The sequence below is a fragment of the Elaeis guineensis genome, chromosome 1 (genome assembly GCF_000442705.2).
Source record: "Elaeis guineensis isolate ETL-2024a chromosome 1, EG11, whole genome shotgun sequence".
NCBI classification, from domain to species: Eukaryota; Viridiplantae; Streptophyta; class Magnoliopsida; order Arecales; family Arecaceae; genus Elaeis; species Elaeis guineensis.
Window position 1 is genome coordinate 106,422,922 of NC_025993.2, and position 72,089 is coordinate 106,495,010.

General features: G+C 40.4%; 2 protein-coding genes, 2 long non-coding RNA genes and 1 other non-coding gene across 9 annotated transcripts in view; 2 read left to right on the forward strand and 3 right to left on the reverse strand.

The window, feature by feature from the left end:
- The first annotated feature begins 18,950 nt into the window (after positions 1-18,950).
- LOC105038323 (protein MKS1-like) lies at positions 18,951-20,196 on the forward strand. The gene has a single exon (XM_073258619.1). The coding sequence runs from the start codon at positions 19,084-19,086 to the stop codon at positions 19,813-19,815; it is 732 nt and encodes a 243-aa protein (XP_073114720.1). The 5' UTR covers positions 18,951-19,083; the 3' UTR covers positions 19,816-20,196.
- Positions 20,197-22,632: 2,436 nt separating this feature from the next.
- LOC105038325 (uridylate kinase PUMPKIN, chloroplastic) lies at positions 22,633-31,046 on the reverse strand. Its single transcript, XM_010914094.3, has 7 exons — positions 30,724-31,046; positions 29,035-29,179; positions 28,275-28,328; positions 25,233-25,324; positions 23,679-23,905; positions 23,054-23,230; positions 22,633-22,966 (listed from the first exon to the last, which is right to left on the reverse strand). The coding sequence occupies exons 1-7, from the start codon at positions 30,936-30,938 to the stop codon at positions 22,809-22,811; spliced, it is 1,068 nt and encodes a 355-aa protein (XP_010912396.1). The 5' UTR covers positions 30,939-31,046; the 3' UTR covers positions 22,633-22,808.
- A 144-nt stretch (positions 31,047-31,190) lies between these two features.
- Positions 31,191-31,262, reverse strand: TRNAP-AGG (transfer RNA proline (anticodon AGG)). The gene has a single exon. It is a non-coding gene; the product is annotated as a tRNA-Pro (tRNA).
- An 11,215-nt stretch (positions 31,263-42,477) lies between these two features.
- LOC140858206 (uncharacterized) lies at positions 42,478-60,060 on the reverse strand. 3 transcript variants are annotated; one of them, XR_012141734.1, is made up of 5 exons: positions 59,808-60,060; positions 46,390-46,535; positions 44,438-46,214; positions 44,085-44,275; positions 42,478-44,000 (listed from the first exon to the last, which is right to left on the reverse strand). It is a non-coding gene; the product is annotated as an uncharacterized lncRNA (long non-coding RNA). The 3 variants fall into 3 exon arrangements; XR_012141732.1 differs by lacking the exon at positions 44,438-46,214 and having other exon boundaries at positions 44,085-44,232; XR_012141733.1 differs by lacking the exon at positions 44,438-46,214.
- A 10,257-nt stretch (positions 60,061-70,317) lies between these two features.
- The window catches only part of LOC105038326 (uncharacterized), an 8,555-nt gene continuing 6,783 nt past the window's right edge, over positions 70,318-72,089 (forward strand). The window contains exon 1 of one of the 3 annotated variants that reach the window (XR_002163858.2): positions 70,318-70,555. This is a non-coding gene — a long non-coding RNA (uncharacterized lncRNA). The remainder of the gene's footprint in view (positions 70,556-72,089) is intronic. The other 2 variants (XR_012141745.1, XR_012141741.1) reach the window with 2 other exon arrangements.

Sequence of the window (72,089 nt, forward strand, 5' to 3'; positions counted from 1 at the left end):
AGCACGGTTCGGGCAGGACGAACCAGAGGTCGCTCCGAGCTACGAACTCCGTCTCTATCCTTCGCAGTCACTTTCTCCAGCACGTGAAACAGCTCTCGCCCCATCTTGCCTCATTCTGTTCCCGAAGTCCCAACCTTAGCGGGAAAGGGGTGGGATAGATCTCCGGAGGCAGTGGAGGTAACGGCGGCAGTAGCGAAGACCTGTTTCAAGAAGAACCGTAGCCACTTCAAGAGCGGTCGGGACACCAGAGATATGCCTCATCTCCGGATACATCACGACGGCCGCCACCCGAGATGCTCCGACAAGGTCGGCATGCGTTACTTCCACCGTCCCCGCAACAAGTTCTACTGCCCCACCGTCGACGCCGACCGCCTCTGGTCTCTCGACCCCGACGGCGTCAAGGATCCCATCATGGCTTATGACGTCTATTCTGCCCTCTTGACCGGTATCACCCCGCCTTGCTGCTCCGAGATTCGCAGGCAGAATAACTTCACCGACAGCCCCCGTTATTAAACCCCTGTTGTTGAAGAAATTCTTCCTTGGGCTCCCTTTAGAGCGACGGAGATTCTCACCGGCCGCCATTCTCCTCCTCACCTTCCTCCAAACCCTAAAAATCCCCTCAAAAATGGCCTCCCGAGTAGAGAACATGGTATAAGGGAAGGAGACAGGGACTGGAGCGAGAGAAGCAGGACTCTCAGATGAAAGAACAGCGCCAGAATGAAGCCACGAAGGGGCTGAGGGGTTTAAATAGCCGATGGATCCTGGCGCAGTTATGGCGGGGGTATTCCTGGGCCAACTGACGTGTGCCGCGTGGCGCGCTTATCCCCTTCACCGCCATCGAGGGTTGACCGCTCACGAATTCCCGCAAAGCGATGCTTGGGATCGCGTTTCAACGGGGGTTCCGAAAAGACTTTTCAAGTCACCTTCACCGAAAAACGGACTATGACGTGCGCGCATTTAATAGGGGCGGCAGTGCGCAAGGTTCGAAGGGACAATTTCGGCTGCGCACATCTCTCCCTGTGTACTTCCTTCGCTTGAAATTCAACCTCGAAAGTAGGGGGACTGGTGTTGGGTATAAAATACCCGCAGTCGAATTCAACAGCAGAACGGCTCCACCCGGACTCCTACGGGAGCCGGGCTCCTCCTTCAACAGCGAAACAGCTCCGCCCGGACTCCTACGGGAGATGGGCTCCTCCATCAACAGCAGAACAGCTCCGCCCGGACTCCTACGGGAGCCGGGCTCCTCCATCAACAGCAGAACGGCTCCGCCCGGACTCCTACGGGAGCCGGGCTCCTCCTTCAACAGCGGAACAGCTCCGCTCGGACTCCTACGGGAGACGGGCTCCTCCATCAACAGCAGAACAGCTCCGCCCGGACTCCTACGGGAGCCGGGCTCCTCCATCAACAGCAGAACGGCTCCGCCCGGACTCCTACGGGAGCCGGGCTCCTCCTTCAACAGCGGAACAGCTCCGTCCGGACTCCTACGGGAGCCGGGCTCCTCCATCAACAGCAGAACGACTCCGACCGGACTCCTACGGGAGCCGGGCTCCGACCTCAGTCTCCGACCTCAGTATCGGCTGCTGGAGCCGGACCCCACCCACGACCTCAACCGAAGGGGGGACTCCTCTCGGACTCCTGCAAAGGCCGAACTCCAACCGCTGCCGAGCCTTGATCAACAAATCCGTGTCCCTTGGCGGATAACAATAACTGCCAAGATCTTGTTCCACTTCCTGTAGCAGATTCCGCGCGGCTCCACCTCCCCCTGCGACAGGTGCTGCACGATCCCACTACTCTCTAACAGGCTGTGTCAACAGCTATGATTTTGCTCCGCTCCCTGCGGCAGGTGCTGCACGATCCCACTACTCGCTGACAACTAGCGGCAACGGACGCCGCTCCACTACCTGCAACAGGCCCTATGTGGTGGGCTATGATGATGGCCACGTGTCTGCTCCATTATCTTTCGCAATCAATTCCCCTGACCATGGGCGGCCCACTATCAGGCGGTTACAAACGTCGCCATCAGTCTGTTGCTTCCCCCACCTATAAAAGGGGACCCAGATACGTTATTCTCTAAGCTCCTTTGCCTTATCTCAAAACTCTGCTAAATTCTCCATTCGAGCACTCCATTCTTGTTGAGGCAAAGAACTGACTTGAGCGTCGGAGGATCTTGCCGGAGCAACCCCACCTCCGGTTTAGACTTCCTTTGCAGGTCCCGGCGGCGACCGCGGCTTCCCCAACTCCAGCTTCTCCGGCGCAGGCAGATTTTTGCACCAACAGTAAGTTTGGCATTTTGACCAATGATTTTTAAGCCAGAGCTACTCGCAGTGATTCGATTTCTGACGAGTTAATGGCTTATCCCCACCACTGATCTCACTTACCTGGCCAACCTGGTGAATTAGGTTTTGATTAGATCACTTGGTGATTAGGGCTCACCCATGTCATTAGGTAAATCAGTTTGACTGATTTAGGTGCTCCTAATGCCAGCTTTAATTAAATCTTTTTTTAATCTGACTTGGTGAAGTCAGTGGGAGGATTGAAATTGGCTGGATATTTTCTTCTCATCTATCCTTTAATAAAATTCTCAAAAATTATTAGGTTCCTAAAAATGATTAAGTTATATTGATAACTAAGTCATAGCCTCCCATTAAGTGAGTGATAATGAGTCCATTAGTTTAATAATCATTGGAGGCCCAAAGGCCTGGTGCTTATTGACTAATGAAATTATCATTCATAATATGATAATTTGGTTTGAGTTTTTCTGATGGTGGTCAGGTTGGCCGGCCAAAATCGGGCCTGATCATTTATTGATCCGATTCACCAAATCAAATCATGTTAATGGTTGGACCTAACCAAATCTTTTCAGTGGAGGCCAAAGCCTACTGATTAGGTTCTGGGGTAAAATCAATTACTAGAAGTTGTTTAGAGAAACAACTGGTTATGAACCTACCCATAGATGCACATGGGTTGACCAATCAAAGTTGGGCTCGTGTATAGTCTGTGTGGATTCTAGTACCCACTAAAAAATTAAAGTAATTCCTCGAATTGGAGGTTGAGGCTACCAGTTCGTAAAAATACTGGGAGAAACTTTAGACTAAAGTCCAAGTCTTTAGTATTTATAATTTATGTACTAATAGAGGCCTGATTTTTCTTTATGCAGCTATGGCCACTACCCTGTCCCTTCGGTCATTATTAGATAATGACAAGCTCATGGGACCTAATTTCGATAGCTGGTATCGAAAATTAAAAATCATCCTTGAGCATGAGCGGATCCTTTATATAGTAATGGATCCGACACCTGAGGAGCCAGCCCCGAACGTTAGACGGACGGTGCGAGATACTTATCAGAAGTGGCTCAACAACCGCACCACCATTCGGTGCATTATGCTGGTGGCAATGAATGATGAGTTCAGCCGCAGGTTCGAGAATGCCCAGCCACAGGAGATGCTTCAAATGTTGAACGACTCCTTTGGCATGTCTGACGATGTTGAATGGTACAAAATTAGTTGTGCCATTTTCAATGCTCGGATGAGGGATGGAGCCTCAGTCACTGATCATGTACTGTACATGATCGAAATGATTGAGCGCCTAACTAAACTGGGTTTTCCCCTGCACGAGCAGCTCGATAAGGATGTGATTCTTAATTCATTGCCTAAGTCCTTCCTCCCCTTCCTTACTCATTTTCGGATGACAAAGCCTGCAGTGAACTACCACGATTTGTTAGGCTTGCTGCAGAACTTTGAGAAGGATCACCAGCTCCATAAGGAGTCGGTGAATGTTGTGGGAGGGTCTTCTTTTGGTCATCGACCCTTTAAGAAAGGGAAGAAGAAGAACAAGAAGAAGAAGAATAAGAAGGTGCAGCTGCATGCTGGGACGTTTGCATAGGGTCAGACCAAGAAGCGCAAGCCCGATCAGAGCCAGGCGGAGTGCTTCTTTTGCAAGAAGCAGGGGCACTGGAAGAGGAACTATCCTCTATACATTGCTTCCCTGGACCCGAACAGGCCGAAGAAGAAGCAAGGTACTTATATGATAACACCTTGCAACTTTTTCATTTATGATACTACTGCCTGGGTATTGGATACCGGAAGCTCTTATCATATTTGCAATTCGATACAGCGTCTCCAGGTCAGTATGAGATTTGATGAAGGCGAGAGGTTCCTGAACGTTGGAGATGGAAGCAAAGTTTCAGTTCTAGCATTAGGAATCATGAACCTTGTAATCAATTCTCGAAACATAATTCTGAGTGAATGTCACTATTGTCCAAGCTTTTTATTAAATATTATTTCTGTAGGCCTTTTGACCATGAACGGTTATCAATTTTTAATAAAAGAAAACGTTTACAATATCATTTTGAATGGTGTTACAATGTTTGTTGGACAACTTAATAATGAAATTTACTTTCTATCACAACCTATTAATGTGGTTCAAACCTTCAGTAAACGTCCTAGAATAGATAATGTGTCAGAAGTCTACCTTTGGCACTATAGGCTAGGTCATATCAATAAGAACAGGATAAACAGGTTGGCTCAAGAAGGAATTCTTAAAGTAGGTGATTGTGAATCACTTCCAACCTGTGAGTCCTGTCTTCTTGGTAAAATGACCAAATCACCTTTTACTGGAAAAGGTGAGCAAGCCAGCAAACTCTTGGGTCTGGTACATTTTAATGTATGTGGACCCATGAGCTCAAGTGCAAGAGGTGGATATTTCTACTTCATAACCTTCACAGATGACCTATCGAGGTATGGGTATGTCTATTTAATGAAGCATAAGTCAGAGTCATTTAAAATGTTCAAACTATTTCGAAATGAGGTAGAAAAATAAACTGAAAAGTGTATTAAAATTCTTTGATCTGATCGAGGAGGTAAATATCTTTCCAATGATTTTCTGACATATTTTGGGGAGAATGGGATTCTCTCTCAGTGGACACCTCCTGGAACACCACAGCATAATGGTGTATCTGAAAGGAAGAATCGGACCTTGTTGGACATGGTTCGATCCATGATGGGGTTTGCTGGTCTGTCGATCTCCCTCTGGAGATATGCGCTCGAATTGGCTTGTTACCTTCTAAATAGAGTTTCGAGTAAGTCTGTAACCAAACACCATATGAGATATTGATAGGATGTAAGCCAGTACTCTCGCACCTTAGAGTTTGGAGGTGTCCGACTTATGTTAAACATTTAATTACGGATAAGCTTGGACCTAGGTCTGACAAGTATAATTTTATAGGGTACCCAAAAGAGACCAAAGGGTATTACTTCTACCTAGCTGATGAGCAAAAAGTATTTGTCAGCCTTAAGGCAATCTTTTTGAAAAAAGAGTTCCTTGGTGAAGGGACTGTTGCCTTTAAGATCGAACTTGACGAAGTTCGGCAGGTGGAAAAATCGACACAAGTTACTGAACCTGGACCGAATTTGGTTAGATCAGATCCGGAGCCCATTGTTCAAGCACCCTTAAGGCGATCTGGTAGAGTACCACGTTAATCGGACAGATACTATGGTTTCTTGGTCCGGGACGGCGATCCTATCGAACTTAATGAAAATGATGAGGATCCGATCGCCTACATGGATGCAATGCAGAGACCCGACTCTGAGAAATGGCTGGAGGCCATGAAATTCGAAATGGAGTCCATGAAAGTCAACGATGTGTGGACATTGGTTGACCCACCCGAAGGAGTAAAACTCATAGGGTGTAAGTGGGTCTTCAAGAGGAAGAGGGGCGCAGACGGAAAGGTGGAAACCTATAAAGCCCGTCTGGTTGCCAAGAGATATCGTCAACGTTATGGTATAGACTATGACGAGATATTTTCTCCTGTGATAATGCTCAAATCCATTCGGATTATGCTTGTGATAGCTATCCATCTGGACTATGAAATTTGGCAGATGGATGTGAAGACAGCTTTCCTAAATGGAGAGCTGGATGAAGAGGTGTATATGATACAACCTGAAGGATTCACATCCATTGATGAGTCTAAGGTGTGCAGACTACAGAGGTCCATTTATGGACTTAAGCAGGCATCCCAGAGTTGGAACATACGTTTTGATAGGACGATCAAGACGTATGGCTTCGTTAAGAATGGAGAAGAGCCATGCATTTATAAGTGGGCAAATGGTCTAGTAGTAGTATTTTTTGTATTGTATGTGGATGACATTCTCTTAATCAAGAATGATGTTCCTGCATTACAGGAAATAAAGATTTGACTGTCGTCACAGTTCCCCATGAAGGATCTGGGAGAAGCTTCCTACATCTTAGGGATGAGGATCTATAGGGATAGATCTAAAAGGTTGCTTGGTTTATCTCAGTCCACGTACATTGATACTATGCTGAAGAGGTTCAGCATGGAGAATTTCAAGAAAGGCTATCTTCCGATAGACTATGAAATTTCTCTCTCGAAGAGGGATTATCCGACAGCACCTCAAGAGAGAGAGCGTATGGATAGGATTCCATATGCTTCGACAGTGGGATCTATCATGTATGCCATGACATGTACACGACCAGATGTGGCATACTCACTAGGGGTAGTGAGTAGATACCAATCTGATCCAGGGGAGAATCACTGGAAGGTTGTTAAAATTATTCTGAAGTATTTAAGAAATACTAAGGACCAGTGGCTTGTTTATGGTGAATCAAACTTGAGACTTATAGGGTTTACAGACTCTAATTTTCAGTTTGATCACGATGACAGCAAAAGTGTGTCGGGATTTATTTTTACCCTTAATGGTGGGGCTATCTGCTGGAAAAGTTTCAATTAGCACACAGTGGCTGATTCAGTTTACGAGGCGGAGTATGTCGCCGCATCAGATGCTGCCAAAGAAGCGGTGTGGCTGAGAAAATTCATCACCGAGCTCGGAGTAGCACCCTCCCTTGTTGGTCCAGTTCTGCTCTATTGTGACAGCTCTGGAGCCATTGCTCAGGCGAAGGAACCAAAGGCACACCAGCGGACGAAGCATATTCTGCGCCGCTACCATCTCATCCGAGAAATTGTGGATCGAGGTGACGTCGATCTTTAGATGATCGACGGGAAGGAGAACCTGACTGACCCATTCACTAAAGCCATTGCGGTGAAGGAGTTCGACAACTACAAGTCGAAGATGGGTATTATATACTGCACCGATTGACTTTAGGCCAAGTGGAAGATTGTTGGGAATAGTGTCCCAAAGTCAATCGTCAGTCTGTTGACGGTTGTGCTCATTTTTATATTTATACATGAATTATGAATTAATAAAAATTATTTTGATATTTTTCATCATAAAATATTTCATCTTCTAATGAACTCCTATGTTGTGGTGAAGTCCTTAGGACTATTTAGACTTGACAAAGAAGGATTTGTCGTTTAGTCCTTAAATCTGTTCGTGACCAAATGATACGTTGTTACCAAAGACGACAACGTTTATCAAGCATAAGTCGTTGTGTACCATATAGGTTGGTTGTCCTCTTAACCAATGAGTGTGGAGACACTGGTATGGCATACAGGTGAGATATAAGGGTACATCTGCACTGAACGTGACCGACTCTGAAGCTATTTCTGCTGTCAAGATTTACTCCATTGGAATATGGTTATAAATATCCCTCCGACCTGAGACCGCTACGGTGACTTGCAAGCAACTCACTGCACTTAGGCACTGGACTACCTGAATTTTTAATTCAGTGACAGAAGGCTGCTGGGTGTAGTCAAGTACTTGACTTGTCGGTGCGTGTGTCAAGATGGGATTGACCACTCCAGTTTAGGAACTGTGTACAGTCGTATTTCAATTTAGCAAAACTTTGGCCAGGGTAGTCCTTTTGAGGAGTCACAGGACTGTTTGAATTGAGCACGATTCGGATGATCTGATCAGGGTTGACAGTTTAACCCTGAGTCGTCCTAAACACAGGGGTCAAAAGGATGAATTATATAGTAACCATATTCATGTAGGTTCTGAGTGTTGCAATTGCGACTCTTCGACCTATTCGGACATCAGGTACCATTGCTAGATGGTCACTTGGATTAGTACAGGAATTGGTTCTTGTGCTACCGGCTTAGGTTCGAACCTGTGGGGTCACACACATTAAAAGTTTCTATCTGATCTGATGGCTGATGTAGAATCCTACATATTTGGGACTCAGTGATCGAGAATCAGGATTCTCTGATCATGAGTTCCACACATTATGGGTATCGGGGTCAAGAGTCCCACTGGTTGGGACTTTTCGATCAGGATTACATATCGATGAATTCTGATGTCCGATTGCCCATCGGATTTGGACTCAGTATTTATGAGAGGTTTAATTAGTGATTTGATCACTAATTAACTCAATTTGATTGAGTAATTATTTTTGGATCAAGTCCAATTGAATTGGATTCAGTTGGGTTTGACCCGATTATGTTAAGAGTTGACCTAATCGTCGAGATGGTTTGGTCTCTGATTTGATCAGGGATTGGACTTAGTCAATTCCTGATTTGATTAGAATTTTATTGAGCCTAATTTAGTTGGGTTTAAATTAGTCTAATTGGATCTAAATTATTTGGTTCAATTAGGTTGGTTTAAATAATTAAACCACCTTGACCCAATCTCCATGCGCCACCTCACTTCCATTGCACCCATTTGAATTCATGAGAAGGAACTTCTTATGAATTATTTTTTCACGCCAAGCCCTCTCCACACCCCACTTTAATGTACCATATGAATGGATAAGGATGATTGGTTGGCCATTCAAATTCAAAATAAAGTTTGAATTTGAATGGGCAATCAATCTTTGCACCTTATCCCTCTTTTTTTTTACGCCCCATTTATTACATGAGAAAAGGTTTCTCATGAAATCACTCCATGCATAATTTAAGCCATGCCTCACGTCTTTAGTGGATAAGGGATGAGTTGGTGTCCATTTGAATTCAAAATTTGATTTGAATTCAAATGTGCAATTACTCATCTTTATCCTTTCTTTTGGATAAGATGTTTGACGTTGTTATAAAAGGAGGAAAAGTGTGGAGCGTGCAAGAAAAAAAATTTTGGAGAAAAATTTTGGAGCGTGAGAAGTCTTGTGCATGAGAAGGAAGTCCATATCCTTCCAAGAGAAAAAGAAAGAAAAGAAAGAAAAGTGGGTGCAAGGTTTCCGGTGAGTTCCCTAGAGTTTTAGCTTGGGGTTCGGAAAGTGAGAAAGTGAGCTACGAGTGTCGTGAGCCTACAAAATCTCAGAGAGATCTTCAACATCCTCTCAAGCACGTCTGTTGATGATCTGGAGCATCCAAAGAATCGACAGACATCGATCGAAGGAGTTCGATCAGCATCGACCGTCAAAAGGACTGTACAACGAGCTAGCACTCATGAAGAGTCGATCAGACCGAGAGCTTCGTGTAGATGATCCGCAGAGGTTAGACACACTGTGTGGCTGCATTGCGATGATCAGACTCTCTCGATGGTGATCAGATTGCGGCGATCTACTATCCGCACAAAGGTATTGTATTCTGAACACATTACAGTAAAGTATTTACTGTTCGAATTTGAATTTCAAATTTAAATGCATGCATGCTATATATCATATTTAAATCTTAGTGTAGGATAAATTTATATTAATTAATTAGATTAATTAATATTTTTTCACTGTAAAATCATAATTTTAAAAATATTTTAAAATTATCATTTTACCCCTACACTGAATTTTCCCCACAGGGGTCCCATCCCATGTGACACCAACCATATTTCTGTCGCACTAAACAAACTTCATGCTCTAGAAAAAATTATCAGAGGTGTGGAAGCCTGATAGGTGGCACCTAACCCTTTGGCTCAACCAGCCAAGGGTCAACCCAATTTAAAGCCAAGAAAATTTAGAGCTTAATTGGATTTAATTAACCCAAATAGGTATCAATTTCGAATCCAATTCGAACACAGGAGCTAAGGTTTGCAATATGTGCTAGCATATTCATCTTGCAATATGATCTAATCTAATTAAATCCTTAATTAATTTTCTTTATATGTGATCCATTAAATTTCATATCTAGTTAGCAGTAGGTCTGAATATAAGTTGACTTGATTTGATTAGAATCCAAACTAACTGATTTAGGTCCAATCGAGCTAATCCGATTTTTACAATTGGAACTCTTTCTAATTGATGATTAAATTAAACTCTTTAATTCGATCAAATTCATAAGACAATATTGATGTCTAGCAACATATCATGTCTATCTGAAAGATATAAAATTTTGATGAAAATATCAAACATACCCTTCAATAGTAAGTTACCGTACAATTCAATCGTGCGATCATATTGCATCCCGAATATGATTATGGATATGAAATCATATCAAACCCAATTTCATATTCATATTTTTCTCAATCTTATAATGACGATTTGATTAATAAAATATATTTTTTTTAATTTTTATTTTATTTTGATCAAAGTCTCCTTGAATCATCATATGATTAGAATAAGTAGGATGAGATCTCCTCTTATCAGAAGTGATCGATTCCATATTGACCTACTCACAACCTTCATATACAATCCACTATATTCAGAACATCCCGTATATGACTAAATCACGAATGAGTATGAACCAAAATATGAATTCATATATACAAGGTTCTATGGTAGTCTCAGGTCAAAGGACTACATGCACAACTCCCACTATAAAAAAATATCTTCTGACAAATAAGTAGATTCCATAAGATATTTTTTAAGATAGATCAATTCAGTGAACTCATTCTCTAATAAGCACCCACATCCTTGTATTAGTATGTCATAAGTAGCTTATGAGATCAGCCACTCTCACCATCGAGTATACATAGGATGTGCCAGTCTATCTGAAATATTGATCCTTTACTCAATACTTCTATAACTAAAAATATTCTAAATCAGAATTTTAAGATTTTAAGTCTCATAGGTATGATCTCATTATAATCCTCAAACCATTGTTCTGATTTATGGAGTTCATCATAATCATTACAAATGTAAGATAGAGTATATGATGAAAAATAAATATCTTTTATTTATTCATAAAGTGCCAGTTATATGAATCTAAAAGATTATAAGAAAAATTCATCAAAATACAAAATTCGATTGGCTTGTAGGGCATATTTCTTTCAATCTCCCACTTGCACTAAAGCCAATATTCTTAAATTTTATCTCCATGTAATCAAGGTGGCGATCGAACTGCTATGTGGTAGTCTTAGTGAACGGATCTGTCATATTGTTCTTTGTATCTACTCGTTCCATGGCTACATCTTATCTTTCGATAATTTTACGAATGAGATGAAAATGTCTTAGAATGTGCTTGAATTTATGATGAGATCTCGGTTCCTTTGCTTAAGCAACTACTTCAGTATTATCATAGTAAAATGATATTGAGTTTACAATCTTAAGAATGACTCTCAATTCAGTGATGAACTTCTTCATCTAGATAGCTTCTTTGACGGCTTCACTTGCAGCTATATACTCTGTCTCAGTGATTGAGTTAGCTATAATCTGCTGCTTAAAATTTTTCTAACTTACTGCTCCACCATTTAGAATAAAGACATATCCTAAAGTGGACTTACTATCATTAAAGTTTGATTGAAAATTAGAGTCAGAATATCTTTTAGATTTAGATCAGATCCTCCATATATCAGAAAAATATCTTTAATTCTTCTCAAGTGCTTAAGAATATTTTTCACTGCTTTTCAATGATCTTCATCTGGATCAGTCTGAAATCTACTAACTATGTCTAAGACATAGGCAACATCAGACCTGGTACATGGCATAGTATATATGATTGATCCTACTGTCGAAGCATAGGGAATAGAACTCATTCTATTTCTCTCTTTCAGTGTCTTAAGAGACATCTTTTTAGAGAGATATATGTCTTGACTCATGGGTAAGTAATTTTTTTTACTCTTATCTATGCTAAACCTTTTTAGTATAAGATCTATGTACTTGAACTAAGACAAACCTAACATCCTCTTAAATCTATTCCTATAGATTTTTATATCAAGTATATAAGATGCTTCACCTAAGTCCTTTATGAAAAATTTACTTGATAACCATGTCTTGATCGATTGTAACATTAGGACATCATTTCTAATGAGAAGTATGTGATCCATATACAAAATTAAGAAGATAATGGTACTCCCACTAGTCTTCTTATACATGCAAGATTCATCCATATTTTTGATGAAGCCAAACTCTTTGACTGTAACATCAAAACAAATGTTCCAACTCTTCGAAGCCTACTTTAATTTATAAATAGATTTTTTAAGCTTGCATACTTGATTTGCTCTCTCATTTGAGATAAATCCTTCTGGTTGAAACATGTAGACGTCTTTCTCAAGATAACCGTTAAGGAAAGCGATCTTCACATTCATTTGTCAGATTTCATAATCATGGTATACTGTTATTGCAAGCATAATCTGAATAGATTTGAACATAGTAACAGATGAGAATGTTTCATCATAATCAATATCCTATTTTTGTCTGAAATCTTTAGCCACCAATCTGGCTTTATAGATTTAAACTTAGCCATCTGCTCTAATTTTTTTTTATAGACCCATTTACATCCGATAGGGGTCACACCCTCTGGTGTATCAACTAAAATCCATACTTGGTTGGTGTACATTGAGTCTATTTCGGATTTCATAGCATCTAGCTATTTGTCTGAGTCTATACTCAAGACAGCTTCCGTATAGATAAGAGGTTCATCATTCTCAATGATGTGGACTTCATTATTCTCAATAATGAATTCGTACCTTAAAGGTGCATTTCACACTCTATCCGATTTTCAAAGAGGAGTGTGTATTGTAGTTGTACCTCATCAATAGATACTTTTGATTGAGAAATATCTTATGTTTTTACTCATAGATTTTGAATTTTATCAAGTTCAATTTTTCTCTCACTGCCTCTTTCTAGGATAAACTCTTTTTTCATAAAAGTGACATGCTTACTGACAAAAATCTTTTATTCAGTAAGATAGTAAAAGAGGTATCCTATATTCTCTTTAGAATAATCTATAAATAAATATTTATCTACCCTAGCATTTAGCTTATGTCCAATTTTTTTTTTGACATAAGCTGGAGAATCCCATATCTTAAAGTACTTATGATTAGATTTCTTTTCTCTTCATAATTCATATGGAGTACTAGACACAGATTTCAAAGATATTCTGTTCAGGATATATATAGCAGTCTCTAGGATATATCTTTAGAAGAAAATAGATAAATCTATAAAGTACATCATAGACCACACCATATCTAATAAAGTATGATTTCTCCTTTTGGTTACACCATTTAACTGTGGTGTATAAAGAGGGATCCATTCTAAGAGAATCTTTTTTTTTTTAAAATGATCTAAAAATTTACTGGATAAGTATTCTCCTCCTCGATCAGATCGAAGAACTTTAATCTTTTTTTCAGTTTGTTTCTTGACCATACTTTGATACTCTTTAAATTTATCAAAGGCTTTAGATTTGTATTTCATAAAATACACATATGCAAACTTAGATAAATCATCAGTGAACGAAATAAAATAAGAGTATCTTCTTTTAGCTTCAGTTGTCATAGAACCACATACATCAGTATGTACAAGTCTTAATAAATTATTTATCCTTTCTTCATATCCATTAAATGGAGTTTTGATTATTTTTTCTATAAGAGAAGATTTAAAAGTTCCTAATAATTTATAATAAAAAAGATCAAAGAAATCTTCTTTGTATAACTTGTTAATTCTTATCTCACTTATATGACCAAGTCAATAATGCCAAAGTAAAGTATTATTTATATGTTCTCTTTTTCACTTTTTACTTTCATCAATATGAAATACATTGTCATTAAGAGATAGACTCAGAATACCATTATTCAGAATACCATGACAGAAAATTTTATTAGAAAAAAAAATGGAACAACTATTGCCCTTTCCATTTATTTCATATCCTTATTGCAATAGCAATGATACAGAAATAATATTCCTAATAATTTTGGACATATAATAATAATTTTCTAGCTCTAAGATCTTTTCAAAAGATAACTTCAAGATACATGTCTCCATAGCTTTCGCTTTGATGGACTCTCCTCCAGCATCATAAAACTCGAAGTCATCATTCTTTAAAACTCTAATTTTTTATGGTCTCTGTAATGACTTGCAAATATGAGAACCGTAGATGATATCCAATATCCAAAAGTTCGAATTAGAAGAACTTAATCACAGAATTGTATGTATCTCATGCATATCTTTGGGTGCATTGCTTGCATCAGCTTTTACAGATGCAAGATAAACTTTGTAATTTATTTTCCAGTGACCTGCCTTGCTGCAGTAGAAGTAGGTACCTTGTCCAAAAATTTTCTTCTCCTTCTTCTTCATTTTGCCACCTTTAAGGTTCAATCCTTTCTTTAAATCTTTCATACCTGATTTTTTCTTAGAGATCTTATCCATAAGAAGAACTGGAGTTTTGTCTTTTTTAATGTGCCCTCAGCTGTTTTAAGCATATTTAATAGCTCAAGCAAAGAGGTATTAGTTTGTTTATGTGATAATTCATAATAAACTAAGTGAATGATTCAGAAAAAGATTGCGGGATCAAATTCTGACTCAATTCTTCATCCATCATAAAATCCAATTGTCCAATCTAATGATCAAGTCAATGACCTAAAAGACATGATCTTGTGCAGATAACTCTTCCATCATTCTAGTACGGAATAACTGCTTAGATATCTCATATCAGAAGTTCTGCTCTGTTCTCTATACAACTCCTTTAAATTGAGGAGTATAAATTGAGTATCCATATTCTCATGCTGTCTTTGTAATTTATTACTCATAGATGCCAGTATGATACATTTGACAGTCAAACTGTCATTCTTTCATATCCTATATGTGAATACCTCTTCCTCAATGGCATCGTCTCCAACCTCTTCTGATTTAGAGATATTAAGAATATATGAAAGCTTCTCTTGAATGAGTATAATTTTTAAATTTCTCGATCAGTCCACGTAATTGAGACGATCAATTTGTTGGAATCTAAAATTTCTCACAATGATAATGAAGATACCATTATAGAATTTTAATCTATATTAAATAAAGAATATTACATAAGCAACCAACTCATGATGACACATAATTAAATAAGTTCTTTTGTCTAACTGTATCTCTCACTATTTTATCGAACATCATAATCTTCTTTTACGATAAACGGGACATACTAAATATTTATCTTAGTGGGGTTGAGATCCTAATTCCTTATAAAGACCTTATAGTAACATAACAAATCCTTATGAGTTCATAGATAGAAAATTCTTTTCAATTGCATTTCATGCAATTCTTAACTTTATTTTAGCCTCTAAAATATTAATAGTTTTGTGGTAATACAACAAACTATAATATTTTAGTTAAGTAAGATCCTTCATTTCCATACAGTCAAATTCGAATATAATTGCACTTATGGTAACACAACAAAGTAGTATACCTAAAAATTACCGTAAGCATCTTATATGCACCAGGACTATATTACATCAGTCTCCATAGCAAGCCTTGTAGTAACACAATAAATCTATTACGATTCTTGATATAACATTGACCTAGCATGAAAGAAGACCTCATGTAGTATTTTCAATATTAGAATTTTTTAATTTCAAGATTGTTTAATCAAATTAGTTAGATAAGTAGGTGAGGGTCCTCTCGTTACTTTCTTTGACACCAATAAATTAGTCAGGTCAGTCAAGAAAGTCAATTAAAGAATCACCTTTAGCAGTTTTTTAGACATCAATTGATCAATTGATCAAGAATTGATTAAACCATAGCTGCTGTCACTACAACTTAATATAATTTTTATGAGGGCTTTGCTAGTCTCATGCACATTCTAATTTATGACACTAATGCACACTAATACATATAAACATTAAACATTTAAACTGTGCCATGTGTGATATATAAACATTCATTATTCTAGGATAATCTTACAGCATAACCTTGTTATGCTGGGATATCTTTATTTCAGAATGATATGAGGTGGATCAAATATGCATCAATTTATATCATCATATGAAAACATAATCATAAACATGATTATAACATAAATCATAGCATGCTACAATTTGTCACTATGAGCATTTATATAAACAGATGATTAAGCCAAACAAGATTGGACTCTAATACCACTATAGGGTTCAATAATAACATGCACAACAGAAGCATAATAGATTTTAAAAATTTTTAACATTATGAAATCCTAAATTATTCAAATCCTAAACCCAAGAACCCCCTTGATGGCATTCAATTATATAAACATATAAACATGGTGATGATAAATAACATACCTTAGGCTGATGTAGATGGGAAGAAGCCGGTATTCAATCTTTCCACTAGGCGCCCATGCGTTCGCCCTCCAATGTTGATCCACACAGGACCTTGATCAAGATACTCTCTTCTTAAATAGATTCCTTCCCTCTGAATTCTTCCTCCTAGAACTCCTCTGGGCAGCACAACTTTAGGGCTTCCTTCTTCTCTCTCCCCAGCCTTCTCTTTTCTCTCTTTCTGTTCTCCGTGCCTTTCATTTTTCTCTTCCTAAGCCCTTGTCCTAAAGGAGACCTTTTGTCCTAATCTGGACTTGGTCTTAACAAGGGAAGGAAGAAAAAAATTCAGACAAACTAGGAGACTATGTAAGAAAGAAAGGATTTAAGATTTCTCGGATGAATGGAATACCCCGACTGCGTCCCCTATTTATATATGAAGATCGGACCCTTATCTATTCTATCTCATGCCCTTCCACGCAAAATCTCATGCCTATCTCATGTCGATCCAACCTTCTCATGCCCGATGAAAAGTTTCATACCACGTGCAATCACCGAAATAATTTCAAGAGTCGCTTCGCGCAGAAGGATTCTTCAGAAAATAATTCATCGATGTTTTTCGAGAGGTCCCGAAGCCTTCTTAGGAGTGCCCATTTTTCTCCACCCTTGATCAATGACCAATGGCCATCCAATGGCGATCAAAGGAGACTCTAATCTGGTTTAGGCATGAAAAAAATCTGAGAATAAGTTGGCATGTCATAATTTTAAGAGTCCATAACCAAATGGACTTCTAAGTGGCGCATGGATTAGGATGTAGCTAGGGTTTGGATCAAATCCAACTTAAATCAAACTTTATTGATTCAACTACTCATCAAATGGCCGACTAAACTCCATGCCCCATGAGAAAATTGGCGTGGATCTGAATGGATAAGGATGAGAAATGAGGTGTCCCATGCACTATGTTTTTGTTGCACTAAACAAACTCCATGCTCCAGAAAAAATTATCTGGAACGTGGAAGCCTGATAGGTGGCGCCCAACCCTTTGGCTCAACCAGCTAAGGGTCAACCCAATTTAAACCCAAAAGAATTTGGAGCTTAATTGGATTTAATTAGCCCAAATAGAAACCAATTTCAAATCCGATTCGAACACAGGAGCTAGGATTTGCAATACATGTTAGCTTGTTCATCTTGCAAACATGATCTAATCCAATTAGACTTTTAATCAATTTTTTTTATATGTGACCCATTGAATTTCACATCTAGCCAGCAGTAGATTCAGGTGCAAGTTGATCTGATTCGATTAGAATCCAAACTAACCGATTTAGATCCAAGCGAGCTAATCTGATTTTTACAATTAGAACTCATTCTAATTGACGATCGACTTAAACTTTTTAATTCGATGAAATCCACAAGACAAGATTGACATCTAGCAACATATCATGTCTATCTAAAAGATATGAAATTTTGATTGAAATATCAAAAATATCCTTCAATGGTAAGTTATCGTACAATTCAATCCTACAAACATACTGCATCCCGAATATGATTATGGATATGGAATCATGTCTAACTTAATTTCATATTAATATCTTGTTCAATCTTATAATGACGATTTGATTAATGAAATATTAGAAATCCTTTCTAATTTTTATTTTACTTTAATCAAAGTCTTCTTGAATCATCATATGATTAGAACAAGTAGGATACGATCTCCTCTTCCTAGGAGTGATCGATTTCATGTTGACCTACTCATAATCTCTATATACAATCCACCATATCCAGAATATCTCGTGCATGACTAAATCATAAATGAGTATGAACCAAAATATGGATTCATGTATACAAATTTTTATAGTAGTCTCAGGTACATGCACAACTCCTACTATAAGAAAACATCTTCTGACAGATAAGTAGATTTCATAAGATATTTCTTAAAATGGATCAGTTTCGTGAACTCATTCTCTAATAAATACCCACATTTTTGTATTAATATCTCAGACAAGTAGCTTATGAGATCAGTCATTTTTACCATCGAGTATACATAAGATGTGCCAATCTATCTGAAATATTGATCACCTACTCAATATTTTTATGATTAAGAATATTCTAAATCTAAGTTTTAGGATTTTAAGACTCATAGGCATAATCTTATCATAATCCTAAAATCATTATCCTGATTTATAGAGTTTATCATAATTATTATAAATATAAGATACATCATATGATGAAAAATAAATATTTTTTATTTATTGATAAAATATCAATTATATAAATTTGAAAAATTATAAAAAAAATTATTAAAATATAAAATTCAATGAACTTACGGGACGTATTTCTGTCGTATCTTATCAATAAATTTATAATCTGAATAAAAAATAAAAAAAGAGTTAGAGCAAAATAACCCGTAATCATAAAAATCTTAATGAACTTTTGCAGCCGACAGCCGTAGACAGGATGAAGGAAAAAAAAATCCTCTTCGAATCCACACTCGGATCTCTTTAGACCAGCGACCACCTGATGCCCGTATCGACCGATCCTTCGACCGTATCACCAGTTGACCCCTACCGGACCCATCCCATCTCCTCCGTAGAGCATAAATGAACCCAAGCCACTCTCTCCGTTCCACACCCATCTATTAAAAAAAAAAAAACCACCCCGACCAATTCAATGAACAACCTTGTCCTTTCCGTCCTTCCGCTTCTTCGATCCTTCCAGTCCAGTGACGTGGCCTTACATTAAAATATTTCACTTGGACTCTCATATATTCCACCTCTCCCTGCCCCCTTCCCATTTCTCCTTCTATGTACCATGGACTTAGCCTCCCTCCCTCTACCTCCATAATTCCCTTTCCTCCACCCCGGAACCCCCCCTTCCCATGGATCCCTCCGCCATGCCCGGGCCCTCCCCACGCCGCGAGCTCCAAGGCCCACGGCCCACTCCCCTCAAAGTCCGCAAAGACTCCTACAAGATCAAGAAGCCCCCGCCGGCCCCCGCCGCCCCCTCCCAGACGGCACCCACCTCGGCTGCGCCGCCACCCCAGCCGCCGCCCCACCACCGCCCTCCCGTCATCATCTACACCGTCTCCCCCAAAATCATCCACACCAACCCCAGCGACTTCATGACCCTCGTCCAACGCCTCACGGGGCCGGACTCCTCCGCCGGCCCATCCACCGGCGCCTCCCTCCCGTCTCCATCCTACGCTGGCGGCGCGCTCTCCCCCGCGGCCCGGCTCGCCACGATCGCAAAGTCGGCCCACTCGCCCGACGGCGACCGGGCTCGGAGCTCGCGCCTGGATGCCATGGACCCGTTTGACATGGATCTCGATGGGCCGGTGGTGGACCAGGCCGGTTCCTTCCCGGGGATACTCTCGCCGATGCCGGCGTCCCTTCCGCCGATATCGCCCAGCTTCTTCTCGCCGATAACATCGTTCGACACGAGTTCTCTAAGCTTTTTGCAAGAACTGAGTCCAATTTTTTCAGGCAATCGAAGCTTCATGGATGGTGGTGCAACCACCATCCTGCCAAGTCCTAACAACTTCTTATCAACTCCTACCGTCCCTTCTCCAGGATCTTGCTGGGAAGTCGTCAGCCAGTTTCCAGATTTCTAGCTACAGGAAAAAAAATTGCGACTGGAATCAAAGAAAGAAGAGGTGGTGCGGTTGAGGGCATATTAAGGTGGTGGGCCATGCGATGGCTACTCCTCCAATAGCGGCCGTGCCGGCCTCGGCTTCTAATTTCTCATCTCTCTCTTACCTTACGGATAGGTAAGCATTGTAGAGTCGATAGGGGATTTGATGTGATTGCCTGACCACCGTTGGATGATGGTCAGTGCTCGGTCCATCCATAGGGTGGTGCAAGCGGAAACCAGCCTTGTTCGCTTTGTATTTATTTATTTATTCTTTCTTCTTGACAAAGTCTTCTTGTTTGCAAATGGAAGGAAAAAAATATATATATAATACCATCCTGGTTGCTATCAAATAATTATGGCCGTCTTGTGTCCAACTTGCTCAGCATTTGTGGCTTTCGGCTTGAGAAAGAGTTGCTTCTGTGGAGGGGTAATAAAAGTCTAAATTGGCAAGCAGGAGAGTTTGAATGATGGAATGAGATAGAATAGAAAATATATTTTTAGTTGCCACAAGATTATATTGTTTATAATTTTTATGAGGTTTGTTGGAGGGAGACCTGCCCAGTGCCTAATCTAGGCTATTTTAGTGAAATTATATCATTGCTGCATATTAGGTTATAGGAGACTAATGAGTTCTTCAGAGGTCATTGGAAGCCATTGTGTATAACCTGAATTTATGACAATAGACAACTCCTAGGTTCGTAGCTGACAAATTGTTGTACAAAGAGGGTGGGTTAGCTGCTTGCCGTAGGACTTTGGCAGTGTTGGGTTGAGACATCTTTAATTATGTTCATTTATGCAACTATAACCAGAGACATCGGGTCTTGTCCCCATTGCTTAGATAAAATTATTTGAAAACAAAATAAAAGAATAAAAAAATATTGAAGCTTTGGCCAGTCAATTTGGGTTTTCTCTGTTATGTCATGCTCAGAATTTTAAAATTGGTGCCGGCCAAATTAAAAAAAAAAAAAAGGAAGTTCTAAGACACAATCTGAAGACACTTCCTACTTCAAGGACCAGGCAACAGATTATAAAAAGGGTAAGATGGGGAGAATGCATATCTATGGTTAAAAGGTATGAAATTTCAAAATCCAACTAAAAATATACAATTTCCACCTAATGGTTGGTGAATGATCGAAACATTTAATAAAAGTATATAAAGAAAAATAGCACAAATGGATACAAGATAGTTGTGGTGATGTTTCAATCATGTAGGATTAAGCAACATGAGGCAAGTGAATACATAACAGGGAAGGCGGCAAGAAATATTATTAATCTATGACTGCAGAAGGGAAATTAATTAGATTCAAGAATTATTGAATTATTTGTAAATAATCCAATTTCTAAGAAATAGTGCAATTAATGTTTGCAAATGTTTTGGTTATATTGTGGATAACTAAGACAATAACACATGATGATTGAGACCTAGTGATAACAATGAGAAACTATTCAATGCAAGGTACTTAAATTGTAACATGCCCCAGCAGTCAATGAATCCACAAAAATGTTGATGATCTTACATACTTTGAATTTTTCCTGAGAAATAATCTAATATACTTTGAATTATCCAAGGTAGCTAAATCCATGTGCAGTTGAATCTCAAAAATTGACCCATCTCAGGAACTTCATAAGTCAATGACCAGATTTGGCGGCTGGCGGCATGCAATTCAAACTGAGAAAACCACAATATCAGAAAGGTGTATTTCATTTTATTGGATTGAAAATCACAGACTAGTCTCATGAGGAATAAGGAGAACAGGTGTTATAAGTTTCTATCACAACCGGGTCAAAGAGCAGCAGCTACTTTTCATAGAATCAACATATGCGCTAGTTGAATGTAGTTGCCATTCACTCGAAAAATAAACAGATAGCAAGTTGACAAACTTATCTTTAAGAGACCAGGTCATGTCCACCAGGCTAAAGATTACAATACTAGTAGTCTAAGGGCTTGGTTCTGAAAGATTGGAGGGCACTGTGCCAAAATAAATAAATAAATAGACAGGAGAGGAAGGAAAAGTAATCCAGCTTTCACCTAACAAGAGGCCATATAGACCACTATCCAAGGAATACTTGAGCTTGAAATTGGTTAGATCATAGAAGAGATTTATAGTTTTATCTATCCAGTAAGGTGAAAGATTCAATTATAAATGGAAACTCGAAAGAATCACACGATGATTCCCCAAAAACTAAAATAAATCAAATAAAAATATTGCAATCAAATTTCTCTAATCAAACCAAGCATACCAGTCAACAGAGGAAATCTCTTGAATAAAGAACAGAATGAAGAGGCAAGCACTGCAGGAATCATGAAGCAATGATGGGAAGAACTTAGCAATTTATAGTCTAGAAGGCAATCAGGTTCCTAAGCATATCGAAAAAGTCCAGCAATAAAGAAAGATCAGAACAGATGACAGGTTTCTGAAGCGTGAAATGCCAAAGGGCTTGGAAACCTTGGAGCTATCACATAAGCCATATCATCAATGGAGTATGTAATTCAACAAAGAACACCATGGAGCATTCACAAATTTGGCATCAACTCATCACATTCTTGGTACATGAATTTTGATGATTTTTCCTTCAATATCTTGCATAATATGTTGTACTGGGATTGTGGCTTTAGAATTATAAAACCAAGAATATGAACAAGATAATGCAGAATAATGATTAATATGGCAAGTGAATTAAGAATTTGGCGGCAATGCTCAATGCTGCTGACATGTTGGATATCCCTGCATTTGATCAGATACAACATCTTCCAAGACTAAGGCAGACAAAGATCATCATTAAGCAAATACCAAGATTCCCCCAAAAAGCTTCTCTTTGAAGCTCAAAGATCTTTTATAGACTAAAAACAACACTACAAAATTCATATACAGCTAGATAATTCATAAAATTTGGGAAGCATTTCCAGCCTCTCCCTACTTACAACAGTGCACAATCATGCAGCTCACAATAGATAAATAAGTAAACAAAATCTTAAATTTCGAAGTTGTTTACGATCTTCAATTCATGACTTATCATGCTTCCTTCATACCGTTGCTGCTCATTTGGACTTCCACCAATCAAAGTACCAACCTTCTCACCAACAATAGCTTTTGCAATATTTCCAGGTTTATTCAAGTTAAACACAACAACTGCACAGGTAAGGTTGATAAGCACAGTCATATAAGCTTCATAGAAGCTACTAAAAAAAGAAACAAAAGCTCTGAGCCATTATATACCAGGTATTTTATTTTCTTGGCACAATGTAACAGCAGTCATGTCCATCACAGAGAGATCCTTCATGGTGACATCATGATAGCTTAAAGTGTCAAGAAGGTGAGCATTTGGGTTAAGCTTGGGGTCATCGTCATATACACCATCAACATTTGTTGCTTTAAGCATAACCTCTGCGTTAACTGAATATGGCATATAAAAACTGCGTCAGCAAAAAATGTCATAGGGGATTGCAAGCTAAGCACACATCCTGTAAAGCAGGCAGGAGAACGACAAATCATCATGACAATGTTTGTGTGTGGTCAGTGATGTCCATCATGCAGCTGTTGACACATATGACCGAATCACTTGTACACTCCTTTGAGGGAATATTAATGAAATCACAGGTTGTTATCTCCTATTATTTAATTAAATATGTACATGGACTGATTGCCCTGAAATCTACTTTCATCCTTAATCTGTCAACTGATATGAATTTAAAGGATGCTGATATTCATAAAACAAGTGCGTTGGAAAACATTGCAATGCCAGAAATTGTCGTGAATATGGATGGAATACAGCATTGTGCAGCATCATCGTGCTATTCTAACTAGGATATATTATGAGCCACACACTAGAGAAATGACTCACTTTCTGCACAGCGGAGAGCAGCAGCAGTATCTGTTGTGAAGAAGGGATTGCCAGTTCCAGCAGCAAAAATAACAACTCTCCCTTTCTCCAAATGCCTGATAGCCCTTCTTCTTATATATGGCTCTGCAACTTCTGACATGCGAAATGCAGTCTGGACACGTGTAGGAATGCCAATGCTTTCCATTGTTGCTTGCAAGAAAATTGCATTCATAACTGTTGCCAGCATGCTGAACCACAAGACACATATAAAAGAAATTAAAACAGGCATATGCATCAAAATTTTTATGAAAATATTTATTCCTCCAAGAATGATAACACAGCATGAAGTCTAAATGCAGTTTGCCTCAGGAAATTCTAATAATCAACACACTCATAAGATATCATAAAAATAGGCACTTCTTAAGGAGTGAAGTTTCTATGGCAGAAACCATAAATGACTCAACATGAGATCAATGCTACCATTCTGGCAGCTTAAAACATTATAAACTGCATCATAGCAAAAGGATGGCCACAAAACTTAAAATGATGAAAATTGGCATTTATTCAAGCTATTTCCAGCTTGCATGCAAAAAAAGAGCAGAGATTATAAGTTGGCATCAGGAGGTTAGTGCAATATTTGTCATATTATAGCAATTCACACTCTCTGATAGAGATAAGGGCTAAACAAGATTCTTCCTAGATCTCTCTTTCCTTGCAACCTTCATTTTGTTCCCCGTCATCTCCTCAAACAAAGCCCTCCCTTTCACTAAAAAAAAGGGATCACAGCAAATTACCTTAGCCAATAATCCTATCCAATTTACATAGCTTTGGCTTTATGGATCATCCATCAAAAAGTCTGCATTTTACAGCCATATCTCTGCCAAATATAGATTCAGTGTAGTGGTGCTCAATATGTAGCAGAGCAGATCTGCAATTGTATGCAGGAGAAAGACCTGCCATGTAACCTACAAGACCAATTGCAGATAGGGAGACCTGCCTCAATGGTTTTGTCCAGGTATAAGCATTTAAAATTCCATTTTGACAGCATCATAAAAATCATTTTTTGCAAGGTCAGTCTGCTTATCTGTTTTCAACAGAAAGGAAAAAAAAGAAGATAGAGGAGAAATCAAATGCATACGTCCTAATTTACTAGCATGGTCTCATTTTTCATACTATAGTATGCATCTGATAGGCCTAGTAACATTGTTGTATCCTGCTGAAAAAAGAAGCAGGAATCAAAATGATCAGCTGGCATGTTTAAGGAGTAACTAGAATATCACTTGTAACTTTGAGCAAACAAATTTTAGAACACATACTCAGTTATGCGAGAAATGCAAGGTTGGTAGTTTCCATAATGCAACTATGAGAGCAATCTCACCCAGCTTAAGCTAATGCATTCAGTTATTTAACCAACTTAAGCTTTCTCTGAGGAGATAACAGTTCCAAAACAAATGACAAACAATATACAAGAAACATATGTAATTGGTTCAAGACTTTGTCAGCTAAGAACAAGTGATGAAATATTAAAGAAGATTTCCATGACACTAAAAGGACTAAAGTTATAAATTATCAGACCCAATGTAATCTGCAGAAGCTCGGTCAAGACCACTACACCCTGCCCAAGAGGCTCCACGGAAGATATTACCCCCACCAACCACTATGGCAACCTTGAAAAGAAAAAAATCAATTTGTTAGATGAAAAGCCATCAGCAGCAGTTTGCTTGGTGATATATATAATAAATTTAGTTCTGCTTGCCAGTAAAATCATAGTCAAATAGAGTAATATTCCTAAACATAAATTCATGGCTTGTGTGGGTGCACAAACAACTTAGCGCCTATTAGTTTTAATGCAATATGGACCTCGCATGCATGCAAACATCATGATAGTGTTTATAACTTAGGTTAATAATAGGAGATCTTAGGATCTTACAGAACTTCACAGTTCTTCATGGTACGGTCAGAATTCCCAGGAGAACTTTTTCTTGGTTGTGGTGCTTGAGAGATTCCATCATAGGCTGGAGAACCTATTGGCATGCCCACTTTCTATAAGGTGGAGAGTGAGAGTGTGTGTGTGGTAGACAGGATGGAGTTAATTCAACATCTATCAAGAGCTTTCAATTTCTCCCAAACCTCTTCCTATTTTTTCTTCCCCTCTGTTTCCACTACACCAGAAATGATGCTGGTGCAATTGCCTTGGAGAGGAGGCAACAAGTCAACCTATGCTCTATTTCTGTTACTAAAGTCTAATATCAGATAATGGCTGGAAAGCCACACTCCCTCCCCCACTCCGATCCATGGCATCTACCACTGCACCAACTCCAACAGCCTCCCCTTATATTCCTTTCTCTCTCTACACACATTTATCTTCCAATTATGTTCATGTTTATCAATTCAAGATCCAAAAATACATTTAAGGAGAAAATTATGCATCACTTTACCTATTGTATTCCTAGACTCCTACTAACAGTCAACAGGTTATGTTCTATGATATCAGCAGCAGTGGAACTCGGGAGATGTGCCATGGTCCCCCAAAACTCATGAAGTTGCCTTAAAAATCAGTTTTGGCCCTCCAAAAAACAAATTCTGGCCAACAGAAGTCCCGCTTCCACCTATGATCTCTTACCATTTCCTAACAGGCCCTCCTACTTAATCACAGCCAGAATTCACCTTCCTACTATAATTCTAATTAGTGCAAATTATAAAAGATGTGCTCCTATATACATCCTAAAATTTCTCCAAAGGTTTCTGTCACATATTTTTCTTTCTTTGTCTCTCTAGTGTTTTTACGCCCAATTTCATGAGTGATATGATAGTCCCTTCTCCATTCTATCCATATTAATACGGCTTCCATCTTCAATAAAAAGCACACAATTACTTAGAGTAGCTCTTTCTCCAAGGGTCAACAACAAAATATTACATAAAATAAAAATTAGGTGAATTTATCAAGTTATATTTTTAATTAGATGGGGCTCCTAGCAAATCGAAGCCATCCATGTTTGCTCTCATGCAAATCCTGGTCCCATATTCCTCTCCATAACAACCCCCGGCCACCAAAAAAAAGAAAGAAAAAGGAAAATGAATCTGTTCCCCCAAAAATGGAAGCCTGTGATCAGCAATTTTCTTCTCCCATTACAAGGATTCAAAAGATAACATGATACCATCATTTCACATAACGATTATTTTATTTTCTAATGTCAAAAAACAAAGGCAAAGATGAAGACAATCCAAGTCTCAAACTCTTGCTAATTCCATTTTTTCCTCTTATAGTAAGGACTCGGAGTTATCTCTTCTACTCATACCTTATTATATAATACTAGTTATTAACATAATACTAAGATATTATGCATTTTGAATTGTCTAGTTTATTGTAAGATGCCAAAGGCAAATACAACGATGATGGAAAATTTAAGTTTTAAACTCTTGCCAAGCCCAAATTTCATTGAATGTGAAGCTAACAATATATTCATCCTCTATTCCCCTTTTTCTGTTATTAAACATGATAATAAGGTATACTGACTGAATGTTTTTAGATTTATTGTATTATGCCTTAGAGTCATCGAATGTTCCATTTAGTTATCTCCATCTTGCCTCTATTGTTCTACACATGACATGCTTTTTTTAATATTAGAGTAATGATTTTAACTATTTGTATACTTACTATAAGTTATACTTTTATATTTTTTAAAAAACTAGTATGAAAGAATGCCAGGAAAATCTAAAACCAACCCCCCCCCCCCCACCAACAACAAACAGAAGAAAAAAAAATAAAATAAAAAAACTAGACCTGCCCCTAATGGCACACAATGAAATATTGTAGAGGATCTAAGTACTATACTCATCTTATTGGACAAACAAGCATCAAATAAAATTCTTAAATCCACTGGAGGTCCTGTATAACATTATTTCAGAGACATTTGTGCGTGCCACATGCATTTCATGCTTTTATACCATGCAAGCATGTCTTCATATCTCCATTACAGAAGCTTCCAATACATGCATAAACAAAGACATGATGCATACAGAGGTGAATGTATATGTGGAGGTAAAGATGCATATATACAAGCACACATGCATTCACCGGTACATAAACAAATGTATAACAAGCATGCAATTATACATACACAGATGCCACCATGCACGTGCACTTGCATCCATACAATTCGCTCCCATACATTAAACATATCAAAACAAACATCCATGGTACACGTTTTACTATATGCATAAATGCAAGCTAGTGAAGCAAGGTTGCATGGATCCACATGTCCAATCTGCACATAATACCAGCATTCATTAATATGGGGGCAGACGTTGTGTGCCTGTATGAAAGCTCTGGTATTTCCCTAAAAAATTGCCTTTTGGTTTCTGAATCACCTTGGTCCTCTGAAAAACTATGTTAGAAGAGTTATCAGTTGCTGCAGAGAAGTACAATTTTATCCGCATAAAGAAAGTCAGATTTGAGCACCATCAGGTCTTACAAAACACACCACGATTAGTCAATACCATGAATTATGTCAATTTATTCTAATTCTAATTGAGATAGCAACTGCTCCAACAGAACAATTCACTAAGCAATCAAATTAGAAGCAATTACATGAAGAAGCATCAAGACAGACAAACCTCAATCCCAAGTCTCGTGACAAAAGCAACCTCCCTTGCAATCGACATGGTAATCTGCATAATATAGCAAAGTATTCACAAACAACTGAGAAATTTTCATGTGAAATTTGCTGGATATGATTTATTTGATTAATGGTCTATGGACTAAATCTGATAAAGGTTCCAAAAAGTACAAAGCAATTAATCACAATTAACCTAAGATTTTTACTTGTAGCTTTAGGCACAGAAGCCATACACGTGTTCCTGAGAATTCATTCATTCCTCCCCTAATTAAGGAAAACATATACAAAAGGAGATAAGCATAGACAGAAAAACAGGTAATATTTCATAATTCAGCATTTTACACAAGAAAAAAATGTACACATATATTTGAAAATTAAAGTGCAAAATAGTTTAAAAATATTGCCAGCTTCTCAGAAAATGTGCTGAATTTAACAAAAGGCAGAAATTTCAAAAAAAATTGATGGAAATTCATAGAAGTCCCCAAAAATTGGTAAGACATGCTCTCCTTCATCAAGTCAGAATAAAGGTAAGATAAAGGCTTAAAAAATGGGAGAATTTTGCAATAAGTTGGAGAGTATTGTCGCTAGGCCTGTGAGAATGTACAAGCCCATGTCTTCATTGATACATGCATCATGCTTGAGAACAACATCAACAAGGTGATTCATGTTTTCTTCCTGTAAACTAAATGGATAATGGAGTAGGACAGTTTACAGTATTAGAAGTTCATAGCAATTATGATACACATTTGCATTCCCACCTTTGGATCAATATTTTGTGTGCAATCTCCAGCAAGTGCTTCCCCGCTTACTTTCAGCAATACCCTATGCCATTTATATGATGGCTTCGGCATGGAACTTCCATCTGTGATCACACCAAAGGGTGTCATACTTGCTGCATGAGGTCTGCATGTTAAAAAACTAAACTACTTTAATAAAAGCCATCCAAATAGCATGATTTTACTGTTCAATATGCAATTTAAAAAGTCACTGTAAAGGATATAACAAAAGAGTGAAGTCATAAATGATAGAGACAGGTGATGTTCTAAAGCAAGGAAATCAAAGCAGGAACTCAATATCAATGCCACAGAAACATGTTACAGTTATTCAGCAGAACATGAAATAGAGTAAATATATCCTTGATTGCATGAGTGAACAAATCAGAAGATAAGATTCTTTTTCGACTTCTCAAATTCATCAACCATCATAATGCATACCAGAACAAATATCAAGAGCAACTCAACAAAAAGGGTTTGCACAACCGAATGACTAAACTAATAGATATTATAATGATATGAGGCACTAGCTTCTAGTAATCTTGGACAAAATCATCACAACCTATAAAATCATCAGCTCTGGTTTTGGTCAAGCACCATTTCGATAGGATGAGATGAAACCGGACAGTAAAGAAGTTGATTCTTCCGAGTTTTTTTTTCTTGTTATCCATCATTAATTAAATCAGTGCTACTGTCACTATGAGTTACGACTGTCTAACTTCGGTTCTATTAGAACAGAAGAGTTCTGAAAATCAGATAAGAAAAAGAGGGTAAAAAATCTGAGCTAAACCAGAAGAGAATCAACTAAATTCTAAAACAATTTTAAGTTTCATACATAGACTTATTTATTTTTTCTTTTTTTTTTCCTCAGTCAAAAAAGATAGAGGCATAGGCAAGTCACTGGACGTGTGGAACATAAATCTCATGCCTTAAGGTGTGAACTTTGTATGTCAGTAATGTGTTCGGAGGTGCATATAACAAAGTTGATAAAGTCCTAGCTATCACCGTAATAAAAGAAGGAGCTCTACGTCTGCCCCAACCTCAAGTTCAAAAAAAAAAAAAAAAAAGGTGCTGCATTTCCCCAAGAAGCCTCTGAGAGAACATGCAACCCAGATTAGATAGGGGGTTTAGTAATTAATTTGAGGCCAGAATGCCAACTTTGCCCATAGATTTTTGATGAGACAAAGCAATTTTCCTTGTGTGCAAGGATGGTAGTATGGTGTTTTCATGATCATGATGTAAAGTTATTTTTTTCTTTTCTTATTTCTTTTTTTCCGAAATAAGATGGAAGGAAGCCTGGCTGAAATTGGGTAAGAATCGATTTCGAACTCAGGTCACATTCAGTGACTTTACCAACAGAGCCAATTGACACTTCAATCATGTTGGAAAGCTTTATAACAGGACTTCACACAATTATAACAAGCAAAAGACAAGAATCTACATTTAGAAGGCATAAAATAAAAATTTCATCGTTATTTTTCCCGAATGGTAATGAAGGGCAAAAGAATCCATCTTGCTACGAAACAATTATCCCAATCAGAATGACCACACCGTCCGCTTTCCCTCCTCATGCTAAGCAACATAGAAAACAAAAATCCACAAAAAGATCCAACTTTCAAGGAAAAAAACCCAACTAAACAGTGATCCCGAGAGAAAGAAAAAAATGTAACAGACCTTGAATTGGCCCCGTCTGGGAGAGGCACCAGTTGGGAAGGGGGCGAGAAGCGAGCAACGAGAGGAGGGGAGGAAGAACCAACCATTGCTGGAGATCGAAGCCGTGGAGGAAAGGCGGCAGAAGAGGAGGAGGAGGCAGGAAAAGAAGAAAAGCGTGAGGGATGGGCATTGGGCGACGAAAGAGGGATGAGGGAAGTGGGGTAAAAGACGGCCATCCAAAATTGGAGAGGAGAGAGATGACGAGAGACAGAAAAAAAGATCGCGCGACGAGACGAGAGGGATAAATGATAAACCTTACCACAGGATTTGAATTTGGATTTCTATCAAAAAAAAGGAAAAAATTTGGCTTTGTAGATTTGAATTTGGATTTCTATCAAAAAAAAGGAAAAAAATTGGCTTTTGGGGCCCAAAGAGTTGCAAGGAGTTCCATTTAAAAATTTTAATAATGGATTTTTTCTTTATCACCGGGGGCATTCCGAGAATTGAACTCGGGACCTCTCGCACCCTAAGCGAGAATCATACCACTAGACCAAATGCCCGACTGATATGTTTTGGCTATTAAAGGTATATATGTGTTCGTGATCACGCCTGATTGCACTTCCCTCTCCTACCATCTTGCACTAATTTATGTGGCAACCATCCAAACATTTCCTACCATAGTTCTACGAGGAAACTCCCTGTGAGATGATTGACCTCCGATGGTTCATCGATCAACATCAATGAACATTGGTAGCTTCCAAATAAGGTTATTGGGAGCTTAAAAAACAAAACTTTACGTATATAACTTGTTAAACTTCAATACTAGCTCAAATTGATCTAATTGGATATTGGCTTAACTTGGGCCCCTTAATAACTTGTTTGAAATATGAAATTCAAATGAAAAGGAAATTCAAGGAAAAATGAAAATGGTACTAAGTTCATACAAGGGAGGCTTTCCCTAACAAAGGTTGAATTACTAATAAAAAAATACCTCCTTATCATTTTGAAAAAAATGCAGACTCTAGTATAAATGGTAAAAAATAATTTAAGTCAAAATTGGCAAATCGGTTGGATAACTGCATATACATGCCTTTTGAATTGTTTTGTTCTGAATTGGGGGTAACATTCTAATAAAACTTTATACTGAGTAAAATTTAGCAAGCATCTTTCAGTAACAAACTTAAATGAATCGTGATTGTTGTGGTCAAAAGTCAAAGGGTCGAATAACTAAGATGGTTAAGTTGACTCCACGTCTGCATACATGAGGTATTGTCCGCTTTGATTTATGACTATCTTTAGGCTTCAGTGGGCTTTAATCATTTAGAGCCTCATAGTTTTGCCCTTAAAAAATACTTCACATGGGAGAAAAGGTTCCAATCTATATAAGCCATATTTTTTCTTAATTCATAACCAATGTGAGACTAAATATGTTCTTCCTACTACCACAACATAGCCCCCCAGTCAAGGGAGAGTATGTGCATGTGGACATGAAATTTTTTTCAACAGACCGCACCAATATTACGATCAAGGGTCAAGAGATCGAATGGCTCAGATGGCTAGATTGACTCTGTATCCGCATATGTGAAATATTGTTTGCTTTGGCGCATGACCATCTTTAGGCTTCAATGGATCTTAGGCTTCAGTATGCTTTGATCATTTAAAGCATCACGATTTTGCCCTTAAAAGATACTCATATGGGAGAGAAGGTTTCAATCCATATAAGCCATACTCCTTGACTTATAACCGATGTGAGACTAAAGATGCTCTTTCCACTACCGCAACAGTGATCTTAAAAAATATAGTAACCATGCATAGATGATCCAGTTAAGTGCTATGAGGTCAACCCGTGCAATATTGAAGAGAACATTATAGTGGTGTTTGGTGATCCAGATGGAATCACTATGAGGATCTTAAATCACCAGTGAAAATCATCTCAGATAATATGATTCTTGATGATTTAAGATCACTATATTTGGTATGTTTTGTTCTAAAGATCATCAAGTATCTACAATTAACCTGTCGAGTATACTATGAAAATCTAAAATTATTGACCATATAATATTAAAACTAGTTATAATATATCCATATATTTTACAACTATTAAATAGAATTCTCAAATAAATTGTAGCAAAATACACAAATATATATCAAATTATCAAAACATGTCATTCTAAACTAATTCAATAAGACAAAAAGTTAATCAAAACTCATCAAAATAACTCCAAAGGATTATCAAATCTTCTCAATTTAAAAAAAAAAGTAAAATTATCACATTATCAAGCCCTTTCCTCCTAGAAGAATCTTTTTTGTCCAAAGATTAGTATTTTTAAAAGTAATTTTTTTTACTAGACCAAGGGATATTTTTATCTCCAAATTTAAATCCAACATCACTACTTCAGGATGATCTATGAAACCTCTCCTTATGGATAGGCTTAACATCACTAGGTTGGATGATAATTTTAGAAATGAAAGTCATTTAAAATTATACCTACATAGGATCACTGGGATGCAACCAAATATCTCTACCAACATCACTATTGATTTTGGTGTCATCCCCAATATCAAATGCCATTTAGAGTTTTTTGTGATGACCGACAAAGGAAAGCGAGTGGTGAGAGTTTCCACAAGCCCTTCCTAAGAAGGGTAGAGGAGAGCAATTGGGGTTGGTTTCGACCATAATTGATAGCAATCCACGAGTGTTTCGTCACCAAGCTCGTGCGCAAGTTCGAGTCGGAATTGGCTCTTCTATAAGCATACTTCGATACCCTTGGATGGATTCTATTCCTTTAATTCCATGGCCAATTTATATTAATATGGATGTGGAAATGTCTAATTCACATTTGGATATGTTTATTTTTTAGGAAGGGGCATGGGATACACAACAATTGGGTGTCTTATTTCTAACCGAGATGATATGCCACATTGAAAGAATTCCTTTTGCGCAAGGAGAGTGGTCCGCTCAGCTATGTTGGGGGCTGAGTAGGAGTGGTGAAGTTTTGTGCTTTTCTATTTCCTCAAAGGCAAGCTAGTGTCAAATATATTTTATGGCAACCCCCTCCCCTTGAAGTATTAAAACTTAATTTTGATGGTGCTATAATACATAAAGCAATGGCAACGGCTTTTATGATCAGAGGCCCAGATGGTATGTTTCTCGGTTGGAATTTCTTACCGTCTGTTGTCCCATTTGTCGAACTGGTAGGTACCTGAATAGGACTGCATGCGGTAATTTTTTTTTTTTTTGGATGGAAAAGGGAAGCATTGGATTGCCATCGGCTTTTATTCAGATGGGCATGTGCAAAGGGAAAGGCTTACAAGAATAGAGCAAAGAGAAGAATATTAAGAAGGGTATGCTTCTCCAAACAAGAAAATTGAGGTTATAGCAATAATCAAAGTAACAGAGATATACTCATCTACATGTGACAAGTGAATGCAATAAACCAGAGTGGCACCTGAATATTAGCGACAGTATTAGTGATGGAAAATAAAATCATCGCTAATAACGGCTTTTAACCATCAAAAAATTAGCTGCCACTAATACTATTAGTGATGGAATACTGACTATTAGCGACGGCAAAAGCGTCACTAATAAATTTATTTTTTTAAAAAAATTCAGTTATAATTATAATTAAATTAATTAATTATCGACTGCTATTAGTGATGGAAAGATTTACCGTCACAAATAATTTGAAAAAAATTATTTAAAAATTATGAAAAAATATTTTTTTTGATAAAAATATTAGCAATGGTGATTAATTTTTAGTGACCATGAGTTGCCATCGCTAATACCTTTATCGACGGTATTAGAGACGGCGATGTGCCGTCACTAATAGTCCGCCAAATATAAAAACCCCCTGCCAGCAAGAGAAAATAAAATTTTCTCTTCGGTGCCTTTTTCCCTTCCCTTCCCGCAATTCTCCACTCGTCAGTGCCTCCTCCTTCCCGACTCTCCCCCCACTGGTGCCTCCTTTCCGATGGTTCCCCCCCACCCGGCACCTCCTTTCCGATGGTTCCCCCCTCCTTGCACTCCGACGTCTCGCGGCCCCGAGTCCACACCTTTTTTTCCCCCTTCATCGGTGCCTCCTTCCCAGCAGTTCCTCCCTCTCCAGTGCTTCCTTCCCGATGGTTCTTCTCTTCTTGCGCTCTAACGTTCCGTGGCCTCGAGCTCGCACTTCGGCCACTCCCACGACTACCCCGCCCTCATCGGCCCCGACCCTGGCCCCGTAGGCCCTGACCCTGCCCCTGCCTCATTAGCCCGAACCCACGGCCCCGACCCGCACCGCCTTCGTGCGGCCTCATTCTCACACCCTCATCTCCGCTACTGCATCCTCGAGCCAGCATCCCATTCTCGAGCCATCCCCTGCCCCATCGACCTGACCCCGCGGCCTCGACCTGCGCTACCTTCCCAAGGCCCCATACCCACGACTGCATCCTCGAACCGATGTTCAATCCCCAAGCCGTCCCCTCACCCCTCAGTCTCTATGCGGTAGCCCGTGCCTTAGTCCCTGTGTGGCAGCCCGCGCCTCAGTTCCTGCGTGGCAGTCCACCTTTTATTGTGAGTATTAGCAATGGCATTAGCAACGACATTAGCGACGGCTAATACCGTTACTAAAAAATATTTTTTTATTTAAATTATATTAATTAAGTATAATTAGATATTAAAAAATAATTAATTAAATATTAATTTAATTAATTGGTTAGATAATTAATTAATTAATTAACTAGAAGCACGGGATCAAAAGCATGAGAGAGCTCTCTCCTCCAGAACCATGCGAGCTCTGGCCCGCTCTGGTCGGGTCACTGATAGCGGGTTGACTTTGGCCCGCTCATCTACTCCGATGGCGGTCGAAGGAGTATTTTTCTAGGCTCTAAGTCCGATCCGAAGTCTGACTTGCTCGAGGAGGCAGTCGGGGGCTCGGAGAGGCTATGATGACTGCCTGTGCAAGATGCACCTAAAGAGTCTAAAAAAAGATCGTTGGAGGTGATGCATTTCTGTTCTTATTGTTATAGTTGCAGGGCAAGCTTGGATGGTCTGTTACATCGTAGACAACCACTTGCAGCCACCTCATGGTTAAAGGTGCAAAGGAACATGCAATGCCTTATTTTTTAATGGCAGATTTGAGCCTTTTTCTTTTTTCTTTTCCTTGTTTACTTTGTTGTTCTCTGATTTAAGTACTCTTTTCTTTGTTTAGTTTGTTGTTCTCTAATTTAAGTTTTTATTTTATTCTTTTAAAAAATTTTTGCTCCTAATTTTTGAACTAGGCTTGGGTAGGGGTGGAGGGCTCCGAGAGGCAGTTGGGGGCTTGGAGAGGTCATGATGACTGCCTATACGAGATGTGCCTAAAGAGTCTAGAGAGAGATCGATGGAGGTGATACATTTCTATTCTTATTGTTGTAGTTGCAAGATAAGCTTGGATGGTCTGTTACATTGCAGATAGCCACTTGCAGCCACCTCATGGTTAAAGGTGCAGAGGAACTTGTAATGCTTTATTATTCAATGGCAGATCTGAGTCTTCTTCTTTTCCTATTTTTCTTATTTATTTTGTTATTCTCTAATTTAAGTACTATTTTTAAGTTTTTATTTAACTTTTTTAAAAAAAATTCTACTTCTAATTTTTGGATTGGGCTCGGATAGGGGTGAGGAGCTTGGGGAGGCTATGATGACTGTCTGTGCGAGATGCACCTACAGAGTCTTGAGAGAGATCAATGGAAGTAATGCATTTTTGTTCTTATTATCGTAGTTGCAGGACAAGCTTGGATGGTTTGTTACATCGCAGACCACCACTTGCAGTCACCTCATGATTAAAGGTGCAGAGGAGCTTGTAATGCTTTATTTTTCAATGGTAGATCTGAGTCTTCTTCTTTTCCTTATTTACTTTGTTGTTTTTTGATTTAAGTATTATTTTTAAGTTTTTATTTTATTTTTTTTTAAAAAATTACTCCTAATTTTCGGACTGGGTTCGGATAAGGGTGGGAGGCTCGGAGAGGCAGTCAGGGACTCGGAGAGGCTATGATGACTACCTGTGAGAGATGCACCTAAAGAGTCTAGAGAGAAATTGATAGAGATGATGCATTTTTATTCTTATTATTGTAGTTGAAGAGCAAGCTTAGATGGTTTGTTACATCGCAGACAATCACTTGCAGCTACCTCATGGTTAAAAGTGTAGAGAAACTTGCAATGCTTTTTTTTCAATGGTAGATTTCAGCATTCTTTTTTTCCTCTTTTTCTTGTTTACTTTATTGGTCTTTGACTTAAGTATTGTTTTTAAGTTTTTATTTTATTTTTTTAGCTGCAACAAGCTGATTTCTAACCATGATTCCAAAATCTTTTGCATACTTATCATGAGGAAACCTACAATATTTGGACTCAAGATGCACACTTGAAAGATAGAATTAAGTCAAGAAATAAGAAAGATTCAAATCTTCAGGATATTGCGCTCCCTATCTTGAGTTGGAGGAAGGGGATCTAGGGGTCAAAAGTCAATCTTCCTATTTGATAGATAGGATGGAGGTGTAGATACATCCGTATTATTGAATGGGATATGTAGAAATAATACGTTCAAGAATCGAAGAAGTATATTGAAATATACTTCTTCGTGTCCGTTTAGACTTGAGGCGGAAGGAATTGATACAAGGGGGTCAAAATTCAATTTAACCATTCAATAGATGGGTCGGAGGTATCTATAATTTCGTATCATTGAATGAAATATATAAGAATAATCCATTCAAGATTAGAGCAGTATATTAAAATACATCCCTCCGTATCGGTTTAGGCTTAAGGCGTATTGATTACTCTAGTTTTTCAGTTTCAATTAACTTAGTTACAGACTATTGAGTTATTGATCAATAAAATATATCATTTTAAATCTTGCATTGCCATCCATAATTGTATAATTAAATCTTGCATTGCCATTAATATATAACTTCTTTAACGTTGTCCTTAATCTGTGGTAGATGGTGCACCACAGCAGACTTATCCCTAAATCTGTCAATCGATATCGATCTTTTATCAGAGATATCAGATGTTATATAAAACTATTAGTTAGTATCTACAATATATCAGCAGAAAAATGATTCTCATCTAACAGTACATGATAATATGTTGGTCTGCTGGTTTCGTGAATGAAAATAAAATATAGATAAATGGATATAAATTATTTTGAAAACTAGATAAATTATGTCAACCACAGTTTCTAATCAAACTATTATAACATTATTCCTACTCCAAGAATACAAAATACCACATTATTTTTATGAATGTGGTACAAAGTTAAGGTATCATGATATACAGTTAAACAAATATGATATTTTATTCTGATACACAGTTAACCTAATATGGTTATAATTATTTTATTCTAGTACATAGTTAATCCAATATGATACATAGTTATTTTTATTTTCAAAGATTATAAATCATATCTTCTCAAGGTCGGAAACGTCACAACTGAGGAGAGAGCTCTCATGCAGTCGGCTCACATGGTTCTACACCTCTCACACCAGGTGATAAATTCTAACACTTTAGATATTCTCATTTATGTTATTTTATCCTTTGCTAGCTAATATAATATTCTTTATGTTAGATATTTTGCATTCAGTTTCGGACGACAGGGGGTCACCAGTGACCCTACAATCACATGCAATCACGATCGGCTCCTAGACATAGAGTCATGGTCGAGGACCTGCTCGACTCGCAGCACCTCCGACTCGACCAGAGGATAGAAAGCTCATCCACATTCAGAACCGCTCGTAAGTACTACAACTTTAATTAATATATTTAAAATTTAACCATTCTAGAGTTAATATTTATTTTTCAAAATCAATTTGGCAGCACGTTTAGAGAGCTTGGAGTATCTCGTGTGGTTACTGACATCATCCAATACTTGATGTCGGGAACGGTGAATGAGTTTTTCAGCTGGCCATCTGGAGCTCATTTTGCAGCCTAAGAGATGTTTTGGATAAGTCAGACACATTTAATTTTTAAATTCATGGTATATTTGTATTCTACTTATTAATACACGCTTCGATTCTATCTTGCAGGAGTACTACCGATTTAAGACTCTCCAGGATGAGGAGGCTGGCTGTTGGACCTTCGATGAGATGGCTATATGGAGGCTTCGAGATGGCCTCTACAGCCTCAAGTAGTCTACCATCGAGCATTCTGATTCTCAGTCACCATCGGACTGGAGATCTTACAGAAATTACTGAATGTGAGTGGATGTATGGGAGACCCTTTGCAATCAGTGGAGCAGCGAGGAGTACTCCAGTAGGCGACAGAGGATCCGATAGAATCGGACCATCCAGTAGGATCTGATCAGGCATATGGGCGGATCTATCGACACACATGTTGTGGCCGACATATTGATAAGAAATCTATACCAAAATCTTCACTAAAACTATAAAAGCTCTTATATATATGTTTTAATTAATTTAATTTTATTATTTACTTATTATAGACACAGTAGCTGGGTTATCCACCAGGCCAGGTATGGTTGTGGGAGGCCACACACCAGTCTAGAAGGACTGATGATTATTTAGATTTTAAGTCGCGATAAATCACGGTAAAAATTTCAAACTATATTTATTAAGTTGTTACAGGATCCAATATGTATATTAGAATTAATATATTTTTGAATTGTGTAGGTGGATTATGCGGAGTATGTCATTGCACGGCATAGCGATGACCCGTCCACTAAGCCCCTCCTTGACCTTGAGGGATGGCTCAAGGTCATCGGAGGGGTGAGTAAGAGTCGGATCATAAGATTCGGCTACAGCTTTGACTTTCCAGCAGCTCGATATTTTTTGACATCCTCATAGGCCTCGACGTCCCAGACTTAGAGCGATACGCATGTGGAGGAGGTCATGTAGAGGCTTCTGAGCCAACGATCTGGGAGCTTCCAAGATGCCGTCCGTGATACAGTTATGGAGATTCTCTAAGACCCATAGCTGCGTGACCAGCTGGGCTCGTTGTCTCAGCCATCACATTAGGTAATTCTATTAGTAAACTCTTCTACTTATTTTAAGTTTTCATATTTAAAAGTTTAATATATTTAGGTTTGAGTCGGAGAAGGAGATCTAAAGGCTAAAAATTCAATCTAACCATCCAATTGATAGGCCAGCAGTGTCTATAGCTTCGTATCATCGAATGAAATGTATAGAAATAATTTGTTCGAGAATCGAAATAGTATATTAAAATATACACCTCCATATTGATATATATGCTTTTATATTAAAATTTATTAATAATTTAAAAATAAAATTTAGGAAGTAAAAATTTAATTTAACCATCCAAACAATGGACCAAAGGTGTCTATAGCTCCGTATCATCAAATGGAACGTATAGGAATAATTTGTTCGTGGGTCAGAGGAGTGTATCAAAAGATACGTCTCAATATTGAAAGATATATCTTCATATCCAAATTTATTAATAATATTTTATTTTTTTCATTTCAGGATGCTGGGATATCTGACTCTCATCGACCAGCTGCTGGAGAGGAGCAGGAAGATGAGGAGGAGGACGAGGAGGAGGATTAGACCTGATTTTCTTTTATTTTGATGTATTATATTTTTTTTGATAATGCTTATAAAATTATATAATTTATATTTTTAATATAATATAATATAATTAATTTTTTATGTCTAATTGTTATATTATCTTTGGATTTTAATTATAACCGGTATTAGAAATTATAATTAATTATGATTAATTAAAATAAATTTTAAAAAATATTATTATGAATTTAAAAATAATAAAACTAACTATTACCGACGGTATTAGTGACAAAATAGCCATAGCTAATTTTTTTTAAAAAAAATAAAATTTGATTTGAAAATAAAAAATAAATAGCGGTAGAATATAGCCATTGCAAATGCCTTGTCTACTAGCTCTTATTAGTGATGGTTAAAAAAGCCATCACTAATAATGGTAATTAACGACTAAGATTGTTCCAACTACTAATTAGCGATGGCAGATAAACTATTAGTGATGGTTAATTTGCTAATAGTAAAATTTCTTGTAGTGCTTGCTCATCTTTTGTTTCCGGATTTCAGCACTATCTGAAAATGGTGCTGTAGGAAGGTCATGAGCTGGTAGTTCTGCTAGGCCTTGAGGAGCTTTGAAGTAACCTATGCGGTTTAACCCATAGAGTCTTATGTCTGGCAATAAAAAGTGCAGAGATTCTCCCGCATCTTAAATTGATGGAGTACTATTTGGAGGGCCGAATACATAGTATATTTTTTCCTTACAAACATCCTACTATTTTTTTCCAACCACACTTCCCAGCATAGAATCGAAGTGAGATTCTTTGGAGCCGCATGCGGTAATACCCTATTCCCAACCACAACAACCTTGGATTGGGGAGATTCCTTAATAGCTATAGGGTGGATTTTCATGCTGCAGTTGGGATAGACATTAACCTTTGTTGAAGGATATCATGGGCTGGAAAGCCATTACTGTGGTGTGCCATCTGTCTCATATATTTAGGGAGGCCAATCAGATTGGTTGGCCTCAAGCACTCAAGGGCTCCTTTACTATTACAAAATTTGATTGCATTCATATGGAATTAAAATGCTTTTGTATTATTCTTGTTAGACATGCATAGTTAGTGGAATGCTGTATTCATGCTTTACCTATGTCTTCTATTATCTTTGCTTGCTTTAAAAAGACTACTATTATGGTTAAATCATTATCGGTTGTTCATTCTATTGTTCTGATTTTGGTTTCAGGGGCTTCTGTTAGTCTCATCTTAGGTAGGATGTTATTAGAGTATGCTGTCCACCGTAATATAGCTTCAACTTCTTTTCACAAAAAAAGCCATCTATATGATAAAATTATGACTTCTCAGAAGTTAAATTACACAATCAAGAGATGGGGCAAAAATATATATAATATCACGTGCCTGCTCAATGACATTAATCAAGAATAAAAATACAACGGAAAGGAAAAAACAAATTATACAAATGTAATAAATAAAAATTTAAAAAAAAAATAGAAACTTTGCAAACTCTCCCACCCTCCAACAAAATTTAAAGCAAAGAAAGGGGTGAGTTGGGAAGAGTGGGAGACCATGGAAGATATGGCTGCGGAATCACTATCGGAGATGAACTTTCAACACCCATTATCACATGTAGAAAAGCCAAGCCGGAGCACAAGGTCTAATTCAGTGCCTCCCCCAATAGTAGATTTGCTGGCCATGTTTTCTGCTTGCAATGGAAACAATAATAAGATGTTCTCTGTGGAGTCATGATGCAATTGCTTTTCCTTTGTCTCTCTTCCTTGTTCCCAGTTTTTCATCTTTATATCCTCAGAAGGACAGTCATGTAGCATACTGGTGGCTGGAATTTTCTTTCCAAAAATCACCAAGTGGTTAGACAAGTCAGCAGCATTGCTATCAATTGTTATATTGGATGTGTTCTTATCACAAACTTTGACCTCCTCCTCCCCTTCTGTATCATTAGAATCATCCACCTTTTGCTTCTCTTCATCAAGTTGTTCATTTGCGACGACATCGGAGGGCTTCTCATAAAGAGCTTCAACCTTTTCCTTTTCGCCTGAAGGTTTAGAGTCATCCACTCTTTGCTTCTCTTTTGCAACTCCAACAATGACAGATTTATGATGGTGAGAATTAATATGTTCTTCTGCATGTTCCAAGTCCTTAATCTTTTCCCTTGCTGGGATTTCATTCGCTGTGGAGCAACAATTTGCTGCTGCGCTGGAGATTTTTTGAACTTGCCTTCCCTTAAATGCCCCCCACAAGTAGTAGTGTCCGTGGAATCCTGCAATAAGATGCAATATGGTTAGCTAATTTTAAAATGGTCAGCCATAAAACATAGCATTAGGAAATCAAAGTATAATTCAAAAATAGAAACCCAATTATATCACTACTTGTCATTATTTATTTTGAAGTAGTAATACATTTTATTACTTGTCATTGTTTTGGAGTATGACCAACTGTTTAAAAGAGGATTTATGGGATTAATGCAATGAAATTCAATACCTTGCCATTATAGTTGTTCACTGAAAATCAAAATGGTCCAATAATTATGTAGTTCATCCTTTATGTAGATGAGAAGGAAACATCATAAGTTGTCAACTATTTATTGCCTCTTTTTTTTTTTTTTTTTTTGTGGGGTGAGGGTGGGGGAGGGCGAGGGAGGTGATCTTTCAACTTGAATTTGAAGAAAAAACACATCAATTATGCTCCTAATTTGATTTATATTGAACCTATCCGAAAACATATGTCACTTGAGCCATCAAATTGACTTGATCTAGGCAAATAAATAGATGTGGGCAGGTAGAGTCCTGAGATGGAATTACCATTCTTCATCATACATAAAGCTTTAAAAATTTTAAAACATATGGTATCCTAAAAGCCACTTAATAATGTATATTGTAGCCATGCATACCATGACAATTCATTACACATGCAGTAATATAGAGTTATTATTAATTAAACATAATTTCTTGCAAAATTACAAGAAGGTGATGTGCCGTACTTGCTTTTTTTAGTTCCTACCTCAGTTAAACTTGTTTAAGTCATGGAAAAAAAAAATATCTAACCATTTGTCTACTTGTTAAGTGATATGCCACAATAGCTCAACCAACTAATATTTATTTTCAAAAGCTAGCCAAGTCTCAGAATTTTGACACAATAGCAAGAAAATGACTTCACCAAGCCATGAGTCAACTTGTTGAGTTCTCTAACCTCAGTATTGATTAGAAAAACTCAGCAAGCTAGGCTTTTTGCTCACCTAACCCAGAGAAGGAACAATTTGAAGAGAAGAAAAAAAAAAAAAAAATGTACAGGACTATTTTCATCAAACAGGAACTAAACTTATCTATTATTTTTTCAGAAAAGAAATAAATTGCAGCACATGCTTGAATATTGAAACCAATCAATCTCTTATTGTGAACCTTTTTCCTAGAAAAGAAATAAACTATAGTTAAATCGTTGCTCTTGATAGGCAGAAGCGACATTGTTATTAAAATATTTACATTTTCTTATTAACTGTGCAGAATTTTCATAAGATCATTCAGAATGAGATTTTCCTTCTTCTATTTTTGGATTTCTTATTTCATACTTGGAAAAATCTTAAATGTCCAAACAACTGGACAATGAAAGAATAATATTACATGAAAATAACAAGCAGATACACTTAAATACAATAGTTTGAGCATATTATGGTAAACTTCTGGCAACACAATAGATGCGAAGACAAGCAGCTCAGCTTCATCAAGTACAACTTTGAGCACCAGTCTCTTGCTGATGACATCCCATATTAAATGATCGAACATTGATTTTGCACTGAAATACATAGCCAAGTAGAGCAAGATTTCAGAACATTAATTTTCATTATCTTTCTTATAGATTAAAATCAGATCCCAGTACCTTTTATCATCTGTAAAGAAATATATATAAAGTGATGTTGTCACCAGTTGGTGGTGAATTCTTAAAACTTCTTGGCCATGCATCCAACTTTGACAACTTTACCATCTGAAGCACTTGTGGCAAGATTGCTGCAGTGATGCAAACTTTCCTACATGCTCTGTCTGATAAGTGTGCTTTAATGGGACCATATGCTTCATTCAAAATTTCAAAGCATCCCCCGTGGACAAGAAAAAAAATATAACAAGTATGGATCTCAATTAAATCATTAAGGTTGCAAACACATAAAAAGGCAAATAGATCATTCAGTAGACAAAGCTCCAAAATATCTGATAACATCCTAGAAGATCACTAACCTCCAAACATACTAGATTATAGGTCGTGCAAGTTCATAATATTGATGATCAATAAATTTCTGGTGGCCTGAGATATTCCTTCCAGTATCATGAGTTTCTGTCTGTATCATTTCTTGAGACTTGGATGCCTCCAGAGAACAATTGTGCCACTTGTTTATAGCTTCATCAATAGCATTGATTTATATTTTTGACTTTATAGCAATATCTAGAGCATTTTCTGATGATGGCAAGGGTTCATTTGCTTGCAAACTGCTGTCACCATGGACCTTCTGATCAACACAACAAAATGGAACCACTTCATCTAATTGGTCCGCAGTTTAGTTCAATCATCTATACTTTTTTTTTGGATTCTCATCTTCAATAACTTTACTAGATGAATGCCTACAATTCTCTGTTGAGTTTTGGCACCTCGAATTTGATCCATAGTAGGAGAAAAGCCCAGCAGACGCAGCATGAGGCTCACGACGGAGCGGCTCGAAGGTGCAACCCACAGACCCGGCCTACAGATGCCCAAGCCTATCATAGCACGCAGCCAGCGGGGCCTGCAACGTGCAGCCCAGGCATGTTGGCCTGCAGTGCGGGCGCCCAAGTGGGGCCTGCACGTGCTGGCCCAGCGTGGGCGCATAGACGTGTGCGGCCCAGCCAGTTTATGATGCAGTCCACCGTGGACTGTGTGGGGAGTCACAATCCCCCGTGGACTGTATGGGGAGTCGCGGTCCATGCATCTTCTATGGACCGCTGCAGTCCAAATGCAAATTATCACGATCTACAGCTCGGATTTGCACAATCCAATGATTAGGGAAGCTTGCAGGCTTGATCGGACGATCCAGGATCATTTTTGGCTGTGTTTCACGCGTGATCGAGTAGTTGAGACATGTGCAGATGCGATCGGATGGCAATGAACATTTCTAAGTTCGAAACAAAATGTGATTTGGATCTGAAGTGGATCATGGGCCTATAAAAGAGGCTTGATAGCCTGAGAGCAGGGTGTGGCAGCTAGAGCTCTCAATAGCAACTTAGGTGAGCAGCAGGCAATAGTAGTGATAGAGAGCTACGAAAGTAGTTGCAAAGAGGATCTTCTTAAAATTTTTGTGAGAACTTTTGTAAGGGATGAATGTTTTTTGTTGAAAGAGAAAGGTTTATGAGAGTTGAAAGTGTGAGATCTCTTTTTGTATTTATTTTTTTTTATAGTGAAGCTTTGCATGTCCTATGGAGATAGACTTTGAGCTAATCCACATATTTAATTGTATCCTATTTTTATTTCTTTTTTCTTCCTATTGCGGTGTCGACATCGTCACCTGAGTTAGTGATCATGGGCGAAGAATCCATATTCTGCACTCATGAGGGATCATTTTTCAACATTTTCATCATTTACTTCTTCCTCCTCGGCTAAAATCAATTGTCGTCTGTGTCTCCTTGGTGTCTCATCCTCGGCACACTTGCTACATGAATATGCAACATTCTGAATTTCCTTCTGCAGCAAACCAGCACCTGGTCGGTCAATTTCTAATGCACTTGCAACATTGGAACTGGAAGGTCGTTCCATAGATTCATAAGATCCACTGCTTTCCATAAACCCATATTTGTCTCTACCAACATCAGCATGTTTGATTTTCCTATATTTACATTCTGGTATCCTTGTTGATCTTCTGCCTTTAAGCTTTCTAGGAGAAGCTAATTTGTGAATCCTAGCTTTGCACAGCTCACACAACCAATGCACTTGTAGCTCGTCATCGTTTGGCATATTGTCCAGGCAATATTTACAACATCATCAGTGCTTCATATGATCCCATAAATTAAATAAAAAGATACATCACACAAACAATATGTAAGGATATAAGCATAGAAATGGCAAAGGGTGAGCTTTAATGCAACAATAAGGTTGCTCCATTACGATTTGGGAATCATAAGGCTCAAAATTTAAGTGTATAAGCATAGAAATGGTATCATACCGGTGCTCAATGGCAATCTTGCATGAATTGCAGCGAATTAATCGATTAGAGCAACTTGTAATGCCACATTTCTGAACTCCGACATTCACATCACGAACTCCTTCTAACAAACATCGAAAGCATATCTTCCAGACAAGAAAATAAATCTGATTCAGGAAACAAAAAATTATTGCTCGAACTTTCTAGATAACAGAGATCAAAACAATTATCCACCTTAGTTAAGGACTGCATAAATCCAAACCATGTATTCTAAGACATAACTGCAATACGAATATGCAATAGAAGCAGAAAGATATACAATTAATTCCGGCAAAACTAATCATATGTTTAAAATCATCTTTTGTGTGGCTTCCAAAGGTATGAAGCATCAAAGACAACAGCTCCAATCAGAAAATCACAGTATATGAGATAACGCCTAATCCTATAGTCCAAGTTGTAGAAATAAGTAGGTCAGATGATGTATACAACGAAACAAGGTTTTAGCCAAGCATATATTACTGCAACTGCACCAGAAATATTGGCATAACTAACCTTCTCGTTTACAAATACTATCTAAATATTAAACATATTTTTTACTATAAGAACTGAACTTTTCCAACATTTCTCAAGGTAGGTTAACCCATATCACAATAGCTAATGGGAAAGGAGGGAAAAAAAAAAAACTACAACTACGTATGACAATAACATCAATGTTATTGCGGCATGTACAATACTTCTATTAAAAGAAGAAGAAGAAAAAGCAGGACAGCATATAAGGAAAATAAATAAAACCTAACTTTTTTCTCTCAAATGATATTCACAAAAACAAAACATTTCAAGATTCCAAGGCCCAAATCACTATGGTATCCTAAACTTTGAATTTAATTAGTGTGGATTCTTAAAACTCATTCTACTAAAAATTCTAATCCGAATTTCTGCTGTAATAACCCAAAAGTTGGATCACACAAATACTTCTAACATCTAAACACACTCCTATCCTTTATAATTATTCCTTTTTGGTTCATCTCTTGCTTACACTTATAACAACGATAAAGAGAAAAGTGCAGCAGCAAAATATAATAGTACAGGAGTGCATTTATTAAGTTGCATTGCTAATACCATTAAAATTTTAATTAGATGCTAGATCACCATTATGCATGTTTCCTCTCATATGCAACCCACGGATTCAGATGACAATAAAAAAGTCTATTAAACACAATACTCTAAATTAATATCTATTCTAGTGATATATGATCGAAATATACAACTAGCTCAGCAATTTAGTTGGAAGATACAATAAAAAAATAAAGAAAAAACTTCCAACAAAATTGTATTAGTTCTTTAACTAAATCTAACCATGAATTAATTTGCTCTAACTTTGACTCCTTTGTAACTGAAAATGTTGAAGCAATTGATTATTACATGAAGAGGTATTTATAAATCATAATTGATGAAATTATAACAAGCTAATTGACTATCACACCTCCACCCCTCCCCCCTCCCAAACCACATTAAAATGAAATTATTATGCTAAAAGTTAAAATAGAGAATTTTATAAAGACTATACAAAATAACCATAACCTTAATCATCATTGTCAAATCTTATCTTAATGAGCCGGTTTAAGTTTATATATCCTCATTCACCAAGCATTCTTATTTAGGGCTCTTGGTGCTACTCAAGCTTTTCAGAACATACTTCCTGTCAATGTCATATGTCCTAGCCCACCCACAACCTACTGCTTTCATTGGTGTTGCGGCCAATCTCTCCGTCGCCCGATCGATGTCGCGCACTTGCAAGACAAGTCCTCACAGATCGGAGAGACCTCCGGCGGGGACCCTCTGACGGTCAAGTCCGAGAGGAGACTAGGCAACAGTGAAAAATCAGAGGCTCAGCGCGAGAGGGCTAGAGAAGGCTTGAGAAAGCTCGAGCCAAACTCAGAAAAACTTACCAGGACTGTTGTCTTACCCCTTTTTATAGTAGAATGCGGCGTGGTCCTGCCATTAATGGTGCAGACAACTGAAGAGTTGTCAAATCGCCGAAGGCTATCAAATTGCCATGGGCTATCAAGTCGCCGTGGGCTGTCAAATTACCGTGGGTTGTCAGAATTAACCCATGTCTTTGACGGGACAATGCCCCAGGGCGGTCGCGTAGCATGTCCTTGACAGGACAGCAGCCCATAGCCGTCGTACAGCGTTCGGACGGGCTGGCCGACTATACGTCGGTACTCGGCTGTCGGGACGTTGGGTGATGACCCGAAGACACCGTTGGCTGGTCTGGTGCCTTGCTGAAGTCAGACGTCAGCTGCCACCCCCGATAGTGAGTCGGTGATTTGGGCTCGATCACTCGGCCGGTCGAAAACAGTATGGGCCTATTCGGCCGACATACCTTCGGCCGCATATTGTCGGCAGCCGTTGTCGGAGCCGTCGATCGGTCCGATTGGAAGAGTCGGGCGTTGGTCGGATAGGTCCGAGGGTAAGTCGGCGTAGAGGGTCGGTCGGTATATCCCAACAGTTGCCCCCCCACTCCTGAGTCGGATGTCGTGTCGGCCAGCATTTCAACGTGGGCGACGGCTTCAGACGAAAGGAGTGGTTATCCATCACATCATGCTCCGACTCTGGTGATCGTACCGATGAATGGTCTGATGTCAGACGTCTCATCAGGAACAGGAACCGCTGCCGTCTCTTTGAGAACACGAACCGTCGTCTCCTTGGGAACATGAACAGCCGTCGGTTAGTGAATCCCGAGATGCGATTTTTTCGCCACATGGCAGGGGGCTATTGGGCCAGACCCGTTCACGTGGATAGAGGCGACGTGGCTTGATCTGGTGGCAAGTGCATCGAATCATCGGATCGAGGAAGGGCCCAGGTGCCGCCACGTGTCGGCATCCGGGAAGCCCTCGCCCGACGTGCTTTCATCTCGATCGTTGAAGGGCCTTATATATACACGGCCACTTACATCCAAAATTTTACTTTTGTTGCAAATCTGCTCTTGGCGCTGAGGCTCTGTCGAGTTGTCCCCCAGTCCTAGATAGTTGTCTCCATGCTCTCCCTTCGAAAGCTCTTCTCGAAGTTTTTCTTGACTGTTCTTGTCTTCTTGCTCCCTTCCTCCTTTGCCATTTTCTTTTGTTCTCCTTTCTGGGGCTAGCGTCATGGCTAGGACCTCTCCTCGAGAAAGTCAGTCGGAAAACCTGACCGATGATTCTCGGTCGACCCCGGAGGTGGAGGTTTCTTCACTTTCAACGGCAAACATCGAATGGCTCAGGGAGCAGTACAGTATCCCAGAGCGGTTCGAGCTCTTCGCCCCTGGGGCCAAGGGTCGGGTTAACAATCCACCTCCGGACCAGGTGGCCTTCTATGTCGAGGATCTTCGGACAGGTCTTCGCTTCCTGATTTTGGAGTTCGTCCAGAACATTCTGGATTATTACGGGCTTTGTCCGGCGCAACTGGCATCGAACTCAGTCCGGCTGATAATCAATTTTACACTGTTGTATTGGCTTTTGCCAACCTATCATCGTATTTCTCTCTTTCAGGCGTTCTTCATCCTTCGACCCCATCCGAAGGCCTGAGGGTGGTGGTTCTTCAATCTTCGGAAGGGTCTTTCATTCATCACTGATCTTCCATCATCGATCCACGGGTGGAAGAATCAATTTTTCTTTGCTTCCTCTTCGCTTTCTTGGGGGTTCCCTTCCCGCTGGGGCGACCCTCGGACTCAACCGAACAAAAACAGTCGGATGGAGGATGGCGATCGAGAGGACTTTCACCGACTGAAGGATGTGTCAGTGTCGAAGCAGAGGGAGCTCATCACCGAGCAAGCTCTGTACGATGCCGGCTTAAGTTCGATTCTCCATCTCGGTACACTCGATCCGTCGGTCGTCCTTTATCTTTTCTGTCTGTCCTTGGACTTGTGCTGACCCTTTGTTGAAATTGCAGGGATACCGCCGAGAGTGAGGTTGACCGACGCCGACATTTGGCAACATGCGATGAGGAAGAGACCGGCGCCCGAGGCCGGACCATCGCGGCCTCCCAAGAGGCCTCAGATAGCATCGCTGATCGATCTTGCGGTGGTGGGAGCACAGCCCGACACCGAACGTGCGTCGGGCTACGAGCCGGTCATCGCTCTGTCGGCTTCGGCGGTGCCACCTGAGGTGCCATCTGAGGAAGGGGCAACCGAGGGGGCAGTCGAAGGAGCGTCGGCTCCCCCACCCACGGAAGAGGTTCGGATCGAAGTACATGAGCCCAAACGACCTACAGCGGTGGCCGTCGCGGCCTCGAGAGGGACCCAGTCGAGCTCGAGCTTTCCATCCCTCTCTGATTTTCGGGCCTGGACGGTCGGACGAGGGAAGGCTCCGATGGCGTCGGGCGACGACACAAGGTCGACCGGTCGAGCCACATCATCCGACGTCCAGCTTTCCGAAGGAGCGTCGGCCCTGGCCAATCATGATTTGGCCAGGAGGTTGTGCCAAGCAACCATTCTCCCGACCGACCGGAAGATCATGAAGAGTCGGCCAGTGTCCGACATGCTTTCTTCCTTTTAGCCGACTATGATCCAGGTGAGCTCCTATTCTTCCTTTCTCCTCTTCATTATTGTTTTCTATCAATTCGGTTTTCTGACAGCCGGCCTTCCGCCTGCAGCTGATCTACAATATATCCGAGCTGGAGGCTGGGTACTGGAGGTTCGGCGACGTCCGGGTGGCCTGGAAGAAGAAGGCAGAGATCGTCGAAGCTGAGAAGGCGACGCTGGTCGATCAGCTGAAGTTGTCGGTCGACCGTGAGGCTAGGCTCGAGGAGGAGATCTTCCGACTCACCGACGGTCTAGCCACCTCGGAGGCCGAACTTTAGTCGGCCCGCGAGCAGGTTCGGCGCAAGACCCACTCCGTTCACCGACTGAGGCACGAGCAGGACAGCTGCATTAGGGAACTCGAGGTCGAGCGCGAACAGCTTCGCGTTAGCCTGGAGAACCTGGCCAAGGTTGAGGAGAACTTGTCCTCCGCCCAGGCCGATGTCGACATATTGAAGGCAGAGGCAGAGTCGGCCAGGGAGGCACTGGGTCGGGCAGTGGAGGACTTCCATGGTTCGGAGGAGTATTGGGAGGATCTCCTCGAGAGCGGCTTCGCCTCCTACCGGATGGGGTACGAGGATGCCCGAGAAGTGATCCAGAGTATGCACCCAGAGCTCGACCTGAGCGGGATCGTCCCTCCAGGGTCGGAGGACCAAGCCGCAGAGGAAGAGGCCGACCCACTGCTGACGAAACGAGTCACCGAGGATGGGGCGGCTCCAACCCCCGGTCCCTCACCGACCTGAGCGAGCACGTCGGTTGCTCCCAAACTCTACCCGATGGAAGAAGCCGACTCCGACGAATAGTCGGAGTATCCGCTCTGTTATCTTTGTACTTTTTTACTTTCTGTTTAGCCTTTGATATCTGTAATCGGGCCTCATCCCAATTTTGTAATCGGGCTTCGTCCCAATTTTGACTTAGTAAAATCAAAGACTTCTCACATTTTTTCCCGCATGTGGTTGAATATGTTTGATCGTCCAAACCATCTCTGAGTGCATAGGTCGTAGTTCCGACATGTCCCATTAGGACGTTCGGTAAGGTCCAACATAGCCGATCAAAGTGATCAGTGGCGTGCGCCACGCTAAGGGTAGAACAAGCCTCGATCACAGGTCGGCATTCCGACTGTCACACAGGCTACCTAGGATCCGATGGTCGAGAGCCGTACAGATCGTAGGTCGAGCATCTGTTGCCCGGACTTTGGTCAGGTGCACATATGGGGTCGGGTGTCAGTCAATCCCCGAACGTAGCTTGTCGACACGATCATTCCATAAAGTCTGATAGTCGAGTAGCGTCTGACATATTCGGATAGGATAAAGATGGAAAGTAAAATATCCATTGTCCGACCCTTGATCGGACGCGCACATCGGAACGTATGATAAATGGTGGCAAGCCGTATATCCTTCGATCGATCATGATCGGATCGGTATGTCACAAGTCGAATATCCGTTGATGTAGCATGTCGAGTCATATGATAGATGGTGGCAAGTCGAATATCCTTCGACCGATCGTGACCGGATCGGTATGTCGCAAGTCGAATACTCGTTGCCCAGACCTTGGTCGGGCGGGTATGTCGCGGTTATCTTGGCGTTTTGCCCTTTCTTAGTCGAAGCTAAGTGGGTAAGTTAGCCAGCCGCATTAGTCGAAGCCCTCTGCCTTTAGAGGCAAAGGCCGTTGGTTCGACGATCGAGCCGTAGATTCGGCGTAAAGTCGTAGATTCAACGATCGAGTCGTAGATTCAACGTAAAGTCATAGATTCGGCAATCGAATCGTAGATTCGGCATAAAGTCATAGATTCGACAATCGAGTCGTAGATTCGGTGTAAAATCGTAGATTCCCAACGAGACATTGGGATCAAGTCGGAACATCGAGGCCCGTATTTCGACACGGGCCGACCTTCAGTGGAGAGCCAAACTTCGTAGACTCTGGAGTTCTGAAATTGTATTGTATTCCGAGCAAGAAGAGCGTACAGAGTTCATTGATAATACAATTTCAGGTTGTCAGCATTTCAGGTCCGAGGAATGGCCGTCCCTTCCAGGGTTTCAAGTCGGTAGGCTCCCGACCTGCAGGTGTCTGCAATCTTGTAGGATCCTTCCCAGTTTGGGGACAGTTTTTCTTGATCCTGAGGCTTCGAGACTTCCATCTTCCTCAAAACCAGATCTTCGGGTCTGAAAAATTTTGGCCTAACCTTAGCGTTGTAGTATCGGGCCACTCTCTGTCGGTAGGAAGCCATGCGGAGTTGAGCCTCGTGTTGGAGCTCGGGTAGGAGGTCCAAGTCAGCTCTCCGACACTCGGAGTTGCTCGGTTCACAATATTGCTCAACTCTAATCGATGGCAGCCCGATCTCTAGTGGGATCATCGCCTCCGTCCCGTAGGCCAGGTTAAAAGGAGATTCCTCGATTGGGGTTCGGGGTGTCGTTCGGTATGCCCACAGGATCGAATGCAACTCTTCGACCTAGAGGCCTCTGGCTTCATTCAGTCGAGTCTTCAACCTGTGCAGAATGGTTCGGTTGGTCACTTTGACTTTTCCGTTGGACTGTGGGTGGCCGACCGAGGTCAGTCTGTGCGTGATATGAAATCTCGCACAAAATTCTCTGAAGTCATTGTTGTCGAACTGTCGTCCATTATCGGTGATGATGGTGTGCGGCAGTCCGAACCTAAAGATGATAGACTTCTGGACAAAGTCTTCCATCTTACGCTCGATAATTTACGCCAGAGGTTCGACCTCCACCCACTTAGTGAAATAGTCGATCGCGACAACTATAAACTTTCTTTGGCCAGACGTCGGAGGAAAAGGGCCGAGTACGTCGATCCCCCATTGGGCGAAGGGCCATGGGGCGACAATGGCAGTCAGTTGGTTGGCGGGTCGATGCTGCAAGTTGGCATACTTCTGACATGGCTCGCACCTTCGAACCAAGTCAGCCGCATCTTTCTTCATGGTGGGCCAGTAGTATCCTTGCCGAAGAACTTTGTAGGCCAAGGATTTACCCCCCAGGTGACTCCCACAGATCCCTTCATGCACCTCCCTGAGTGCGTAGTCCGCATCCGCCGGTCTGAGGCACCGTAGCAAGGGAAGGGAGAACGATCTTTTGTAGAGTCGTCCATCCATCATTACGTACTGGAAGGCCGCCCAGCGGAGTCGCTTGGCTTCTATGGGATCTTCAGGGCTGGCTCCATCAGTCAGGTACTGAACGATCGGATTCATCTAGCTTGGCTCGATCGTCAGTTGTAGTATCTCCTCAGCCCTGTCGATGCTCGACTGCTCGAGACTCTCCATAAGTGTCCGATCCAAAGTGCCGTAGGTAGATATCGCAAGTCTGGAAAGTGCATCGGCCGAGCATTCTCCGATCTGGAAATATGGGAGATCTCGAAATACCTGAGATGTATCCCGAGATCTCTCACCTTCTGGAGATATTTCGTCATGGTCGGGTCTCGTGCTTCAAATTCGTCCTTGACTTGCCCCACAATCAGCTGGGAGTCGGAGAAGACTCTGAGGCTATCGATCCCAAGCTCCTTCACCACTCTCAAGCCAGCGAAGAGTGCTTCATACTCGGCTTGATTATTGAAAGCTTTGAAGTTGAATCAGAGGGCGTACTCGACAACCACTCCCTCTGAATTGGTAAGCAGGAACCCAACCCTGCTCCCTTGGGCATTGGAAGCTCCATCTGTGTAACACCCAGGTTGAGCCGAGGTCACATTCAGAGGTCGTAGCTTCTTTGGAGCTTCCATCTTCCGACATTTGGTCAGCTGTCGGGCATTCCGCAATAAAGTCAGCCAGGACTTGGACTTTTAAAACAGGTCGTGATCGGTACTGGATGTCAAACTCGCTCAACCTCACTGTCCATTTTGTCAGTCGTCCTGATGTGTCAGGGCGGTGGAGGATTGCCCTCAAGGGCTGGTCGGTGAGGACCACGATGGCGTGTGCTTGGAAATATGGATGGAGTCTTTGCGCAGATATGAGCAGGGCAAATATCATCTTCTTCATCCTCGAGTATCGAGTTTCAGCTCCGTGGAGCACTTTGCTGGTATAGTATATGGGCTGGTGAATTCGGCTCTCGTTCTTCCGGACGAGTACCGAACTAACAGCCTCTAGAGCGGTGGCCAAATAAAGGTACAATATTTCTCTGACCTCTGGCTTTACAAGCAGGGGTGGAGAGGCCAGGTACTTTTTCAAATCTTCAAAAGCTTACCGGCACTCATTCGGCCAAGAGAAGTCCTTCGTCTGCCTCAGGGTTTTGAAGAACGGAAGGCATCCCTCAACCGACCGAGAGATGAATTGGCTAAGCGCGATGATCTTTCCATTGAGCTCCTGCACCTCCTTTTTGGTGTTCGGGTGCCGCATGTCGATGATCGCCTTTATCTTCTCGGGGTTGGCCTCGATTCCGTGCTGAAAAATGAGAAACCCGAGGAACTTCCCCGAAGCTACCCCGAAGGCGCACTTAGTCGGATTTAGCTTCATCCGATGTCGCCGAAGAGTGTGAAAAGTTTTTTTCAGGTCCTGGACATGATCTAAAGCCTGCGCACTTTTCACCAGCATATCATCCACGTACATCCCATGTTGCACCCAATTTGATCTTTGAAGACCTTGTTGACGAGGCGTTGGTAGGTGGCCCCGAAATTCTTCAGACCGAAGGGCATCACTTTGTAGCAGTAGAGGCCCTTGGCGGTCACGAAGGCCGTATGCTCTTCATCTTCGGGCACCATTCGGATCTGGTTATACCCGATGAAGGCATCCATGAAGCTAAACAGTCGATAACCAGACGTCGCATCTACCAGTTGGTCGATCTTCGACAGCGGGAAGCTATCCTTCGGGCAGATCCGATTCAAGTCGGTGTAGTCGATGCAGATCCTCCACTTTCTGTTGGCTTTTCACCATGACGATATTTACGAGCCAGTCGGGATACGTGATTTCTCTAATGAAGCCCACCTCGAGTAGCTTGTCCACTTCCTCGTCGATGGCCTTCTGTCTTTCGGGGGCGAAAGCCCATTTCTTCTGTCTCACCGGCTTCGCACTAGGGGTGATGTTGAGTCGGTGAGTCATTATTTTGGGAGGTATGACGGACATATCCGCTGCCGACCAAGCGAATACGTCGGCGTTAGCTTTCAACAGCTCTATCAGCTGCCGTCGCTCCGGGTCGGACAACTGCGACCCGATCCAGACGACCTGTTCGGGATTCTCGATCATCGGGATGGAAATCAGCTGTTCTGCCGGTTCACCCCGCTCCTCCTCTTCCCGTTGGTCCAGCTTGTCAACCGTCAGGGAGTCTTTTGATTCATTGCTTTGAGTGGAGATCTGGAAGCACCGTCGGGCAAGCTGTTGATCACCGCACATTTCTCCGGCTCCATTTTTAGTCGAAAATCGGACCAGCAAGTGGTATGTCGAGATTATCGTCCTGAGGACATTTAGTCCAGATCTTTCAAGTATGGCTTTGTAGGCCGAAGGTACTTGGACGACCATAAACATCATGTGGACAGTGCTTTACCGTGGTTCGGTCCCGACTATCACGGGGAGAGTAATTTTTTCTTCCACCGCAACGGCTTCTCCGATAAAGCCCACCAGGGGCGTGGAGATTCTCTTGAGTCAGTCGGTCGACAGTCGCATTCGGGAAAGGCCGAGTAAAACAGAACATTAGTGGAGCTTCCATTATCAATAAGAATTCTTTTTACATCATAGTTCGCTATTGTTGTCGAGACAACAACAGCGTCATCATGGGAAGTTTGAATTCTCCGAGCATCCTCATCTGTGAAGATGATTACATTATCCTGGCGTGGCCTCTTCATCGACTCTTCTTCAGCAGTCGTCCCCCGATCCAGTCATCTGGAGATCATGTCGATGACTCCAACAGTGGGCTGGTTATTCACTGCCTCTTCAGTCGGTTGGGGTCGTTGGTCGTTAAGGGATCGAGCCGGTGGGTCCCTTCGGTACTTTCCGAGATAGCCTCGTCGTATGAGGTCTTCAATTTCAACCTTGAGTTGGATGCATTGCTCGGTGTTGTGACAGTGGCTCCGATGGAACCGGCAGTATCTTCTTCGGACGAGGCCTTTTGCCTTCAGAGGCGGAGGCCGTCGCAGGTATTCCGCTCCTTCGATCTCCATCAAGATCTGTGCACGAGGAGCAGAGAGAGGAGTGTAGGAGTCATACCGGCGATGCGTCGGTCTCGGACTCCGCCGTCGGGGTGATCTCGGACTCCGTCATCGGGGCGAGACCCGTTTGTCAGTCGGGGGCCTGCTGGGTTCACCAGCAGCCCGACTTTTCTTCCGCTTCTCCTTCTGGCCCGCACCTTCAGTCAGGCGCCGATCGGAAGCTCCCTCGTCTGCGCATATGTATTTGTATGCGCGCTTCAATAATTCGGCATATGTCTGGAGGAGGGTCTTGTCCAGAGAATATGTGAACCAAGACCCCCTTAGCCCCCTCTTCATGGCCGAGATAGCCATGTCCTCATAGAGGTCCCGGACCTCAAGCGTGGCTGCATTGAATCGGGCCACAAAATGTTGGAGCGTCTTGTTTTCTCCCTGTTTGAGGGAGAAGAGACTATCTGAAGTTCGTGGTGGCTTCCGACTGGTACTGAAATGGGCTACGAAAGAATATTCGAGCTGTCCGAAGGAGTGGATATTTCTCGAGCGGAGGCCGGAGTACCAGGCCCTGGTGGCTTTGTGGAGTGTGGCGGGGAAGCCGATGCAAAGGAGGGCATCGGTTGCCCCTTGGATCGTCATGAGAGCCTTGTAGCTCTTTAGATGGTCAATTGGGTCGGTAGAGCTGTCGTAAGGCTCCACATGAGGTATCTTGAACCGACTAGGGATCGGTTCGTCGAGGATAAATCGGGAGAGAGGTTGAGTGGTCCGAAAGTCGACGTCGTTCGAAGACTTCTGACCATCCATCTAGAGTTGGACAAACCGACGGTCGATTTCTTCGAACTTACGCTCGTAGTTGTCTAACCGTCGGCGTTGAGAAACCCCAGAGGTTGATCCTCCCGATGAACTTGAGAGTGAGGCAAACGGTGCCCACGGCCGCTTCTCCTTCCTCGCCTGCTCCAGCTGGGAAGGAGAGAGACGCCGAGACCGACGGGTGTCACGCTGTGGCCGCCTCCCCCCTTCTCGGTGGGAGTGCAGAGACGGCTGCTCTTGAGGAGGAGATGGAAGTGGACGCGGGCATCGGTGGCAGCTTCTGGATGGCATGGGATGCACCCCCGATTGTTCTGCCGGCAGTTGCGGCAACTGAGTCGATTGCTGTTGGAGATTTTTGACCGCGTCCGTCAGAACGGTCATTTGCCGCATAATTGCCGCGATCTGTGCCTCCGTGATCACCGTCGGGTGCGGAGAACTAGGCTCCGCCATGGAGGGTGAAGGAGAGGCCTCTTCCCGACGGGAAGAACGCCTCGCCGACCCGATAACTCTCGATCGCTGAGCTCTAGTTTTCATCATTTCGAGAGATTTTTTCAAGCTCTGTGGAGCTCGCTGGCTTACCTCTGTCGAGCCTCCCTTCCTGACGTGCCAAATCTGTTGCGGCCAATCCCCCCATCGCCCGATCGTCGGGGTTGCGCACCTGTAAGAAAAATCCTCACAGATCGGAGAAGCCTCCGGCGGAGACCCTCCGATGGTCAAGTCAGAGAGGAGACTAGGCAACAGTGGAAAATCAAAGGCTCAGCGCGAGAGGGCTAGAGAAGGCTTGAGAAAGCTTGAGCCAAACTCAGAAAAGCTTACCAGGACTGTTGCCTTATCCCTTTTTATAGTAGAATGCGGCGTGGTCTCGCCATTAATAGTGCAGACAACTGGAGAGTTGTCAAATCGTCGAGGGCTGTCAAATCGTCGGAGGCTGTCAAATCATCGTGGGATGTTAAGTCATCGTGGGCTGTCAAATCACCGCGGGTTGTCAGAATTAACCCATGTCCTTGGCGGGACAATGCCCCAGGACGGTCGCGCAGCATGTCCTTGACAGGACAACAGCCCATAGCCGCCGTACGACGTTCGGACGAACTGGCCGACTATACATCGATACTCGACTGCCGGGACATCCGGTGATGACCCGGAGACATCGTCGGCTGGTCTGGTGCCTTACTGAAGTCGGACGTCGACTGCCACCCCCGACAGTGAGTCGGTGATTTGGGCTCGGTCGTTCGGTCGGTCGGGAACAGTATGGGCCTGTTCGGCTGACATACCTTCGGCCGCATATTGTCGGCAGTCGTTGTCGGAGCCATCGGTCGGTCCAGTTGGAAGAGTCGGACGTCGGTCGGACAGATCCGAGGGTAAGTCGGCGTAGAGGGGTCAGTCGGTATATCCCAGCAACTGGTACAAATAGAAAATAAAAGACCATACATGCATTTCAATAGATTCAACTCCAAGGTATTCACAACAATCTAAAAATTATGCATTTCAATCGATGAAGCTTCATCTCCTCAAACCTAAATTTTATAGAAATCATAAAATTAAGGCCGATGAATCTTGATTGTTCTTACAATGATCCCGAAAAATCACATGCATACCTATACAATCTCAACCGATTCCCCTTAACCAATGAAAATCCATCAGTGGATTATAAATCTTGTGGAAACCATAAAAGCCTGCAAACTTTTTATAAAAATCAAACACCCAACATACTAGCGAAATTGATAAGAAGATAGTACTGCGACCTTCCACAGCCCTTAATTCCTTTTCCATATCTTCACCCTACCGTAACTAAAACCTATCAACAAACAATCATGAAGAAAAGAAATAAGAAAAATTTGAAACCAAAAAAAAAAAAACTAGAAAATCAAAAAGTGTACACCATCCAGACTCAAATAATAAAAGAAAGATACGTAGTACCATCCAAAGTAGTGCTCAGTGGCATAATCTATCAAAAACAAATCCAAAACATAAAAAAAGAAAAAACAATCGAGTGGAAACATACCATCCCTCGAACCAGAGTTCAGGCATGTAGAGTTCGCAAAGAAGAGGAAACGGCTAACAATTGAAACAAAAAGGAAGGGTGTGGATTCAACAACTAAGAAAATGAGCTCAAAAGGACAGAACAAGACGTATGGAGACCCAAACATATTTCAGTACGTCTCCATAGGAAACAAGATGGATGGAAACAAAATCCAACACAACTCAACCTAATAACTGAGAGGAAAAAGGGGGAATAGAGAGAGAGAGAGAGAGAGAGAGAGGATTTTCGGGAACTCACCGCCGACGTCGTAGAGTGAAAGGGGTGGACGGATCATGACATATTTATGGGGGGCTTGGGAGCACGACGGGTGCTTCTCTTGGAGAAACGTGTTGCCTTACAAAAGGAAAGAATGCGAAACGATTTCTTCCCTCCAATAGGAGCGGGAAAAGGAAAGAGTAGGAAACTTTCCTCTAATTTCGCTGAAAACCTCACTGATATAGTTTAATTCACCTAAAGATAAACCGGTTTAAATATTCATAAAGATAAACCGGTCAACAAACTGATTTTTAGCAGATCTAGATATAGAACTGGTTTAGAACAGCTTGGGGATACATCGGATGAGGGTTCCATATGTTATAGCTATTATTATTTTTGGTAGTTTGTAATACTAGCATTCGGAAGACGAGCGAACAATGCCATACGGAAAGATTACAAGAAGAAAAAATATTTTATATACATTTAAACTAATCTTATATTTGAAAAGAAATGATGAAAATTTTGAAGAAAAATTCAAATTTTTTTTCAAAAACTCATTGAAATATTATATATATAATATTTAAATAATTAAAAATTTGGCACTTGGACACTTGGTAGTGGCAGTTAACTGAAATTCATTTTTAATATGTCATAAATTTTTTTCATGATCTATCTTTATATATAGTGCCATTTATAAATAATAAAATATGAATTAATTTTTGAAGATTCAATTCATTTTCAATTTGTCATAAATTTGTTTTATGATCTATCTTTATATATCGTGTCATTTATAGATAATAAAATATGAATTAAATTTTGAAGATAAATCTTTAGAAGTTGCTGGCTATCAATTTATGGAGTTTTGTTGTATCTTGGAAGTAAGTTACCATCAATCTTACAGCAATTATGGTGAGGGCAAATATCACTTTAAAGATAGTGATAGTCCACACCTCAAAACCTTCAGATTCTTGTTAAGATCCTCCTTAATTCTTAACATCAAATTTTATTATTGATGAGTTTTTTTGGGTACACTTAGCTCTAAATGGCTTAGTTTAGAGACTGCTAACTAGTGGTTACTCAAAAAATAGTGCTCATTGGCATTGTCTTGTGATTTATTTGAATAATTGGATAGAAACTCATGGATCAAACCAGTATAATCAATAAAATTATAAGGTTATAAACTAAGTTAGATCTATATTCATAAACATCTTAAAATAAATTTGTTTTTATTCCCTGAAAGAGCCTAATGTGCTCCTGCAATTGTATTCCCGTAGAGTCAAAAACTGGTCCAAAGAAGGTTTTATGGAGACTTCTATCCAGGTTGTAATTACTTGGGAGCACGATTTTGGATCTCCCATCACGATTAGTATCTTGATACACATGGCACTTAATGATTAACTGCAATAGGAACCCACTTAACAACATTACTTTGAGCTATCAAAAAAGAATTTTTTTATTAAATATCAAAAAAAAATTATGAAATGGTACCAAAGGGGGACAGTCTTCCGAACACATCATTTCACGCCTACCCTTACCCTATAACCATGTACATAGGACGGTGTCCCCTTTTTTTTGTGTGCCCTTAATCAAATAGTATTTGTCACATATATGAGAAAGCAATCTCGTTGTACATAGTAAAATAATGAAGCTTTGAAGGATGAGCTTGGCATGTTCAATTTTTAGAATTCTTTTAATATTTGCTTAGATAAAATTGATCCCAATTTGAAGTCCTTTTTTTATTGGAAAACAAAATAATAGAGTTGCCACTATAGGGCTTGTCTTGGTCCTTTCTAAAGCGGAGATAGATGCTGGCTATTTGAGGTAAGGTTAGTTGGCTAAATTGCTAATTAATCTAGTTGCTTTGCATAAGGATAACTTGTTTAACTATGTTCCATATTTGCGATTGTATGGTAAAAGACTTGTCATCATTATTTTCTTATTCAATCTATCAATAATTAACGAAGTACTTCTATGATCATGGTAGCAAAATGATGGTAGAAAAAATTTCCTTGAAGGACTCCCTGTACAAAAACAATTTACAAAGTATGATCGATAATATGAGTTCAAACAGTAATTATCCAAATACTTTTAAATGATAAAAATAGAGCTTAGATAGAACTCATAGGACAACATTTAGTGCACTACCCAAAAATAAATCATGTAGAAGATCCTAATCAATTGCATCATTAAACAAATAATTAAAATCTTTAATTGAGCTATGAGATGGTAATAAGAGTTTTTTTGTATGTTTTTAGGAATAGAAAGTAGACAATATGAAAGCCTTATTTAATAATACTCAGAGGATGGAAATTTAACTCAGACCTATAGTATCAAGACTAGGATGCAAATGAGCTGAGCAACTTATGAGCTATTTGAGCTGGACTTGAGTCCGAGCTTGACTCGACATTATCCAGCTCGAGTTAAACTTGAATAGCTCAAATGATTTTCCTAGTTGAGCTCTATTAGCAAAATATTTGGCTGGTTGTGAATCCAATTGAGTATATATATTCTTAATGATATTATATATATTATATTAATTTGATATTTTAAAATATAATATTATGTTATATTTTATTTTAATCATTTTTTAATTATGACCCATGCTTAAATTTAAGCTTGAGCTCCGGGTCAAGATCGAGCATAGCTCGATTGATATTTAAGTAAAGTTGATCTCAAGTATTGTTTTATATGTATCAAACTGAATTTGAACTTAGTTATTAACGCTTAATCTATCTCTAGTCGAGTTTCGAATCTGATTTTGAATTAAATCAAGTTCAACTACTAGATATTCGACTCGACTAGATTGCATTTTTATTCAAAATCAAGCTTTATCTACTCAACAAGCTAGCACTCTCTTTAGATAGATGATATAGCCTTCCTTCGTCATCCCATGAAGATAAGATGGCATAGGGTTAATTTTGACGTATAAATTGCTATCAAGCATATGAATTGGTTGGTTGTTGTCAAAATTTATGTGTTCATTTTCTTTCCTCAGCTCATCTTCATTGTTAATGGTATGAAAAAAATCAAAATCTTTGATTCTTAGATGATTTTTTTTTTTTCTTATATAAATAAAAATAAGCAACCTACTTTACAAGGCTGATCATTGCTGTTGGGGTAAGTCAATCGAACCCCGACTCAAATCAACCGACCTCCGACTCCGACTCTACGACGGACGACTCTGACTTTATAACAACCAACTAAACTTCGACTCAAGTCAATCGATCCCGACTTTGGTCTCCTTGACTCCGACTATGCATCGGTCGAACAGACAGTTTCGATTCTTCATTGACCGACCAAACTAATTGCGTCGATCTACTGTCGGCTTGCCAATTAAGATCGATCGATCGACTAGTATTTGACTACCACCGATCGACAGCGGAAGACTTAGACCGTCGGCATGCGACAGCATGACAGAGCTAATAGTCGACGGTCACTCATAGATTCTGTCGACATAAAGTCGGCTATACCGACGTATGGTCGACAACCTGTTCAACATACCATAACCGTCGTAAATGATTATCGACCGCATATCACGATGCAATCAGTGAAAATTAATGATTCACTACGTGATTATGGTCCGATGATTTAGCACCATAAAATACGGGACCACGTCCGATGGTTACGAGAACCTCATCTATAAAAGGAGGTAAGGAAAATAGGGTTGGTAAGCCAACTGGGGGCCAAAACTCTGCTATTGCTTACATTCAACTCCTGTTCACCAACTTTTCTCTCTAACTTAGGCATCGGAGGGTCTCCACCGGACACAAATTCGATCTGCGTGGATGCTGTTTTGTAGGTGTTCGTTCTCGATGACAGGCGACGGAGAGTTGGCCGCAACAGATTGGCGCGTCAGGTAGGGTAAAGAGATCATATTCACTATGGCAAAAATCAGGACCCAGCATTCTACTGCAATTGGGTCGACGAGACACTCTTTCCGTCAGAAAGAGGTTCCTCCCCCTCCAGTAGTAGAGTCTAGTTCCTCACATCCCGTGATCACCACAGACGTCCAGATTATTGTACTTGTGCAGCAGATAAATGTCCTCATGGAGGCAGTCAAAAGCCTTCAATAGCAATAAACCTAGCAGCAACAGCCACCAGTGGAGCAACCGGTGACACAATCGGTGCCATCTAGGTATAGCCACCATCATCTACGGTGATCACCGTCTCCTTTTTCGGAGCAACCATCTCGGCTTTCCCACCGAGACGAACAACGATATTCTCAGCACTCTCAGTGTGCCACTCATCGTTCCCAATATTCTCCCTCTCCTTCCCATCTCAATAGTATTAGGAAGGGGAAACGACCGCGAATGCCCTCCGTGTCTCCTTCAAACTCGTCGGGTGGTTCTACCCCCAGAGTTTTCCAACGGCGATTTGATGATTATAAACGTAAATTTCAGAAGATCAATCGCTAACTAGCTCAGCTTTAAGTGGAAGGTCGGAAGTCCTCCAACGACTATGACTTCCACACCGTCCAGCCACTTTCTCGGCACGTCTTAGACTAATCGATCTCATCTTGATTCAAGATGTCTCAGGTGGAGCCATACGACAGATCCACCGATCCGATCGACCACCTTGAGAGCTACAAGGTTCTCATGACGATTCAGGAGACGATCGACGTCTTTTTATGCATCGGCTTCCCGACAACTCTTCGAAAAGCTGCTCAAGCCTGGTACTCCGGGCTTTAGTCGGAAAGCATATATATTTTTGGGCAGCTAGAATATTTTTTTGTGGCTCACTTCAGTATCAGCCGAAGGCCGTCATAAATTTCTGATAGTCTCTTCTCGATTAAGCAAGGAGAGACTGAAATACTTCAAGATTTCGTGGCTTGTTTCAATGCGGCCACGCTTGAGGTCAAAGACCTCAACGAAAACATTGCTATCTCGATCATGAAAAGAGATCTGAGGGGATCTCGATTCACATATTCTTTAGATAAAACTCTCCCTCGGACTTATGTCAAACTTCTGGAGCGTGCATACAAATATATACGCACAGACGAAGGAGCTTCTAACTAGCGCCAGATAGAAGGCAAAAGTCAGAAAAAGAAGCAGTAGAAGAAAGAAGAAGCTCCGACTGAATCAAGTCGGTCACCTACCGATGAACGAGCTTTACCTCGACGATAGAGTCCGAGATCGAATTACGATAGGTATGACTCCTACACTCCTCTCTCTACTCCCCGTGCGCAGATCCTTATGGAGTCAAGTCGGCCACCTACTGATGAACGAGCTTTACTTTGATGATGGAGTCCGAGATCGAATTACGACAGGTATGACTCCTACACTCCTCTCTCTACTCTCCGTGCATAGATCCTTATAGAGATCGAAGGAGCAGAATACCTATGACACCCCCCATCGATGAGAGCACCATTGAGGAGCTGCAATCGAAAGAAGTACTGTCAGTTTCATCGTGATCATGGTCACGATACCGTACAATGTATCCAGTTTAGGGACGAGATAGAAGCTCTGATTCGATGAGGCTACCTCAAAAAATATCAGAGAGATCCGCCAACTCAACCTCCTGTCGATCGACGACTTCAGCTGATTGAGGAAGCTATAAATAATCATCCGACTGCAGAGGTGATCAACATGATCTCCGGATGATCGAACCAGGGGGCAACTTCCGAAGAAGAGTCGGTGAAACGACAATGACTCAACAATGTAATAATTTTTTCAAAAAAAGATGCTCAGAGAATTCAAACTCATGATGAGACTATCATTGTTCCAACAATCAGCTAATAAAAGTACAGCGGATATTCTATTCTACTCGACTTTCTCTCGAATGCAACTATCGACTGATCAACTCAAAAAGTCTCGACACCATTAGTCGGATTGACGAAATCAATATATAGTATTGCCCATGTCCGTCAATGAAATATTGAATTTTAGAATCATAAATTTCAATCAATTGCAAAGTTGTAAGGAACTGACAGATGGACGGTCAATCGACTATATCCTGATTTTCAATGTAAAAATCGACGTACAGACCGTATCATAGCTTTTATTGTAAAAACCAGACGACCGATTTTATCTTGACACCGACTATATTTTGACTTTTACTATAAAAGCCGAACTATTGACTATCTCGGTACAGGATATACTTCGATCTTTCACTGTAAAAATCGACTTCAATTGTGCTTTGGCTTTCACTATAAAAGTCAAAGAATCAACTGTTTCGGTGTCGACTATATTTAGATCCTCTTGCAAAAATTGACATCTCGACTATGATTTTAAATTGACATTAAGTATGCAGGCTTTCACTGTAAAAGCCAAAAAATCGACTTCATTTCAGTATAGAATATATTTCGACTTTCACTGCAAAGGCCAAGATATCGATTGCTGACTATCTCTCGGCTTTCCACTGTAAAGACCGACTCAAGTTGAATGACTATTATGCCGACTTAGATTTAACTAAGCAGAATGCTATGCCAATACGATCAAGATTGGATTGAAATTATACCGACTTGGCTACGGCCAGTCGAAGGATATTCGGCTTGCCATCGATTATCAGATGATCAAACGTACAAATTCGACCAAGCATCAGGTACAAGATATTCGACTTATCATCGTTATCCTAATTTCAATCAAGTACATCAATGCTACGACTAACGGATGATCTTACAACTACTACCAAATGTCTGATTCATGGATTGATATTCGGTTATCCGACTATAATTCTACGACAATGAGAACATACAGTCTATACTTGGATAAAATTTTCTTTCATTCCTTGAAAAGGAGAGTACAAAATTGGATCAGAGTTCGATTACAAATCTGATTACAGAAGGAAAAATAAAATTACACCGATCAAAACTCGTCGCCGTCCCTATCCTTTTGTTTTGGTGTAGAATCAGTGACTGAAACAACTTCAGGCACAATCGGTGACCCACCTTGAGTCGGCTCAATTTCTTCTTCAGCAGCCCCATCTTCCGACTTAGAAGGAATGATGCTGCTCAAGTCAAAATCTGGATACGATTTTCCGACCTCCTTACCTAGCCAACCATATCAATAGCTCGACCCACTCGTACAAGGATAGAAAGGGGCTTCAGATTTTCATCCACCGTCATTAGCATCCTTGGCTTGGAAATCGATGCCGATAGCGCAGATGAAGTAGCTGCCCAATTCTTTTTTGGTCGAAAAAGTTTATTTTCAGGTGCTCTCTTTTTTTTGGTAGTATGTTGACGAATATCGCCACTCGACATTCGGCTCCGAAAGTGAAGAAGCCTCCACCTCCAGACCCGACTGAAATTCATCCATCGGACTCTCCAGCCGACCATCCTGAGAAGAAAAAGTCCTAGCTATCAAGAAAATGAATCCTAGAAGAAAGAACTCAAAAAAAAAAAAGAACTGGACTTGAAGGTTGGGAGCGAGCGTTGGGGCAACAATCCGACAGAGTTCCAGCATCAAAAATAGTGAAAAGTGAAAATTTGACTAAGAACGATCCTATATATAGGATCTCTCAACGGTCGAGATGAAGACGGTCAAATCGAAGACCTATCAGATGATGACACATGATAATATTTGGACCGACTATTGATCGGATGGTTCGACGCACCTGCCCCAGAATAAGCCACGTAACCCTATCCGCATGAACAATTCTGACCCAATAATATTCGGACACCTGGCAAAAATCTACTTATCAGAATCATATCGTCCGACGCCGAATCAACTTTCCGAAATGATGTCTAACACTGACGACTGATACCGAATCATCCTGTCAATATGGCATTTTAAAGATGACTCTGTGTTTGCCAAAACGACAAAGCAACCGATCGTCCGTATCCCAGAGAAAGTGGCTACAGAATCAGAGCTCAATATGACAAGAAATAACTCCTTTCGTCCAACATGACAAACCACGTGACAATATACATGTTGGCTCACTTTGGACTTGAGAGTGGAGGGCAACTGTTGGGGTAAGTCAATCGAACCCAGACTCAAATCAACCGACCCCCGACTTCGACTCTACGATGGATGACTCTGACTTTACAACAACCGACTAAACTCCGATTCAAGCAAATCGACCCCGACTTTGGTCTCCTTGACTTAAACTATGCATCGATCGATCAGACAGTTTCGATTCTTCATTGACCGACCGAACTAATTGCGCTGACCTACTACCGACTGATCAATTAAGATCGATCGATCGATTAGTATTCGACTACCACCGATCGACAGCGGACGACTTAGACCGTTGGCATGTGACAGCATGACAGAGCTAATAGCCAACGGTCACTCATAGATTCTGCCGACATAAAGTCGGCTATACCGACGTATGGTCAGCAATCTGTTCAACATACCATAATCATCGCAAATGGTTACCGGCCACATATTACGATGCAATCAATGAAAATTAATGATTTGCTATGGATTATGGTCCGATAATTTAGCATCATAAAATACGAAACACGTCTGACGGTTATGAGAACCTCGTCTATAAAAGAGAGTAAGAAAAACTGGACTGGTGAGCCAACTGGGAGCCAAAACTCTGCAATTGCTTACATTCAACTCCTGTTCATTAATTTTTCTTTCTGACTTAGGCATCGGAGGATCTCTGCTGGACACAAATTTGATCTGCATGGATGCTGTTTTGCAAGTGTTCATTTTCGACAATAGACGACGGAGAGTTGACTGCAACAATTTCTATTAATGATGAGACTTAGCCCATTGAATCCTCAAGGCTGCCTGCTGAAGCAGTTCACCTTGACTATAAGATGACCACATATTTAAGAGGGATAGACTATTTTGAACTATTGAGGAAAAGGTTTTGGACGGATTTCTAGAAAGTAGCCTTCCACATTTGTTTTTGAAATCATGCTCGTTGAATAAAGCAAAATAATGAAGCCTATTCTTTTCCTTGAGTTGTAATGTTTCTGAAATCATGCAATAATCCTGAAAGGGAGTTCCCTTAGGGAAGGTCAGAGCAGTGCTTCAAATCGAGCATTGCTATATGCAAATATGTTATCCGATCATAACCATCAGTGTGAATTTTATTTTACTTAATTATTGCATGTTCGGAAAAGAAGAGATATTTTTCAAGAGTGTGACAAAAAAAAATGAGGAGCTCCCTAAAAAAAAAAAGCATTTGTAAGTAGCATCTAGATTATTGCTACCTAAGCTTATTATCATACCAGAGGATATGATGCTGGAATGGAATAGTAAATAGACTTATATGACAACAATTCAAGCACCCACTCTAATTTTGTTTACAATGCAACAACAAATCATGATAGTGATAGTCCATTATAGAAGATCATGTAAATTGCTAAAATCATGTAAATTGCCAAATTTCGATTGAGATTAATATTTTTTTTCTTCCTTATGTCATAATCATGCATATTCCTTCCTTCACCGGTTTGGTTAGTTGGTGATCCGATCGACCGTACGATCGGACAAATGGTTAAAAAAGAGAACATATAAACTTCTATTTTCTAAAATTTTATCCTATCTATAATGGAGTAATGGATGGACAAGGTAATTAGCCTAGTGGAATATCATCCGAAGATATGATTTTGATAATGGGAATGGCATTATTATGTCTATAATGTTATTTAGACAGTTTCATGCTGACTTTGTCCTCACCATCAAATTTTTATCTAGTTTATGCTAACCATGAGAGAGGCATTTAGATGGTTCAATATTTGTGAGAAGCTTCTCATTTTTGCTATCATTCTTGTCTCTAGCCCGAAAAGGTTTCATGGAGTTAATGCCCCCTGTCTTGAAGATGTTAGAGAATGAGTTTGAGACTTATAAAGCACAAAAAAAAAAAAAAAGGAACTAAAATTTATAATAGATTGTTAGATTAAATCATATTGGCCTTATACATGTTTTAGTTGAATGTGGTATAAATTGGCACACCGACATTACAAGGTTTTGATGCTAGCACGAAAGCGACCATCAAACAGATGGATAGATCAGTTGCTGTATTTAATAGTGTTGGAGAAGCGTAGCGAGGTATCGAAGTGGATCTCCAGCCACAAAAATGATCAAAAGGTCATGGAATACAGATTCTCCGATGCTTGAGTCAAACATAATTTCAAAAAAGAAATAAACACTACAATAAATCATGTTCAAGTTGTACAAGCCAATGGTTCTTTGGAGTGTATCTCCCGTACCTAATATTTACGTCGGTTCGGATGGTACCATCTACTTCCGTGGGTTTAACAGATCCGTCCAGTGTCTGGGCTTCGGCCCAGGAATGTACGGCTCTACATCGTTCTTGAGGTGGGCAGGTGGTTGTGAGCAATGTTTGATATGGGCCGACCTGATCAGGCCCACTAGTTAGCGAATGCGCGGTCTTGTACCCGTCACCGACCTCGGTCTCTAACTGGAGGGCCAAGGAAGAAGATGGCTCGACAGCGACGACGATTCTCCGGTCTCTATTCTCGGCGGCGGGCCGGCGGGTCCTCTCCTTCTCGAGGGCGACCTTTTCCTCCCTCTCCGCTTCCGCCGCCGCTTCCCGCAGCACCACCGGCAGCACCATCACCTTTCGTCATTCACCCGCCGTCAATCGCCTATCAGGTCGTGATCCCATCTCCTCCTTTTTTCTTTCTTCTGCTTCTTTGTCTTCTTTCCCCCTTTTAATCTCAAGTATTTCAAGAAAAGATATCATCTTCTCGAAATTAGTAGAATGTCGATTTCGAACAGTTCCTCTTTTTCGTTCGTTCTTTCGTTTCCCTGAAGAAAATGATTGTATATTTGTAAAACTTCTCTTTCCTGTAGGATTTGTAGATGGAGGTTGATTTTTTTAGGCTGAGGTTTTTGGAGGAAGGGAAGAAATCAATGGATATAGCAGAGAAATTTTGGCCGATTGGCGTTAAATGAGACAAGATTATGGTTCTTCATTGGTCAGATTTCTTCACTAGAATTTGATGCAGAGGCGAAGAGGGAGAGGATATGGTGGAATATTGGGGGATTCTATGCTGGATGGAATAGCGGATCTGAGAGATCAGGTTTGAGAACTATCCAATAATATGTTTCACGATGGAGCGATTAGCTTTTGCAAGGATGAGAAGAGATATTGCATTTGGAACTGATGGGATACCCCATGGAAATCACGATGCTCATTGGACTGGTATGACTTGGATCTTGAGTGATAGAAGAATGCCAAATGAGTGGAGGGAGGGCATAGTGTGGCAAATATACATGGAAAGAAGTTTTGGAAGAGAAACTTAGGCTTTAAATCCAAGATTTAACACAAGCAGGAAAACAATTGCTTCATTTAGGGCATGTTTGGTTAGAGGAAGTTGGACTCTGTAATGGGAATGGGAATAAGAATAAATGACTCCCATTTTAGCCATTTGATTGGGAGGAGTTTCATTCCCATTCCGATTCCATAGGGGAATAGAAATGCCTCCATCCCTCAAAATCCAATCACTACCATCCCTTAGTATTCAAATCCCATTCTGATTCTAGTTCCAATTCTGATCATGAAGCAAATGCATTGGGGGATGTGGCCATTCTAATTCCCATTCCAATCCATTCCGATTCTGTTGGTGATTCCGATCGCAAAACAAAAGCACCCTTAGAGAATTTCTACTATAGAAACAATGACAAGGTGAAGGTCCAAATTCTGTTATGGTGACCAAATGGTTCATGGATTATAATTGTAGAGGGACATGTTTCAGATTCAGTTAATGTAGAGAAGTTTCCAGATAAATCTTTGTCATTATTCTTGATTATAACTTTAGCATGGTTTCATCTGAAAGTTCTGTCTAATTGTATACATGTACTTAACAAGAAATTCTAATAGAAGATCAATGTTGGTGATATTCTACTGATTTTCAACGGCTTTTGCTTAAATCAATGGTGATTGTAAATTGGTGCATGAGCTTCTCATTGCAGTAGCATTTTTTAATGAAAGTTTTGTCAAGTTGAGGTGCATTTCCAAGTTTTCTTGGAGGCACATAACCCTCGCACAAGGGAAAAGTTATGCCTTAAACATCTAATGTGGTATTCAATGTGTAGATCAGATATAAATATTGGATGTTCAAGGCATGAATGAATCAATTTTTGGTCATGTTTGTTGTTATCTTTTTTGGTACATATGTTTGTT

Bases quoted from the DNA above. Each gene is read 5' to 3' on its own strand.
- LOC105038325 (XM_010914094.3), bottom strand. From the start codon at position 30,938: ATGGCCGTCTTTTACCCCACTTCCCTCATCCCTCTTTCGTCGCCCAAT. The intron at 25,325-28,274 runs GTTTGTCTGTCT...TTTCTTTTCAAG, and splicing joins TCACGAGACTTGGGATTGAG to GTTGCCATAGTGGTTGGTGG. The intron at 23,231-23,678 runs GTGAGTCATTTC...TGCCATATTCAG, and splicing joins TGCTCTCCGCTGTGCAGAAA to TTAACGCAGAGGTTATGCTT.
- LOC105038323 (XM_073258619.1), top strand. From the start codon at position 19,084: ATGGATCCCTCCGCCATGCCCGGGCCCTCCCCACGCCGCGAGCTCCAA.